Source organism: Artemia franciscana, chromosome 20, assembly GCF_032884065.1.
Source record: "Artemia franciscana chromosome 20, ASM3288406v1, whole genome shotgun sequence".
NCBI classification, from domain to species: Eukaryota; Metazoa; Arthropoda; class Branchiopoda; order Anostraca; family Artemiidae; genus Artemia; species Artemia franciscana.
In genome coordinates, this window is record NC_088882.1 from 3,283,918 (window position 1) to 3,356,006 (window position 72,089).

General features: G+C 36.5%; 2 protein-coding genes across 3 annotated transcripts in view; one reads left to right on the forward strand and one right to left on the reverse strand.

Moving 5' to 3' along the window:
* Positions 1 to 18,284: 18,284 nt before the first annotated feature.
* Positions 18,285 to 44,853, forward strand: LOC136040291 (eukaryotic translation initiation factor 3 subunit G-1-like). Of its 2 annotated transcripts, none has more exons than XM_065724535.1 (6): positions 18,285 to 18,552; positions 25,175 to 25,367; positions 29,335 to 29,536; positions 32,147 to 32,339; positions 36,366 to 36,589; positions 44,696 to 44,853. In XM_065724535.1, exons 1-6 carry the CDS (start codon positions 18,403 to 18,405, stop codon positions 44,847 to 44,849), a joined length of 1,116 nt encoding a protein of 371 aa, XP_065580607.1. In that variant the 5' UTR covers positions 18,285 to 18,402; the 3' UTR covers positions 44,850 to 44,853. The 2 variants fall into 2 exon arrangements, with proteins under 2 accessions (XP_065580607.1, XP_065580608.1); XM_065724536.1 differs by having other exon boundaries at positions 18,286 to 18,552; positions 36,366 to 36,584.
* Positions 44,854 to 54,265: 9,412 nt separating this feature from the next.
* LOC136040292 (UDP-glucuronic acid decarboxylase 1-like) overlaps positions 54,266 to 72,089 on the reverse strand; it is a 55,667-nt gene continuing 37,843 nt past the window's right edge. The window contains exons 4-6 of the mRNA XM_065724537.1: positions 71,352 to 71,565; positions 59,418 to 59,658; positions 54,266 to 55,669 (exon numbers count right to left, since the gene is read on the reverse strand). Coding sequence (XP_065580609.1) covers positions 55,574 to 55,669; positions 59,418 to 59,658; positions 71,352 to 71,565 — 551 coding nt within the window. The 3' untranslated portion in view covers positions 54,266 to 55,573. The remainder of the gene's footprint in view (positions 55,670 to 59,417; positions 59,659 to 71,351; positions 71,566 to 72,089) is intronic.

Here is a 72,089-nt window from a genome sequence, read left to right on the forward strand (position 1 = left end):
CCCCGGCGTCCCCGTTGTAGTTGTGTCCCTGTGTCCCAGTCGTCATTTATATAATCCCTAAGTCCGGTCGTTATTTGTGTCCCGGTGTCCCAGTCTGTAATTTCTCTTTGAGTGTCCCGGTCGTCATTTGTGTCCCGGTGTCCCGGTCTGTAATTTCGTCAGTCGACAAACATGACGTCAGTTGACAAACAACTTTATGACGGTATACAGCTCAATCCTTATAATGACGTCAGTCGACACACAAACCTGACGTCAGTCAACAGACAATCAACTTATTTATATATATACAGATTGTTGAGCTTTAGCATGCTTGGCACGTAAAGATTTTTCCTACTGTCAATGTTAGAATGAACATTGACAAATTGAAAAACATTGAAAAAGATAGAATGTTACCAAAACGCAAAACTAGGCTTGTGGTTCAAGAAGAAAGGGCCAGATTAGGAATGTGCAATTTACGTCAACGAAGGTGTGTCGAGGAACTACCAGAGCAACATGAAACCAGACTTGCTGCTAAAAGAGAAAGTAAAATAAGAAGGCGTGTTGAGGAATCACAAGAGCAACGTGAAAACAGGCTTGCGGCTTTAAGAGATAATGCCAAAAGAAAGCGTGCCGAGGAATCACAAAAGCAACGTGAAAATTATCGCCTGGCATTCAGGTACAGCCCACTCGATGATTATAGCTTGAGTAGATGTGTTCAAATCAGGACTATGTCTAAAATTTGTCTCTACTGTAAGGCCTTGAAATTTAATGGTGAAACAATGGGAATGTGTTGCGCCTCAGGAAAAGTTAAACTTCCTCAACTGGCTGCACCCCCAGAGCCATTGAAGACTTTGCTAACTGGAACTATGTCAGAATCTAAGCGTTTTTAATCAAACATCAGAAAGTATAACTCATGTTTCCAAATGACGTCGTTTGGTGCCCAAATCGAAAATCAAGATCAATTTCTGCCTACTTTCAAAGTAAAAGGGCAAATTTATCATAGAGCAGGGTTCCTTCTACCATTCTCAGGTGAGAATCATAAATTTTTACAACCGTACTTCCTCAGTGATAGCAATTTTGAATTGAATGCACGTTGCGAGATGTCTCCCGACTCCCTCATCCCGATCCCTCCAATCTAAGTGTTTTCCATGATTTTAGGTTCTTCTTCCCCAAACTTCCCCCAATGTCACCAGATCCGGTCAGGATTTAAAATAAGAGCTATGAGACACGATATCCTTCTAAATATCAAATTTCATTGAGATCCAATCACCCGTTCGTAAGTTAGAAATACCTCATTATTCTAATTTTTCAGAATTAACCCCTCCCCCAACTACCCCAAAGAGAGCGGATCCGTTCCGGTTATGTCAATCATGTATCTAGGACTTGTGCTTATTTTTCCCACCAAGTTTCATCCCGATCCCTCCACTCTAAGTGTTTTCCAAGTTTTAGGTTTCCCCCTCCCAACTCCCCCCAATGTCACCAGATCCGGTCGGGTTTAAAATAAGAGCTCTGAGACACGATATCCTTCTAAATATCAAATTTCATTGAGATCCGATCACCCGTTCAAAATACCTCATTTTTTCTAATTTTTAGGAAATAACCCCCCCCCAACTACCCCAAAGAGAGCGAATCCGTTCCGTTTATGTAAATCATGTATCTAGGACTTGTGTTTATTTTTCCCACCAAGTTTCATCCCGATCCCTCCACTCTAAGTGTTTTCCAAGTTTTAGGTTTCTCCCTCCCAACTCCCCCCCCCCCCTATGTCACCAGATCCGGTCGGGATTTATAATAAGATCTCTAAGACACGATATCCTTCTAAACATCAAATTTCATTGAGATCCGATCACCCGTTCGTAAGTTAAAAATATCTAATTTTTTCTAATTTTTCAGAATCACCCCCCCCCCCCCAACTACCCCAAAGAGAGCGGATCCGTTCCGATTATGTCAATCATGTATCTGGGACTTGTGCTTATTTTTACCATCAAGTTTCATCCCGATCCCTCCACTCTAAGTGTGTTCTAAGATTTTAGGTTTCCCCCCTCCAACTCCCCCCAATGTCATCAGATCCGGTCGGGAATTAAAATAAGAGCTCTGAGACACAATATCATTCCAAACATCAAATTTCATTAAGATCCCACCACCCGCTCATAAGTTAAAAATACTTCATTTTTTTCTATTTTTCCGAATTAGCCGGCCCCCTACTCCCCTCCCAGATGGACAAATCGGGAAAAAGAATCTTTCTAATTTAATCTCGTCTGGTCCCTGATATGCTTGCCAAATTTCATCGTCCTAGCTTACCTGGAAGTGCCTAAAGTAGCAAAACCGGGACCGACACATTGACCGACAGAATTTGCGATTGCTATATGTCACTTGGTTAATACCAAGTGCCATAAATACCCCGATTTTCGCGTTTTCCAAGAATTCCGGTTTCCCCCTCCAATCCTCCCAATGTCACAGGATCTGGTCGGAATTTAAAATAAGATCTTTAAAGCACAAGATCCTTCTAAATATCAAATTTCGTTAAGATCTGGTCACCCTTTCGTAAGTTACAAATACCTCAATTTTCAAAATTATCCCCCCCCCCAACTCCGCCAAAGAGAGCAGATCCGGTCCGGTTATGTCAGTCATGTATCTTAGACAGGTTTTTATTCTTCCCATCTAGTTTCATCCTGATCTCACCGCTTTAAGTATTTTCAAAGACTTCCGGTACCCCCAACTGCCCCCCCCCCATTACGCTGGATCCGGTTGAGATTTAAAATAAGAGGTCTGTGTTACGAGGTCCTTCTAAATATGAAATTTCATTAAGATCCGATAACTCTTTCGTAAGTTGAAAATACGTCATTTTTTCTAATTTTTCAGAATTAACCCCCCCCCCCCAATACAGCGGATCAGTTCCAATTATGTAAATCACGTATCTAAGACTTCTGCTTATTTTTCCCACCAAGTTTCATCTCGATCTCTCCAATCTAAGCGTTTTCCATCATTTTAGGTTCCCCCACTCCAAACTCCCACCAATGTCACCAGATCCGGTCGTAACTTAAAACAAGAGCTTTGAGAGACGATATCCTTCTAAATATCAAATTTCATTGAGATCCGATCACCCGTTCGTAAGTTAAAAATACCTCATTTTTCTAATTTATCAGTATTAACCCGCCCCCCCCCCCAAACTACCCCAAAGAGAGCGGATCCGTTCCGGTTATGTCAATCATGTATCTACGACTTGTGCTTATTTTCCCCACCAAGTTTCATCCCGATCCCTCCACTCTAAGTGTTTTCCCAGTTTTAGGTTTCCCCCTCCTAACCCCCCCCCCCCCCCCAAAGTCAGCAGATCCGGTCGGGATTTAGAATAAGAGCTCTAAGATACGATATCCTTCTAAATATCAAATTTCATTGAGATCCGATCACCCGTTCGTAAGTTAAAAATACCTCATTTTTTCTAAGTTTTCAGAATTAATCCCCCCCCCCCAACTACCCCAAAGAGAGCGGATCCGTTCCGTTTCTGTCAATCATGTATCTAGGACTTGTGCTTATTTTTCCCACCAAGTTTCATCCCGATCCCTCCACTCTAAGTGTTTTCCAAGTTTTAAGTTTCCCCCTCCCCCCCCCTCAATGTGACCAGATCTGCTCGGGATTTAAATAAGAGCTCTGAGACACGTTATCCATCTAAATATCAAATTTCATTGAGATCCGATCACCCGTTCGTAAGTTAAAAATACCTCATTTTTTTAGTATTTCAGAATTAACCCCCCCCCCCCCAACTACCCAAAAGAGAGCAGATCCGGTTCGGTTATGTCAGTCATGTATCTTAGACAGGTTTTTATTCTTCCCATCCAGTTTCATCCTGATCTCACCGCTTTAAGTATTTTCTAAGATTTCCGGTTCCCCCAACTGCCCCCCCCCCAATTACGCTAGACCCGCTTGAGATTTTTAAATAAGAGATCTGAGTTACGAGGTCCTTCTAAATATCAAATTTCATTGAGATCCGATCACTCGTTCGTAAGTTAAAATGCCTCATTTTTTTAATTTTTCAGAATTACCCCCCCCCCCCCCAACCACCCCAAAGAGAGCGGATCCATTCCGGTTATGTCAATCATGTATCTAGGACTTGTGCTTATTTTTCCCACCAAGTTTCATCCCGATCCCTCCACTCTAAGTGTTTTCCAAGATTTTAGGCTTCCCCCTCCCAACTCCCCCCCCCCCAATACCACCAGATCCGGTCGTGATTTAAAATAACAGCTCTGAGACACGATATCCTTCCAACCATCAAATTTCATCAAGATCTGATCAACCGTTCGTAAGTTAAAAATACTTCAAATTTTCTATTTTTTCTGAATTAACGGCCCCCCCACTACTCCCCCCCAGATGGTCAAATCGGGAAAACGACTATTTTTAATTTAATCTGGTCCAGTCCCTGATACGTCTGCCAAATTTCATAGTCCTAGCTTACCTGGAAGTGCCTAAAGTAGCAAAGTCGGGACCGACAGACAGACCGACAGAAAGACAGACCGACAGATTTTGCGATTGCTATATGTCACTTGGTTAATACCAAGTGCCATAAAAAACCGTAACAGATTATTTTTGCTTTGAGCTACCTTTACTTCTATAAATAGATATTTTCTTACCTGTATTGTCATATCACAAGAGCCCCCAACAATAATTTTTCCATCTTGACTAGTTGCAATACACGTAACAGGTGCAGTAAACCTAAAGATGACCCCATCAGGATCTCCATCTGGGTAAGTTAAGGCCTGTAATCTGCTTTCGACGCCAACCAAAATTTTTTCGCCAACACAAGATACCTTAAAAGAGAAGACAGCATGAAAACTACGCCATGCATGGCAGGCACCACCAGAAGTACAGGAATCCTGAGAAAGAGTGACCCCTTGTACAAACAATTGTGTCGTAAGACTGAAAACTAAATACATTAATTATTATAAAAAAAAATTGAGTAAGAAGGGGCATTATTCTTGCCTATGACCTGTTTTAAGACAATTTCACATAAAACAAAATACAGTGGAAAACCATGCACTAAAGTGGAAGTCACACAGGATATCCGTTTGATGTAATTTTTCTGCATATTATGAAGCAAGAATTTTGTTAATGTAAGTCTTTGCTTCAGAAGAGGTTATAAAACCCCTGAGTGGGGGGCATAGTTCCAGCTGATTTAACCCTCTTCTCCATCTGCGAAGACAAGCAGTCTGATATGATGCTGTGGAGCTTTCATTTTTACAGTTAAAGAAACTCAGCTAAGGATTCATTTGTTTATTTAATATAATTAGTAATAATTATAATATGCTACTCATATATTATAATATACCAATAAGTTAATCTAAATATATCATATTGAAAATAATATCAATAATAATAATAAGAAATTTAATACAATTAATAATAATACTAAGCTCGAGTGATTGCTATCTTGCACACATTTTGATATTCTAATGGTTTTAGTTAAAGTTGCTATGACAACTTTCTCATCTTTATTGGCATCATCCACTCCCACTACTACTAGTAGTCCTAATAATGGTACTACAACTATGTATATAATTGTCCACTCCAACTGTAGACACACTTCTCTTAAAAGTTGGAGTTAATACCTAAAAAATTTCATGAACTTTTTTTTTTTTTAGCTCCTATTGTCATAGGTAGTAGAACTATTAAAAAATTAAAGTAAGAGCAAATTTAGGCAATTTTTTTTATTTTTTTCAAGTACGTTCCGAGACCATATTGGCTATACATGATGTATGAAACCAAGAGAGGAAATACCTAATGAAACGAAAAACAAAATCAAATAGGTGAAAAAATGACGATATTGTCAGCCAGTAGCAAAATATGAACACGAAAATTAAGCAAATATTTCGAAAAGGACCTCTGCCAAGTCTTCCTCAGTGCTCAAAAAAAAACTAACCTTCTGAAGTTACCTCTGCAAGAGGGGTGTCTTTTCTCCTTTTGCAGAGTTCACTTCAGAAGGTTAGATTTTTTTATTGTTTTTATTTGTTTTTCTCTTCTTTTTTCATATTTTTTTTTGTTGAGCACCGAGGATGACTTGGCGAAGTCCTTGTCGAAATATTCGCTTTCTACCGGCCCTTTTTTTAAAGAGCACTTTCTACGAATCTCATTAGCAGTAAAGTTTCCTTTTCGAAGCCCTGAAAAAATTCCTGAGGGCTGTGAACTCTCCAAGAGCAAATTTTGCTTTATTTATTTTTTTTTAATACGTTCTGAGACCATACTGGCTATACATAACGTATAAAACTAAGAACGGAAACAATAAATGAAAAGAAAAGAAGATCCAATAAGACGGAAATATGAGGATTTTGTAAGCCAGCAGCAATATATGAAGACAAAAATCAAGCAAATATTTCGACGAGGACCTCTGCCAAGTGCTCAACAACAAAAAAAAGAAAAGAAAAAAAAGAAAAAAAAACAAAACAAAATCCAACCTTCTGAAGTGAACTCTGCAAGAGGAGTGTCTTTTCTCCTCTTACAAAATTCACTTCAGAAGGTTAGATTTTGTTGTTGTTTTTTTTTCTCTTCTTTTTTTTTTGTTGAGCACTGAGGAAGACTTGACAGAGGTCCGTGTCGAAATATTTGCTTGATTTTCGTCTTCATATTTTGCTATTGGCTGACAAAAATCCTCGTTTTTTCACCTATTTGATTTTTTTCCCCTTTCATTTATCATTTTCTTTCTTGGTTTCATACGTTATATATTTTTTCGGTTAAATAAGTAATAAATAATACCTTGAATGCACAACTGTGTCTATAATTGTAAAGAAAAGAGGAAAATTCTGTCACAATTTTATTTCTATAGCTCTACTCCAACTGCAAGAAGGATAAAACTATAAAAAGCAAGATTAGCTATAGCTTTGTGCTAAATTACTAAAAACATATAATCTTATATCTTTAAACGAGCAACTGTGTGTGTGTATTTCTGTATCTATATACAGATATAGGTACAGTATCTATAGATGCAGATACTAAACCTATAGATATAGTATATTTATAAACATACTATATCTATAGATATAGATACTGTATCTATATACAGATATAGGTACAGTATCTATAGATGCAGATACTACACCTTTAGATATAGTATGTTTATAAATATACTATATCTATAGATATAGATACTGTATCTATATATAGACATGGGTACGGTATCTATAGATGCAGATACTATACTACTACTACTACTACTACTACTAATAACTCACTGCAGCACCAAGCCGCCTGAGGCCAACACAGCTACGCACGCTCCTCCTCCAACCTAATCTATTTAAAGCCTCCCTCTTTACACCCTCCCAGGAAGTTCCCATTTCCTTTAAATCCTTATTTATGACATCCTCCCAACCCAGACAAGGACGACCTGCTTTCCGTGTAGCCCCAGACGGTTGGCCAAAAAGGACAATCTTCGGTAATCTGTCATCCTTCATCCGTAGAACGTGGCCTAGCCATCTCAACCTTTCTTTCATTATAGCCCCAGAAAGCGGGATTGAACCACACTTTTCGTACAACCTACTGTTTGAAATACGGTCAGTCAGCCGGGTACCCAGAACAATCCGTAGGCAATTTCTCTGGAAAACATCTAGTAAATTTTCATCTGCTTTTCGGAGTGTCCATGCTTCAGAGCCATATTTGACCACTGTCATCACTGTAGCTTCCAATATTCTAATCTTGGTTTGTAGGCTTATCTTTCTATTCTTCCAAACTTTTTTTAACTGTGAAAAAACACCCTGAGCTTTAGCTATTCTACTTTTAACATCTTCACTGCTCCCACCATCTTTACTAATAATACTACCAAGGTAACTGAAGCTCCCAACCTGATCAATCTTTTCGTTACCTAAGGTCACCTGTTCATCTTCACTTATTCCTAACCTTAGTGACTTAGTCTTCTTAACATTAATTTTCAAGCCTATTTTAGCACCCTGAACTCGTAAAACCTCTAAAAATTCATTCATTTTGCTCACACCTTCATCTAATATGCTACCTATAGATATATAATAATAATAACAATTTATTTATCACCCACTTCACAAAACAGAGGTTAAGTGGAGTAAAATACAAAAGAAAAACAGCAAAAGTAATACAAAAGAAACAAATTTAATCACATACAGAAAAAAGACGGATAAGGCGATGAAAACATCCTAGCCTATAAAGTGCTTCAATAGCTAGATTCGCAGATAATTTTTCGAAAGCACCACTAATATAGATATACTATATTTATAAATATACTATATCTATAGATACTGTATCTATATATAGCTCCATATCCTTTTTTTTAAATTGGCACTCTGAAATTTCCTGGCCTGAGAAAACGATCTAGATAGGTTACGGCTTTGAAGAAATTCGTTTAGAGCCTTAATTACGGAAAAAAAACGCGGTGAGAGATGTCACATTTATATACTTTTCAAGAGCATAAATTATGTAATTTCCCTCCAAGAGTTGTATCATTTTTAGTATCTAGACGCATGCAAAATCAGAGAAGATGATAAATGACTTGAATAGCATAAGAAAAAAGCATGGAACAGTAAAAATCATAACATTATCTGCTATTAGCAAAGTAAAATTACAATGGAATGAAGGAACTTATTAGTCCAGCATGAGTGAGTCTGTGATATTTGGGAAAATTGGCCCCAACTTTGCCCCTCCCCCCAGGATTTTGACGGAATTACGCCACCAGAAACGACCAGCTTCAACCTAACACAAAGCCAAAAACATTAGCTGTAAGCAGGTATGAAGAATTTACGGTTACATTTGTTAGCAAAAACTTTTAATGAGGGAAAACAAACAATTCCTTTTCATTAAAAACAAAATCTATATTAAATCAATAGAATATGTTCTTTTCCAAACGAAAGTAAGCAACAACACTAAAACTTAAAGTAAGCTGAAATAATCCAAATCTGGAGAGGGAAATGGCTCGTTCCTTCCCCTAGCCTTGCTCTGCAAATCTAAATTTATTTTTTTAACACAAAACCTCTAGGTCTAAAATGCAAGGACACATTTAATTTTAATTGCTTATCTGGCGTGAATTCACGCCAGAATTTCTTGATTCAATTCAAATTCCTGATTTTTCACACTAGCAAAATATACAACAACTGAGCAAAAGCTGGGAAAGAAGTTTAGTGCTGGGCATGAAAATTAAACACAAACAAGATCTGAGGCTAGAAGACATGTGACAACAAGCATAATAACGAAACCTGAGTAAAAATAATGGGCAAAAAAAATTTCTGCGTTTAGCAGAAAAGCAACAGGGATTATTACAATGAATCATAAATGAAATCTGCGGTTAACAAGAGAAGCAGCAGTGAGAATCACAATAGGCCCCAGAAGAAAACAAATCCTAGAGAAAGAATGATTCTTTGACGTATTAACGAGAAGGAGGAATTGAATTTGCGTCAGAAATTCTTAATTGAATTCAAATTGCTGATTTTTCACACTAGCAAAATATACAACAACTGGACAAAAGCTGGGAAAGAAGTTTAGTGCTGGGCACGAAAATTAAACAGAAACAAGATCTGGGGCTAGAAGACATTGTGACAACAAGCATAATAAAGAAACCTAAAAAAACAACAATGGACAACACAAACTGTGTTTAGCAGAAAAGCAGCAGGGATTATCATAATGAATCATAAATGAAATCTGCGGTTAAAAGAGAAGCAACAGTGAGAATCACAATAAGCCTCAGAAGAAATCAAATCCTATAGAATGGATGATTCCTTGATGTATAAACTAGAAGAATTGAATTCGCACCAGAATTTCTCGATTCAATTCAAATTGCTGATTTTTCACCCTAGAAAAATATACAACAACTGGGCAAAAGCTGGGAAAGAAGTTTAGTGCTGGGCACAACAATAAAACACAAACATGATCTGGAGTTAGAAGACATGTGACAACAAGTATAATAACAAAACCTAAATAAAAATAATGGATAACTAGATCTGCGTTTAGCAGAAAAGCAACAGGGATTATCACAATGAATCATAAATAAAATCCGCGATTAAAAGAGAAGCAACAGTGAGAATCACAATAAGCTCCAGAAGAAAACAAATCCTATAGAAAGGATGATTCTTTGATGTATTAACAAGGAGAAATTGAATTCACATCAGAATTTCTTAAATCAATTCAGATTGCTCACTTTTTACCCTAGCAAAATGTACAAAAAGTGGGCAAAAGCTGGGAAAGAAATTTAGTGCTGGGCATGACAATAGAACACTAACAAAATCTGGGGCTAGAAGACATGTGACAACAAGCATAATGACGAGACCTTAATAAAAAAAATGGACAACAAAATCTGCGTTTAGCAGAAAAGCAACAGGAATTATCACAATGAATTATAAATGAAATCTGCGGTTAAAAGAGAAGCAACAGTGAGAATCACAACAGGCCCCAGAAGAAAACATATCCTATAGAAAGGATGATATTTTGATGTATTAACAAGAAGGAGGAATTGAATTCACGTCAGAATTTCTTAATTCCATTTAAATTGCTGATTTTTCACCCTAGCAAAATATACAACAACTGGGCAAAAGCTGGGAAAGAAGTTTAGTGCTAGGCACAACAATAAACCACAAACAAGATCTGGGGCTAGAAGACATGTGACACCAAGCATATTAACGAGACCTAAATAAACAATAAATGGACAACAAAATCTGCGTTTAGCAGAAAAACAACAGAGATTATCACAATGAATTATAAATGAAATCTGCAGATAAAAGAGAAGTAACAATGAGAATCACAATAAGCCCCAGTAGAAAACAAATCCTATGGAAAGGATGATTCTTTGATATAATAAAAAGGAGGAAAACGAAACCTCTTCTCAAGACAAGAACATAATTTGCACTTTACTGAAAAAAACAAACAAATGACCATGGATTACCAGCTAAATTGACATATACTGACATTTTTTCATTATAGTTTTGATAATTTTTATTTATGAAAATAAAAAAGGTGAAAATATTTCAAGCGTATTTTATTTTCAGTAAAGTGCGAATTTGTATTTTGGATGTTGGAAAAACTTTTTCAACAATTTTTATTCATGACACAAACAGTTTTTTAAATTTAATTTTATAGCTTCTGAAGTTGACCTGAAAAATAAACTTAATATCATTCCCAAAAGATTCTATCCATCCTCTTTGAGAACCTGGATACACTTACACTCTTTTTATTTATTTAAAATGTGGGAGCAGAAGTAGCAGTAGTAGTATCCACAAAAGTTTCAATTTAATAAATCCAATTGGTCTTGTTATATTGCTGATGGGTCTTATTGGCAACCATTTAAAACAATGCCTTTTGATTTATTTTTAAAGAAACATTCAGTTTTGAAGCATAATGAGCCAATTGCATAATTGTGGGGGGTCGACTTGCCTAATATCCCTAGAGATATAGTTGCTGGACCATTCTACTGTACTGAACAAAATGGCTGTCTCATAATCTTGACTGGATGAGTTCGGAAAATAAATGGGCTTGAGGGAACGACTGCTTGCCCTCTAACCTCTTGCTACGCTTAAAAAGGGCACCAGACACTCACGCTGTAATTGGAGTAGAAGGAGGAGGTCTTTCTCCTTTATATATTGTAGTAAAAACATTTTAAACAAGTAAAAACAAAGCAAAAACATTTTGTTTTCAGTAAACTGCAAATTATGCTCTGGTCTTGAGAAGGCAGGGGGGTTGTCAGCCCTACATGTTAATTTTCGCTCATTTTGAGTTTGACTTGGTTATTTTTTGTATGATTTAAATACAAATAATACCTTTAAAATATTTAAATTTTTTAAATTTTAATAAATTAAAAATTATTAAAACTTAAGGAATATATATCAGTATATGTACACTAAACTGACAATCCATAGCCATTTTTTTTCAAAGGGCAAACAGTTTTCTGGTCTGTAGATGGTATGGGGGTTGTCAAAGACATCATTTCCAGACCTTTCAACTACACAGAACAAAATCGCTATCACAAAATTTTGGTTATATGTGTTTTGGAAATTGACAGGGGTGGGGGCTTTTAGACCTCCAATCCCCTTTGACTAATTAAAAGGGATCTAGCCCTTCCAATTTTCAACCAAATGAGCCTTTTTCAAAGTATCTATGACAAAAACGGCCTTACAAAAATTTCTGTTCAATCTATTACGGAAAAATACGAGGTTTGGAGGGGTGGGGGTTATCCACCCTCCGATTATTCTGAATTTTAAAAAGGGCACCAGAACTTCCCTCGTTGGATTATCTATCCAACGAGCCCCCTCTGAAATTAATGCGATCATCCTTTCTATAGATACTTTATATGCCCATAGGGCATAACTGACCTTGCCCTGAGGGCTGTGAGGGGGATTGTCATCCTCAAAGACATAATTCCTGGTACTCTCAATTAAGTTGAACAAAATGGCTATCTCGAAATTTTGATTGAATGTGTTTGGGGAAGTGGTGGGCAAAGGAGGAGGGTTAGTTGCCCTCCAACCACGTTCAACTATCAAAAAGGACACTGACCCTTTCAATTTCCAATCGAATGATCTGTTTTAGGAGTTTCTACGACAAAAAATGGCTATCTCAAAATTTCTATCCAATGCATTTAAGGAAAATACAAGGTGTAGTGGTGGTTATTGACCCTCTGAGTCTTGAACATCTGATTACGAATTCAACGAGCCCCCTCCAAAGCTTATACGATCACCCTTTCTATATATACCTTATATGCTCCCAGGGCATAACTTACAACTCTTGTGCTGAGGGAGTGGGGATTTTGCAATCCTCAAAAAAAAAAATTCCAGACCTTTCAATTATGTTGAACAAAATAACTATCTCAAAATTTTTATTGAATGCGTTTGGGGTAATTGTGGGCGTGGCAGGGGGGTTAGTTGCCCTCCTATCACTTTTGACTTTTAAAAAGAGCACTGGCCCTTCAGTTTCCAATTGAATGAGCCCTTTTCGAATTTACTATGACAACAATGGCAATTTCAAAATTAAAATCAGATGCATTTTGGGAAAATACAAGGTGTGTGTGTGTGGGGGGGGGGGTATTCACCCTCCCATCCCTCTTAATCTTAAAAAGAGCACTACAACTTCAGATTACTAATCCAATATGCCCCTCCAAAGGTTATACAATCATCCTTACTATATATACACTATATGCCCCCAAGGCCTAACTTACAACTCTTGTCCTGAAGGTTATGGGGTTGTCAACCTCAAAGATATAATTTCCAGACCTTTCAATTATGTTAAGCAAAATGGCTATCTCAAAATTTTTACTGGATGTGTTTGGGAAAATGGTGGGCAACAGAGGGGGGTTAGTTGCCCTTGAATCACTTTTGGCTTTTAAAAAGGATACTGGCTCTGTCAACTTCCGATCAAATGAGCTATTTTCAACAAGCCAGGATGAAAGAGGAGTGTTGGGCAACAGGTTAGCTACCTATCTGTGAAAAAAGGATCTAGCAACAGAAACTTCAACAACAGCCTCAGATGAATTCTTCTTCCTTGATAGCAAACCAAGCACATACTGGACATGATTCTTGACTGTGATTTTTGACCATTCCAAGAGAGGGCAGTAAGGCTGCAGCAATTCAAACGAAAGTATGCTACATAGTAGAATTTTTTCAGAACATGGAGAAAGCTTAAAAAATCGCTTATATTTTTATTTTTATTAGCAAACGAATATTTTTACACAGAAGATTTTATCTGGTGTTCAAAATATTAAAACGCCACTTTTTGCACCAGAAACCTTCCAGAACCAGAAACCAGTCCTTCCATAAAACCGGTTTCTGGAATATGAGAACTATGAGTCAGTTAACAATGGCTGAGCAAGTGCTCAGAGGGATGAATCAGTACAATATTGACATACTGACCCTAAGTGAAGTTTGGTGGAAAGGCATGGGTCAAGAGAACTTACAGGATGGATATATGCTATTTTATAGTAGTGATGACACTCATCATAGGTCAAGGGTAGGAATAATGATGCCCCCAAAGCTCATAGGTCTGTTCTCAAATGGACATCTGTGAATGACAGGATAATGTTAGGTCAATTTGTTAAAGAACACTTCAAGTTCTCAGTGACAGTGTGCTATGTGGCTACAAATGAGGCACACAAGGATGTAAAGGACAGTTTCTACAAAATATTACAGGCTGTTACTAAAGACATCCTGAAGCATGATGAAGTGCGTGTTCTAGGTGATTTAAATGCAAAAGTAGGAAGTGATAGGCAAAAGGGGAGAGTGGGTAAAGTGAGGCAATACACTTTTAGGAATGAGATAAGTAGGCTAAGTGTTTATGTTGGTGTTAAAGCAGTTTTCAGAACTTTTGGTAATATCCTGGATTAGCAGCTCCAATGAAAGAAAATCTTAATTCCTTTGCCCATCACATAAAAAAGTGGGCATGTTAATAGAAAGAAGATGGAGTACAAACCAGAAAAGCAAGGAGAAAATTTACACTATAACCAATATAAACACAGGACAAATAGAAATGACCACAGATTTGAAGACTCCTGGTATTCAGCAGGAAAATCACTAATATGCTTCTCAATTACTATACCTCAGTTTACCAATTGATACTTTCTCTGCAAGAGGGAGTTGTTTGTCCATGCTGTGAGTTTTGCCAAATACTTTGCAAATTTAAAATAAAGGATGTGAGCCTGCTGCTCCTTACCATAATAAAAATAAACAAGACAGAAGCAAGAATGAGTAGGCAAGGACTGTTAGGCTACTACATAGCCTCTTGTTCTTAAGAGAACAATTTTTTTGATTCCAGACAAATCAATTAAACATCTGTTCCCTTCATGGTTAAATGGTAGGACTACTGTCTTGGGCATCTACAAGTCAAAGAACATCTTTGGGAAGTGCAAGAAAAGCTCCCCTTTGAAGCTAAATACACAAAATAACTTATCCTAAGCATCAGTAACACTATTGTCAAGCAAATGGTGCATACCTTTAACATTCTGAAATAACAGACCATCATCTTTAATTTTAGCTTCCAAATTTCTGTTCATATATCCTAGACAAATAACAATAGCAGCATTAACACCTTTCATATAATGTTAAAATAACTAAATAAATAAATAAATATCAAATAAATAAAATATTCATAACTTCTTTCAAATCAAACAGTTCGTGGTAACGAACTGTAGTAAGGAGCGACCTGGCTCAATAGTAACCAAAACTCTAAAAAATGGAATTTTGATACCAATAGCTACATCAAAAGAATCGCATTTTAATGCTGGTTTTAAATATATAATTTTCATCAAGTTTAGTCTTACCCATCAAAAGTTACGAGCCTGAGAAAATTTGCGTTATTTTAGAAAATAGGGGGAAACGCCCCCTAAAAGTCACAGAATCTTAACGAAAATCACACCATCAGATTCAGCGTATCAGAGAACCCTACTGTAGAAGTTTCGAGCTCCTATCTACAAAAATGTGGAATTTTGCATTTTTTGCCAGAAGGCAGATCACGGATGCGTGTTTATTTGTTTTTTTTTTCCCCCAGGGGTGATCGTATCGACCCAGTTGTCCTAGAATGTTGCAAGAGGGCTCATTCTAACGGAAATGAAAAGTTCTAGTGCCCTTTTTAAGTGACCAAAAAAATTGGAGGGCACCTAGGCCCCCTCCCACGCTCATTTTTTCCCAAAGTCAACGGATCAAAATTCTGAGATAGCAATTTTATTCAGCGTAGTCGAAAAACCTTATAACTATGTCTTTGGGGACGACTTTCTCCCCCACAGTCCCCGTGGGAGGGGCAACAAGTTACAAACTTTGACCTGTGCTTACATATAGTAATGGTTATTGGGAAGTATACAGGCGTTTTCAGGAGGATTTTTTTGGTTTGGGGAGGGGTTGAGAAGAGGGGGATATGCTGGGGGAACTTTCCTTCAAGAATTTGTAATGGGAGAAGAAAATTTCCATGAAGGGAGAGCAGGATTTACTAGCATTATTAAAAAAAAAACAATTAAAAAATAAAAGTGAAAAAGCTTTTTCAGCTGGAAGTAAGGAACAGCAATAAAACTTAAAACAAACAGAAATTATTACCCATATGAGGGGCTCATCTCCTTCTAATACCTCGCTCTTTATGCTAAAGTATTTTCGGTAATTTCAACTACTTATTCTATGGCTTTTGTGATTCAGGGGGTCATTCTTAATGAATTGGGATAAAATTTAAGCTTTAGTGTAAAGAGCGAGGTACTGACGATGGGGCGAATCCCCTCATATATGTAATAAAAACATGAGAATACAAAAGTTCTTTATGTAAGCTAATTTATAAGTTATGTAAATCTTTTACCAATAAAAAGATTCGTAAAAAATTTAAAGTTCTAGTTGCCTTTTTAATTAACCAAAAAAATCGGGGGGCAACTAGGCTTTGTCCCCTGCTCTTTTTTTCTCAAAATTATGAGAAAGCCATTGAGCCAAAAAAAAAAATATGCAAATTTCGTTTTGATTATTCCTCTGCGGAGAGCCAAAATCAAAACATGCATTGATTCAAAAATGTTCAGAAATTAAATAAAAAAAACAAGTTTTTTCAACTGAAAGTAAGGAGTGACATCAAAACTTAAAACGCACAGAAATTACTTCGTATATGAAAGAGGCTGCTTCCTCATCAACGCCCCGCTCTTTACGCTAAAGTTTTTTACTGTTTTAGAAAGAAGAATTGAGAGAAAGAGTCAAACTTTAGCGTAAAGAGCGGGGCGTTGATGAGGAAGCAGCCTCTTTCATATATGAAGTAATTTCTGTGCGTTTTAAGTTTTGATGTCACTCCTTACTTTCAGTTGAAAAAACTTGTTTTTTTTATTTAAAAAAAAATCACATTCAAGCACAAATATACATGAGTCAAATGTTCTTGCAACATCAAATGCACATAAATCATAAATTCTTCTTAGCCTTCAAAAGCACCATTAAATTCTGAATTTTATACTTTTATCAGGTTCAAAACTTTTGTCTTTGACAATGCACCCCCCTCCCACTGATGGTTCAGATATACCCCTAAGATGTATACAAAACTAAATAAAACCCTAAAACAAAGAAATTTTAGTATATATTAGGCATCATGTTTCCATATTTTAAATGTGAACTTCCACTGTTATCCACAATTTAAAGTATATATTTCTATCTAACAATTCTATTGCAATCACCCAGGCAGAATTTTTTTACCTGGTCAAGAATACAAGAGATTGGTTAACAGAGAAGACATGATATATCATGAGATGCAAAACAGCAGAGAAATGTATTATTTAGGGACCAATATCTGAGACCACATGGAGAGGGAGGGATGAAATGGGCTTTTGAAAATACAAATATGATATTATAAACAAACATTGAAGTGTGGTAACCTGTTCAATTAAGCAGAAATTAATTTAATCTGAAATAAAATATTTATAATGCAAAATAAAATCATAGGTTTTGGAAATACCATTTCACTAGGATAAGAAGTGAAATTTAACCATTAAAACTACCACAGATTTTGGAAATCTATCCTTGAATGTGGGCATTCATCTTGGACTATCTATATAGAACTAAAATTGGATAGTTTTTAGGCATCAAGTAATAGCTAATTGCAGAAAAAGCCAAGACAGATAGTCCAATTGAGAGTAATTTGATTGTTAATGTAAATAACAATTTGAAATGATTTTAAAAAGTTGAGAATAATGGAAAGAAACAGCTGATTATTGGGAACATGCTGCATAATAAAGAGTGAGCTTGGGATTTCACTGTTTTCATTTAGCCTGTTATTTTTATATCAATAGGCCTATTCCCAGGCTGTGGGCAAGCTATAGGCTAAATGGTATCATTGGAGGGGGGAGAGTGCATTGCAAGAAAAGTGACCATGTTATTTGCAAAACAGAATAATATAAAAATTGATAATGGCCAACCACTCTTGTTGGTTCAGCATGTTTTCTTCATAAGTGGCAAACCACTAGCCTAAATGGGCCTATTTACATTCACCAAAACTTGTCTTAGACAAGGAGAGCATATTAATCCTTCCCTGTCATACCCACTCGAGTAGCAATTTTGTCAAAAAATATTATTATAGCAACACATATACTATTTATAGCAGCACCACAACATTTTTAAGGACAGCCAACTTACTGAAGACACATCATCATTCAAGACATGAGATATAGGATCCTGGTCTTGAATACCAGACCATATTCTTAATTCTCGGCCAACACCTGCAGTTAAAAAGGACTGCTTATCAGCAGACTGGCAAATATCAGTAAACCCAGGTTCATGAGCTATTCTTGTCAAATTGCCGCTCATTTTAATCACATTTATTAGATTCAAAATCTCTACAAATTATGTAAAGCCTAAGTAAATGCTAGGTGGCTCTCATGAAAAAATTTAATATTCATCATTTGCGGAAGAAATAAATTAAAAAGTAAATGGCCCACTTGCAAAATTAGTTGTAAATAAACGAATAATTGATAGTAAAAATTTGTAAATAGCTGAATATTGCTCTGAAATGGCTCCAACTCGAAAAGTAAAAGATGCTCGAGAAATCATAAGTGGCCGTAAGCATACTGGTTTCAAAGATGCCAGGGACAGACTGGTCCATCTGTCAAAAAAGAAGGATGCCAGGCTTGTTTTACAGGAAAAACGATTAAATAAATCGGTAAGTTGTTTTGATTTTATATCAAATTATAGAAGTTCAAGCCTTTACAGTAACTTAAATGAGAACTTGAAGTAATGTCAATAAATCCCAGGCTAGTCAATAAATCAAAATGATATTTTGATAAGGTCTGATTTGCAAGTTAATACCCCCAGCACTTAGATGGTGCCTAATCTTCGACAAATATTTTTATTAAAATAATTTTTTTTAAACATGAGAGATCTTGGATAAGATAGGCTAGATGGTGTCTAATCTGGAATAGAATCACCCTTGCTATAGATAGCCTACTGGTGGATGGTTGGGACTTAGTATAAGCCTAAGATTCCAGCAGTACATAAGGAAACGTCTTAAAAATTGATTCTTACTGCATAATATGTAGAATAATCCTAGCTAACACATTTTGTGGGGGGAGAACCCTTATTTTCACTTCTTTCTCTGTTGTAAATTTTTTGGAAAATATTTTGCAGTTTGTGTTATTGACTTACAAATAAAGTGAATATCACCTTATTCCATGTGAGAGCTTTAAGGTCTTCCAGGCCTGTAGTGCTCTTGAGTTGATGACTGCCAGTCAAATCTCCACTGCTTCTTCTCCTGCTCCTTGTCAATTTGGTTCTTGAAGGACTAGATAGAGGGAGCAGTTGAATCTTTCAGTTGATTCTAGGGTCTTATGACTCTTCTCAAAAAGAATGATTAGTAAGTTCTTGATAGGGAGCTTGACTTTTGGTAGCTTCTTGGAGTATAATCTTGTGTTATGCTGGCTGCAACTGAGATTACTGCCAAAAATTGCTTACTTTTCATTCTAGAGCTTGTAAGTAAGCATCATATCAATACACAAGCATCTGTAAACAAAAGTGGGTAGTTTGAGGTACCTGAGGTGGTCCTCATATAAGGTTGATGCAAGACTTCATACTCATTTTTTTGCTCATCTTGTTACATGACCAGCAATGAGCCTCACATCTTGTCAATAAGAAGGACCAGCAAGACACATAGGCCTACCTAAATTGAGATGAGGTCTCATGAGAGCTTTATATAGCTTTATAAATATAGGCCCCTATCTGCTATTAATATTCTGTTTTAGTAATTCAAGACTAGAACTTGCACAGGAAGCAGCATGATGAATATGGCTATGGAATTTAAGCTTATCATCAATGTTCCCTTTCTTCTGCTCTGCTCTCTAATTGCTCTCTTACTTTTGTGGTGGGGCTAATGATCATATAGTTAGCCATTGTGTTATTAGGTCCAAAGTGTAAAACAGAATTTGCCTATGTTATTGCTAAAACCATGGTGTTGGTGTTAGAAGAATTTATTGCCAGTCAAAAAAAGGTACAATAGACAGAGTAATCACTAAAGAAACAAAAAGAGGAAAAAGGACACACACACATTGAAAATTCTATTACATTTGAATTTTCAACAAATTGATGACGATGGATGCTCAAAAGTTCTTTGAAAATGGGATAGTGATTTATTATTACTAATATTTGGGTTGGCATGCTTATATAAATGGATAATTTTATGGTTTCTTGTCCAAGGAGGCCAATGTAAAAGATACTTAGCAAATCCAAAGAAGATTTGTATGTGCTTTTTATCTGTAACTGTAAAAATTTCTAGAAAGGAGCAATGTAAAGCAGATGCAGAAGGGCTGTGGCATTGTAGATGGATGCTAGAATGTAATGGTTGAAGCATAGTTTGCTTTTTATGATTCCAGCAAAAGAAATAGTAATTTTATGCTCAACTTGAGAAATCAGCAAACAATGTGTGTGGCTGATAGATGCATCAATTGGAAGGCCCAGGTATTTAGTCTGTGGGTTTGATAAGAGAACTGTCCAGATTTAGGAGAGAAGTAGAGGGATTTTACCAATTGAAAAGGACAACTTTGGTTTTCTCAGGATCAAAAGACAGCCTGATTTTTGAATATTCATCTTTGAGGATTTTGAAATTCTGCTGAGTGTGCTGTATTGAATGGCAGATATTCAAGATGTTATCAGCATAATAAATAAGAGACACATTGATTCACCCAAGAATACAAGAAGGAAGACATTTTGCCTGAGCATCCAGGACACAATTATTGAACAGGTTAGGGAAATGAAAGCTCTCTGTCTAGTTCCTTTCTTAATATAGATAAGGTACTAAGGAATCACAGGCATATTCAAGGGATTTGAAGAGTCAGGCTTCACACAAGAATAAATGCAGTTGTGTTGGGATTGATGAAAACCCAACTGCAGGGGTAAACAGGATGGGAGTTTTAAACACACTCTTAAGATTCCTATATAAATCCCTGAAAACATGTATAACTGATGGGTTGATACCTTGCTTTGTTGTATGAAGAAGCATGGACAAATGAATTAGGGAATCAAACATACGTTTAACGTCATTTTTGTGAAAATAGTAGTTTATCTATCTAATGCTATTTACATGTTCTTGAAGGACTTTTAGTTCATGTCCTATTTTGGAACAAGTTACCTTTTATTACTAGATCTCCTTGGCAATTGGCATGCCATGCTTGAAGCTCTTCATACAGCTTTGCCCTATCAGATTTAGAAACATCAATTCTAAACTGAATCTGATCAGTTCCTTTTCGCTTGTTTGATTTTTGCAGGATCATGTTTTAATTCTTAATTTGTTCACCAAGAAAATAATGGGATTTGTTCTGCAGGAATCACTGTGGGGAATCAGGATTATACTCAGAATTGGGGAAAATTCTGGGCCAAATTAATTTTTATGCTGTATAATAACCAGAATCAATAAATTTAACAATGTTAATTTTGTTATTATGTGTGGCCACCTTGAGTCTTATGTTATCAATACTATTAAAAAAATATAAGTATTCTTGGAATCAGAACTGAAGCATCAAGATGAATTCACGATTATGCTCAAAATTGGGGGAAATTCTGGCACTTTTTCATCACTGTTAATTTATATGTGCTGCAGTATAACCACTATAGAGAAGTTTACCAATATTATTGTTTTATAATAATCTAGGGTGTTGTTTGCTTTTACATTTGTCTAAAACAAAGAAAAAAGGGGGCGAAGATAAGACTTGAAATTTGACTCAAAGGAATTACTTGTTTTTAATGCATATTTCAATTATTTTTACACTGATTTCTCAAGCTAGGAAAAAATATAAGGCACAAAAGTCACAACAAATAACAAAGGACACATTTAATTTGTTAAGTTTCAATATTTTGTAGCATTTGTCAAAATTTAAAGTGAAATATTGCAATTAGCAAATACTTAGTTGTATTTCACTATTAAAGGCATTTTCTTTGGCCCTAGTCTTCTTGGGGAGGGGAGAGGAGCTTTAGCCTTGTATTTATTTTTTCCCTGCTCTCCCTCTAGATATGCTCTTGATTGCTCAAATCATCTCAGATTTCAACAAAGAACCTAGTACATGTCAATTTTTTTTTCATGAATATGAAAATATATGCAATTCTGGCACATAGGCATGAGGGGCCTTCGGGCCCGCCCCCCCCGAAATTTTGTGAAATGCTGAATTTCCACATGGTTTCTTGGGATTTCTGGCAAAAGTAGGACATTTATTAAGAATCATGTGTGAAGCCTTATTTTTATGATTCTACAGCATGGAATTATCCGGTCAAGTCACTGCCCAATTATTAACCCATTTTCTGTCTAACTTTTTACTGTCTTTGAAGTAGGGGAGAGTGGGGTTGGTGTAAACTTTGAAGGTAGTGAAAGTAGGTTAGATACATAATTACCGACAGGTTGGAAAAGAGTTCTGTACCTGGAGAGTTAAGGGCTGACATGGTGGAAAAGAGTTCCACACATGGTATATATGCCAACAGGTTGGAAAAGAGTTCCATATCAGGGGCGTTAAGGGTTGAAGTAGGGGAGAGTGGGGCTGGTTCAGACGCGTGGTGAATCTGGACAAGCGCTTCTCTCCCTACAGTGCTGTCTGCTAATCAAGGAAAAAAACACTGTAGACCTGCCATCTAGCATTCTATTTGCGTATGTAGTTTTGTTACCCTTCGTGCAGTCGTTTTGGAAATATTTAAAAAAAAAACTGAAAAAAAAACAAGAAAAGGCATCCTGTATCTTCTTTAATTTGAGATTTAATTAAGCCTATATTAATAAACATTTAGCTTTCTTAATGCATGACATGTTTAACTTAGACTTCGTTAAGTTGTTTTGATTTTGGTTTTTGGCGCCATCTGTAAGTTCTGAGGCGTAGGTGAGGTTTCAGGCTTTTTCTTTCGGGTGGGGTTGATTTGGACAACTACAGGGGGGTGCATTCGGACATTGTTCAAACCAATCCCCTAATTAGCAATTGTACTGTTATTTTTTTTTTTTTTTTTTTTTTTTTTTTTTTGTAAAGAGAGTTTTGTCTTTCCACAGCAAAATAGAATTATCCTTGATATTAGGGCGTTTATCCCCCCTTTTCAGGATAAAGTACAGCTTTTAATGGATCAATTTAATTTCCCTTTCAGTGGGACATAATAGATTAATCACTGGTTCTAAATTGCTATGAACATAAATTGAGCCTAAAACGTACTTTTGATGCTTCAGTCTTCTTGCCCCCAACCGAACTCTTTTTCTAGTTCCTTTTTCTGGCTAAAAACGATTGGAGAATAGATCGACCAACAACAAATGTGCCTTAAGGGTCTTTATATACCCAATTTCCACTGAATCAGCGTTTTAAAATCGCCATTTTGTTTAAAATACTTGAAAGATCGGATGCAATGGCACCCATAATCCCGGGAGCAACAGCTCTAAATTATGCCTTAATACTCTTAAAGAGCTAACAACACATGTTGAAATGAGATTCCTCCAGAATTTCTACAATTGCTTGTTTGATACACTAGCAAAAAAAGTAATAATAATAAAAAACAATGTACCATTGGAAATTTCGCATTTCTTAGTTAGGGACTTGGAAATTCTGCTTAGAGAATGTTAGGAGTATATAATTAGACAGTGCAGTTTCCGTTAAGATCAGATCAAAATAGCTGAAATCAAGCACTGTATGATGGTAATTCTTGAAACAGTTAATTTCCTCCACTTTAGTGCAAAGCGAAGCGCTATCCTAAAAACTTATACTGCACTTAATCTTAAAGGCTTGTGCGAAACTAGGTGAGTCGAAAGACATGATGCTATTCAGATCTCGAAACAGTTGATTGTGCCTATCTTTAAGGCCCTAGAGGAGATAGAGAGAGACGGGGACTCGGTAATGTTGTCGAAAGCCAGAAGTCTGCTCAACAACATCCTGAGCTTAGACTACATAGTGACCCTCATTGTAATGGAATTTTTTTCTTGGGTATACATTGAATCTATCTAAGCTGCTGCAGTCTGAAAACATAGATATGGTTATGTGCATTCAGTGCATCGAAAGTGTAACAGAAATGTTCAAAGAAATCCGAAATAGTACTGAGGGAAGGTTTGATCAGCTGTTTCTTGAAACAACTAGGCTATGCAAAGAACTAGAAGCTACTCTTGTCATGCCACGAAAGAGGAACCTTTTCAAAATCCCAAGTGATATCCCGGCAGAAAAACATATAGAATTTTACTATCGCGTCTCCATTTTCCTCCCATCTATAGATCAGCTAATACAATCACTTGAATCTCGATTCACAAAGCACAAGGTCACGCTGAAAGGCCTCAGCGGAATACCATCTTTTGTTGTGAAACAGCCTAGCAGCGATCTTAAAGAACTGATCAAATTATATGCCTCAGATCTAACGAGTTCAGACTCCGCTGTGATGGCTGAGCTTGAACTATGGCGAGCTAAGTGGCTGAAAGTAGTACCCAGTCTTTTCCCGAAGACAGCAGTGCAGAGCTTGGCTGAGTGCAAACGTGAAATATTTCCGAATATTCACAGGTTACTGAGCATCTTTTGTGTCATTCCCACGTCTACAGCATGTGTTGAGAGGTCATTTTCTTCGATGAAAAGGATCAAAACGTATCTTCGCAGTCGGATGAGTGAAGACCGACTCTTGAATGTCCACAGAGATGTTCTCGTATCAGTTGATGAAATTTTGGAAAAATTTGCTATTAGCTCTGCTCGAAGGTTATGATTTAAAGTATATATAAAGTTAATCTGTATTTTCTGACATACGTGCTTTTTGCCTTTATTTAGTTACTAAATAAAAAAGTGCTACTTTATATCTGCTGTTTTGAAGGTTTTGGCCCCCCCCCCCGAAAAATTTCCTGCCTACGTGCCTGATGCAATTACTACTAGTCTATTTAATTAAATCACCATCAGGAACAACAAGAGGATAAGAGGCTGGGACTGTTTCTCCTGTGCCTGGGCTTAGAGTAGCTAGGAATAATTAGCCATTATTATTCTTTATAGCTTTTCACCTCATATATATATATATATATATATATATATATATATATATATATATATATATATGTTACTTTCCAGTTTGGAGGTGATACCCACATCACAAAAAGTGGCAAAATGGCGGCTGTGCAGAAGCCATTATTATTTAGCCATTATTGTTTTATATAGCCTTCTCACTTCATATATATATTACTTTCTAGTTTGGAGGTGATACCCACATCACAAAAAGTGGCAGAATGACGGTTGTGCAGAAGCCATAATTATTTAGCTGTTATTTAGCCATTATTATTTTATATAGCCTTCTCACCTCATATATATATTACTTTCTAGTTTGGAGGTGATACCCACATCACAAAAAGTGGCAGAATGGCGGTTGTGCAGAAACAAGGAAAGATTGAGATTAGGACATTGAAGAATCAATTACAAGGGAACAAGAATACTGCCAGAATGCCAAGAACATTGGCTTCATTGAATGACTCGAATGATAGATATGATGAGCCATTGCAACCTAGAAATACCAAAGGTGAGCCTTTTTTTTTCTTTTTGTTATTTAATTTTTTTTAATTTTACATTTTTAAATATGCCCCCCTTACTCCCTCCCCCCTAATTACCATCGCTGAACCACATTCCATTCTTCTAAAGAAAGTGACCCTAGAAAAATCTATAGGGTTTTTTGGTTTGGTGTTGGGCTATTTTGAACTTGTGGTACACAAATATGATATATATATATATATATATATATATATATATATATATATATATATATATATATATATATATATATATATATATGTATATTAAGTGTTCTGTGTGAATTTTAAAAATTTTGCTGAGGGTAACCTGAACCCCAATATCAGCTATCCCTATACAAAGGTTACCTTGGGGTAAATTATACATATTGAGATTGAGGCTGTTCAGGACAACACCATTCTAGGGCATGTCCTTAGAGAGCTATTTTCTCGTGTTATAAACTATATTTCCTATGGGAGGAAAACCTTGAACCCCCTTACCCCAAGGTAACCTTTGTGTAGGGATAGTTGATATTGGGGTTCAGGTTATTATCAGTGTAAATTTTCTAAATTTACACAGAACACCCAATACACTTGATGCCAGAACAAGCAATTTCTTTTGTATGTTTCAATTGCTTTATGTAAGATGAAGTGTCGTTCATTTTTTTTTATGTTATTTTCTTTTTCTTCTTTTCGTTTATTCACTTTATACTCCGTTTTTCATGTGTATTATAACGGGTTGTAAGTATATTCAATTTAATATATATATATATATATATATATATATATATATATATATATATATATATATATATATATATATATATATATATATATATATATATATATATATATATATATATATATATATATATATAGGTAAGGGGGTTCAAGGAAAACCTTGAACCTTCTTACCCCAAGGTAATCATTGTCTAGGGATAGTTGATATTTGGGTTCAGGTTGCCCTCAGGAAAAATTCTAAAATTTACCCAGAACACCCAATACACTTGATGCCAGAGGAAGCAATTCCTGACACAGAAAAAGCCGAGTCGTAATTTGGTGAAAAATGAACTTAATCCTGATATGGTATAAAAATGAGGTAAGTCTAAGATCCACTTAGTCCTCCCCAACGACGAACTGTTAACTATTGTATGATTAAGATAAGCAGCTAGCACCTTGCTTAAATCAGAAATAGACTTGATTTGCAATCTGTTTGTAGGGACAACTTTATCATCAACCCTTCCTATATCCCCCCTCCCCATGTCTCTCATTGCTAATTTTTTAGCAGAAAAATTGACATTTTGCACCTTATTCGAAGTGGGATCATGCAGGTATTACCAATTGGTACAATTTTGTGAACCAAGATGGGGTAGTAACATTTCTCCCCTCCCCCCTAAGTCAACTCTCTGGCAATAAGTTGTGTATTTGCCACCTTATTTCAACTATAAACGGATTTTGATCTGTATGATTGAAGACCCCAATGACAAATTGCCAGCTATTTTATGAGAAAGATAAAGAGAAAACACTTTGTTTAAATCAGAAATAGACATTGATTTTCAATCTGTGTGATTGTAGGGACACAGTCACCATCGACCCTTCTCAGACCCCCTCCTCCTGCCTCTCATTGCCAACTTTTTAACAGAAAGATAGACATTTGCACCTTATTTGAATTGGGATCATGCATGTATTTTCAATTGGTATAATTGTGCAAACCAAAACAGAGCAGTAACACCTCCCCCATCATCTGGGGGGGGGGTGCATGTGCTGCCTTGTTTCAACATAAAAGGATTTTGAGCTGTATGATTGGAAGCAGAAAGTGGGATTCTGTCTATTCAAATAAATTAAACCACTTTTGACTTGTGGGGTAGGTACCTTGGTCGAAGAGGAGAGAGAGGACAGATTTTTAGAGACATCCACCTCTTTTAAGCTCCACCTACATTCCATACGAAAGCCGATTGTACAGAAACCAATTGTTGCTTATGATTATTCATTATTTGCTATTATTTTCACAGCGAAATGATGAAAAATAACTAATCAAATCTCTTATAATCCTATAACCTTATAATACTATATAATATAAATAACTAATAACTAATCCAATTTTCATAGTCATTTTTATTCTCATATTTACATTTTAAAAAACACTAATGCTCTAGCATCTTCTGCACTTAGAATAATAGATATGGATCACAAATTCTTGTTATCCTATGTTTTGGAATGAAAATTACAAGGAACAATGATTGTTATTGATGATAAAACGGAATGACAGTAAGTTGTCCTCGCACAGGACTATGATCTTCACATATACATTTTGGTTGAAAAGGTGAACATTCTGATGACCTTAAGGGGTCTTCATAGAGGACTATCGTATTCACAGATGAATTTCGGTAAAAAAAAAATATGAACGTTTCGATGACACTAAGTGGTCCTCATCGAAGACCATCATGGTCTTCACAGATGCATTTTGGTAGAAAATGTGAATATTTTGATGGACAATAAGTAGCCTTCACAGATGCATTTTGGTACAAAAGGTGAACATCTTGATAATCTTAAGGAGTCTTCATAGAGGACTATCGTCTTCACAGATGAATTTCGCTAAAAAAAAATATGAACATTTCGATGACACCTAGTGGTCCTCATCGAAGACCATCATGGTCTTCACAGATGCATTTTGGTAGAAAATGTGAACATTTTGATGACTTTCAGGGGTCTTCACAGAGGACCATCGTCTTTACAGATGAATTTTGGTAAAAAAAAAATATGAACATTTCGATGACACTAAGTGGTCTCATCGAAGACCATCATGGTCTTCAAAGATGCATTTTGGTAGAAAATGTGAACATCTTAATGACAATAAGCAGTCTTCACAGACTACAACATTTTGATGTCAGTGAGTGGTCGTCACACAGGACTACCGTCTTCACAGATGTATTTTGGTAGAAAAGGTGAACATTTGATGACAGTGAGTGGTCCTCACAGAGGACTAGGGTTTTACAGATACATTTCGGTAGAAAATTTGAACATTTAGATGACAGTAAGCAGTCCTCATAGAGGACCATGGTCTTCACAGATGCATTTTGGCGGAAAATGTGAACATTTGGATGGCATTGAGTTATCCTTACATAGGACCATCGTCTTCACAGATGCATTATTATAGAAAAGATGAACATTTTGATTACAGTAAGTGGTCCTCACAGAGGACAATGGTCTTCACTGATACATTTTGGAAGAAAATGTGAATATTTTAATGACATTAAGTGATCTTCAGAGAAGACCATGATCTCTGTGAAGATCACACAGTAGCAGTTTCGTAGAAAAGCTGATCATTATAATGGCAGTGAGTAGCCCTCGGACCATGGTCTTCACAGATGTATTTTGGTAGAAATGATGAACATTTTGATCACAGTAAATGATCCTCACTTAGCAGACTTATTAGTTAAAAAAAAAAGTGAAATCTACTTTATAAACTGTCTATATAAGGAATTACTGAAATCAATTGCACTATCAATCAAAATAAGAAAAAAGTCATGCAATTGGTTGTAATAAGTGTGTTCGGGAGAACAGAATTAGGAGATTTGAGTGAATGAAACTTCTTGTGATACTAAAAACTAATCATAAAGGCAATAGAATGTTCTCATTGATATTCTTTTGTGTGATTTTACCCCCCCCCCTCCCCCCTGCCATCCGCTATTCTCAGTCTCAATGTATATGCAATAATTGATGTTTTTTAAAGCAGAAATGCTTCTTTCAGCTGATGCATTTGCTGCAGCAACTGGACTTTATCAAAGATCTGTTCCAGTTATTACAAAATCTTCTTGGGCCACTAAACACTAAAAAACTAAAATAAGCACTATAGAAGCTTCTCTAAGGTATTTTGTTGGAGGAATCACCCCTCCCCACATTTTTCTACTGTTCTCAGTTTGTACATGTGTGCTATGTCTGCTGCCTTTTTTTTTTTTAATGCATAAATGCTTCTTTCAGCCGATGCGTTTGCTGCAGCAACTGGACTTCGCCAGAAGTCTTCCCCAATTGTCAATGAGCCATACAGAAAGATTAATCAAATATTGGAAACGAGAAGGAATGAAGATGTCTATGCAACACGTCTTCAGACTCGACAGAATCAGTCATTGGCCACTAAACATGAAATGGATTATCAAGATCAGCTGCTGCAGTATCAACAAAGGTATATGATGATTATGATTTTATTAAGTGATTAAACCTTTACAAGTATTTCACTGCTAAATGTCTACAAACTAACACTACAAAGGAAAAAAACAAACAAACAATAGAATAAATGAAACTAATAAATGCCACAATCAAAGGCATCAATCAGGTATAAATATCAAATATTAACATCGAACCAGTCTTCTAGTCTAGTTGAATACAAAAATCTGTTCAAGCATTTCCTCAATACTTTGTCAGAAATTACTGAACTAGGACAAAATGGGAAATTAATTCCTAAAGAATGGAGTTCTAGTTCCATATCAAAACGTTGTAAGAAATAAACAGGACAAGTAAACGAAGGTATATATGAGTTTATAAATACTCATATATACCTGATGTGGGGAGCAGTCAGTAGATTTGTCTTTATTATAAATCGTTTTAAGTGAGCCTAGTCTATATATTTGTCGTAATCTCGTATATAATTGCAGTTATTATTTTCTTTTTTTTGTGTCTTATTGCTTTAGTGTCTCTTTGCATCATTCAGGAAGCGTTTATACAAACCTTTCAGTGTTCTCGAGCAAAAAAAAAATCATTAAGTTAATTATTTAATCCTAAAAAAATAGTTGTGTTTACTTCTTTTTTTTATTTGTTTATTTTTTACCAGCCTGTGTCGTGCACACTAATATAACCCTGTTTATTTTATAAGAAACCAGGCAAAGATTCTTTCGGAAGACAGGCATAAAACATACGTAGCGTGTATTATTTTGTGAGAACTAGGGGAAAATAATTTGCCCCTCCTCAAAAATTTTAATTCCTTTATCCTCTCGAGAAAATAGAAAACATCCCAAAAGTTCCTACTCAATCCCCGTGCCATTAAACAAGGCAATAAAATCGCAATCTTTTAGTCAGACCTATTGACTGCATGCAGATTCTAAAAATGAAATATATTCGCTTACATTTAAGAAAAAACGCATACCCTCGTATGGATATCCAAAAAAACCAACTGACTGATCGATTTACGTTCTCTAGGGAAACTAGCCGCACTATAGTATCACGCCATTGTTTTCATATCTCACTCACTGACACTCTAAATTAATATATAGAACAGCAAATGTTAACCTGGTGAAGTATTTCAGGTTGAATCAATCTAAACAAATTAAATTTCAACTTTCGAATTTTTCTAGATTTGGTGGGTAAGGCTGCGCTATTTAGTGTCAAATTTTCAAGATTCCTCATTTATCAGTCTATCCATGTTGTTTTTCTATCATCTAATTGCCATTCTATCTATCATTTCTCTGATGCATATTTCTATTTCTTTGTTTCTATTATAAATTTGCTGTTCCTATTTTTCTTTTTAATCTAATTTTGATATTTTTATTTCTTATTTCCTTTCTTCATTTCTATTTCTGTCATTATATATCTATTTTTTCTATTATATATATCATATCGGTTCAAAATGATACAAGCTTTATCAAAAGACAAAACAGAATAGTAATAATGTATCTGATGGGTTTTTGAAGCTCAGTGAGTGCGATAAAGCAGCTGGAACAGCATTCAGCCAGTTTTGGCAGTTAGAGGGGGAAAGGCTCTCCACGCACTGCTGTAAGATCACTATGAGACTATAACGGGTAAGGAGCAAGAATGGGGCCCGATCGCCCGCTCACGGGGTAATAGTAGAGGGAGCACCCTTGAAAAATGGAAAATAATAGCATAAAAATATACTTTCCCATCTCTGACACTCCTCTTAAGGGAAATGTTCTAATATAGCCCCCTCCCCCAAGGGAGTCTGATCTGTGTGTGCCTATATCTGCAATTTATTGGCATTCCCAGCCCAGTCCTGCTTTCTTGGACATTTTAAAGCTGTATTTTGGCCACCTTTTTTTGCAGGGATAGGGGTTCAGTGGACTAATCTGAAAATGGTAAATCTTTTTCCTCCGAATATTTAGTTATGTCTGCTGTTATGGATGATCTGTCTGGCTACACACTACATCTTTTGACTTTTGTGTTAACGTCTTTTCATTAATTTAATCTTTGTTAAAATCCATTTTTTGAAATTCTACTCGTTTATATTCTTTAATGGAAATAATTTTGTCATATTTCAGAGGCATTGTCGCTTCCTCCACCATGCAACTTACATTCTTCTCTCCAAGTTACATTAGAAGGACTCTCCACAAAAATTGGGTCTATTTTACGTACAATACACTTATCAAAGCCCCTCCCCCCTCAATGTTAGGGCCAGATCAACATACCACCTAAATTTCGTAAAGCCCACACCTCAGTTGGCTAGTGCTCCATGGGGATGTGAGTCCTTATTCGATGAGACTTGGCCTGTAAAAAATGCATCTTCATGCAAAATACAATTGTCCTTGCATTTTTAGTCGTGGAACTGTTTACAAGCCAGCTTACGTGGATTTAGAGGTAGCCAAAAGGTCAAAATTTGAGTGTCTTTCACCTAAGTAGGCTTCTTAATGTCCCTACCCCTTGGTAGGACCAGACCATGATAATACCTAAATTTCGTAAAGCCCACACCTCAGTTGGCTTGTAATCCAAGGAAATTTGAGTCCGTACTCGATGAGTCTTGGCCTGTAAAAAATGCATCTTTTGTGAATAATTGTCTTTATATTTTTAGTCGTGGAACTGTTTACAAGCCAGCTTATATGGATTTAGAAGCAGCCAAAAGGTCAAAACGATTGCCAGAGCGAGTGCCAGTTGCCACGGCCAGCAGCAGTGATGTCAGGTCTAGGTTGGAGGTTCTTTCTTCTGATGGCCACAGGGTCCAGGTCTCTAACCTTGGGAGAGATGTTACTGAAGCTGATATAAAAGTAGGCATCAAATTACTGCAATTGTGAATAATATTCGTAATTTTGCCAGTTGTATCAACTAATAAAAATAATCATTTGTAATAATTACAATAGCAGTAATTATAAAGTAATATAATCCGTCCAAATTGAAACAATAAAAACTACCAATGGATTTTTTTTTTTTTTCAGAGAAGAAAATAAACATTTATTCCTAAGCTCTTAATGCTTCTTTTTTACTTTTAGAAACCAAGGCTATTGTATCTTTTTTTATTTTTTTATTTTAGTTTGTTCAACTTTAGATTTCATTAACTTCAGTCTTTCTAGCCTTCAATCCTTCTATTCTTTTTGTCTTAAATTAGTCTTAAAATTCAAATCTTTGTCTTTTTAAACCTTGAGTTAATTTTTTATTTTTAAATTTAGTTTCACTCTTCAGTTTTTAAGCTTTAGTTTCCATTCATTTTTTATATAAAGGTCTAGATGTTTGATAAGAGTATTGGATGGTTAAAATTTTTGTGCTAAAAAAAAGGAGGGAAAAAAGGAAAGTTAGTTTTAATGTTTGTTTTGACTCTAAATACGATAGCAATATTTTCTGAGAGATTTCATCTAATTTTTGAATTTCAATTGTTCAGTGGGGGAAGCTTTTGGTACATAGTTCATTGTTACGTTCATTACCATAAACACACTCTTTTGATATTTTATTCAGAAAGAATAAGACGCTATAATTGATAAAATATGTGACGCAAGCAGGAGGAGGGATAGTGATATGAATTATCCTCCTGAAATTACGGCTAACTCATTAAATAAACACCTTGCCGCTATTGTACAAACCCTCCCTGCTCTCTAATGTAATATTCCCCACCCCCAACACCAGACTAGGATATCCCTGTAGTACATTATGTTGATGTTGAGGCAAAAATAAGTAAACTAAAGAGAACCTCAATATGTCCCGGTGACATCCCAATTGATTTAGTAAAAGCTTTTCCTGATAAGTTATCAAAACCTTTTTCAAATATTTTTAATGCAATAACTAGAAGTGGCTCATTCCCTAAGTGCTGCAAAAAAGGATACATTACACCCATACAGAGGTAAGGTGTTAGATTGGATTTTTATGGATTCCGACCAACTACCTTAACACCAATATTTTGTAAAAATGTACGATATTTTTGAAGTAGATTGGCTTCAAAAGACGATCCTTATACTTAATTGATGAACCGCAATTTGGAAACATGAAAGGTTTGTCAACGACACATTACCTGGTCAGTCTCCTCGATACTATATATAAATTACTTGACGAGCCAGATATGTGGCTCAATATTCTTTTAATTGAGCTCCAAAGGCTTTTGATCTGGTTAGTCATAATGATTTTGTTGAAAAATTGCTGAATAAATTTAATGCACCCCATTTTCTAGTCAATATCATTGCATCTTTTCTGTCAAATACTAGTCAAGCTGTTAAGTATAAAAATGTTTATTCTGATTCACTCCCTGTTTCTTGCGGAGTTCCGCAGGGTACGCTTTTAGGTCCTTTATTATTTTTGGTAATGATTACCAATCTTGCTAATGAATCAGCCGATCAATATAAGTTTGTGGATGACATGTCATTGCTCGCAAAATGCAGAAGAATTATTAAGAGCATTGCAGTGACATTCTCGAAGACGTTGTACAAAAATAAAGCTCATATTTAAACCTTTAGTTTTCTTAAATCAAAGTCATCATTTATAACCCAATACCTAATGAAATAGTTACAACAAAAACTAAAATCTTAGGGGCCACACTAACTAGCGATTTGAAATGGGAGACCCACATTTGCTCTATTGTTAAACAGGCTGGTACATTTCCGTCTCTCCTTAAGCTATTTGCTAAATTTTCATGCCCAAAAGCTCATTTCCTCCGTCTTTGTGTATCTTTTGTCCGTCCACAGCTTGAGTATGCTTGCCCGGTGTGGCATTTGGTCTTACGGTGGATCAGTCCGATAGGCTAAAAATTATTTAGAAGAGAGCCCTGAGAATTATTTACGGTCAAGGAAAAGTGCCTTACGTTCTCCTCAAGGAATTCTGCCTTCCTACCTTCGCAGCCCGACTTGTTACTCTTTATACCAAATTCAGAAATAATCTGCGTCGTAACCCACGCTTTCAATGTATCCTCTCAGCCCCTTATTGCCCTTCAAAGCCTCGTTTACCCCGATCAAAAGCACAAAAAAGTCCCGGTTTTAAATCCTACTAATGCAAGAACTAAGCGTCCAGCGTTTATTGAAATTATAAAAAAATTAAAATCGTACTGCATCACATTAATATGTCATTTGGATTGTTGATGTGATTTTTTTTTTTTTTTTCATTTTTATTTGACAGGCCAGTTAGATTCATCGCTGTATGTTTTTTATAATGTACTTATTTTTACTCATGTCCTCATTTTTCTTATATTACTTACTTTTACTTATTTTACTCATATTTATACTTATGTTTGTGTACTTTTTTTATTCATTGTACTCATTTTATTTGACAGGCCAGTTTGGTTCATCGATATAGGCAATATTTTAATATTTTACTTATGTATCGATGTTTTTTTTTTTTTTTTTTTTTACCACAATGTAGTCTAGCTGACTTTTTGAAACAAGTTCAGCAGTTTTTATCTTGTGAAAGTTTGCTTGATAATAAAGTACTATTCTATTACCCTTGTGCTTAGGAAAGCTTCCATAGTTGGGTGACGTTTCATAAGTTCTAAGTTTTTATATAAACTAAAAAGTTTTTATATATATTTTTATATAATGTTTTTATATAAAGTTTTTAATATAAAGCTAAATTTCCAGGGAACCACTTGTGTTTCGACGCTGAAATTCCTTTTCTGTGTGTTGTTTCGTTTGGCCAAAGCCCAAATGGGTAGTCTTCAAAGCTGCTCATTGCAAGTTTCTCCAGTTTCATGCGTTGGAAAATATTATAATTGTGAAAAATATTAACACTCAAAGTATTAAAACTTGTTGATCTATGTCATTAACAAGTCTATTAGTGGGATTGGATGAGTTTAAGCATCTATAGCTAGGATTGTCACGGATCCAGCATCAAAAATATCCAATTTAGGAGCTTGAAAAAAAAAATACTGTCCTAGGCCTAATTTAGGATCGAGGTTACATTTCAGAATATTTCTTCGAGTTGTAACTAAAAAATATATAAAACACAGCATATACAAATATTTTACAACTTTCCAAAGTTGTGTTTTTGGGTACTGGGTTTGACAACAAGAGCTAAGAGCTCATATGGCGCTTGTGACGAGACAAGAAGAGCTAAGGGCCAAGAGATCATATGGTATGAGCTCTAACAAAATTCTATGAATCAATAGATTAATTTAAAAAAAGAATAAGAGGCTTAATGCCGGTCAGGATTTAAAATAAGAGCTCTGAGTCACGATGTCCTTCTAAATATCAAAATTCATTAAGATCCGATCACCCACTCGTAAGTTATAAATACCTAATTTTTTCTAATTTTTCTTCTCCCTTTAGCCCCCCAGATGGTCGAAGCTGGGAAAACGACTTTATCAAGTCAAATTGTTCAGCTCCCTGGCACGCCTACCAATTTTTCATCGTCCTAGCACGTCCAGAAGCACCAAACTCGCCAAATCACTGAACCACTCCCCCAACTCCCCCAAAGAGAGCAAATCCAGTACGGTTCTGTCAATCACGTATCAAGGACATTAAGTTGTTGGTTAATTAATTTGAAAAATAATTAGTAAATATTTAATCTGAAATAATTTCAGTGCAGATAAGCAGGCACATTTCTTAATAAGATATTTTAGGGAAATCCAAAATTCAAATCATGGGTGTATTCAGGTTTGGTTGCTCTGTTTGACCCCTCTCCCCCCCTAGAGGTGGTCTTAGAGTAGGGATAGTGGGGACACCTGCCCCGTGCGCAGAAATTCTAGAAGCGCATTTTAGATGCGTACGTCCTTTACTAGGTTGCAGCTGGCGCTGCAACCATGATCTGGTATATATTCAGGTAATAAATCTATGATTCAAACTACGATTTTTATGTCAAGTAAAGTACCATCTATGATTTAGGAGTTGTTTGGCGACATTGGGCCTTTGAAGATGGCCAAAATGTATCGTCCTGGCACTGCTGAGATTGTGTTTGTTCGTCGCAGTGATGCTGTCCAAGCCATAGAAATGTACAACAATAGACAATTGGATGGTTTGCCTATGAAATGTCGTCTTGTTCATTTAGATGATCCAGATATGGATGTGGTGGCGGAAGATGATTATGTTAATCGTATCGCCGCTGTAAGGTATCATTCAGTATCTTGTAGGGAACTTGAACTGTAGAAAGTCATCTTTCTACGAAAGTCATCTGTAGAAAGTCTTGTATTTATCTGAAATCAGCCTTTTTTAACTTTTGCTAAATTTTTTAATTTTTTAACTTAAAAAAAAGTTTTTTAACTTTTGTTTTTTTTTTCAGAATGTAACACTCTTAATTACCAAGAACAGTGAAAATCAAATCTTTGATTTGACTTTGATTGACTGATTCAACATCAGAGAGTACTTGCTCGATCTCCGATTGCCATCGAATTTGAGTTAATCTTGCACTCGCGTATGCAATTCGAAGGATAATATCTGTAACTGCCGTTTAGAGTTAGTGTACTATCTATTAGATTTTAAAATATAAACAAATTGATAAATGCAAATAAGATAATTATAAAATATAAACAAGCAATGTATTACTACCATAATTAAGGAAAGGGACCAGAAGCTGTTGACGGGGAGATGAGAAATATGCACAAAAGTCAATTCTCTGGTCAGTTTTCAGTCCTTGAAAGCAATCTTGGCTAAGGAAAAGGAGCCCAATCTTAGTTCCTATCTCCTTGGGAGTTTAAATTATAATTATTACATTATTAATATGGCGGAACTCAGCAACGGAGCTGAAACTTTCAGTACATTTATTCGGCCAGTTCAGAGTCAGAGAGGAGACTGAATTATTCCAGTCATTCATTTCATTGCTGGATTATTCTTTTCAACATATTTAACTTCATTACACAAGAAGGATTCAATATTTCATTGTATTCATTTCAAGTCAGAGAGGAGATTGAATTATTCTAGTCATTTAATTCGTTACCATATTATTCTTTTCAACGTGTTTAGCTTCATTATACAAGAAGAATTCAATATTTCATTATATTTATTTCAGGCCAGTAAGTAGACTGAATTAATGCAATCATTTTTCTAATTAGATCAAAGGCATAGACCCAAAATTTCTCCGGTAATCAAGAGGAATTGGGTATTTTCGAATACTACATTCCTTTTGTCATGACCCATAAATAACGGTTCAAGTAGTGATAAACCCTTTTATTTGATAGTGAAAAAGAAATGACAAAAAATGATAAGTATTTTGATCAAATATATAGTGATCGTCAGTATATCTGTTGATATCTGTACAAGTCCGTTTGCCAAGCCCAGAACAAATATATGAGATTCCTTAATTGATCAATTTACAAACAACAAATCAAATTAAACAAATATAGCCACTACTAGAAGGTCAATTAACCTCTATGTAGTGACTAAAATAATTAATTAATTCATATAATCGTAACATAAATAAATATACTAAAACAAATTGAAGAAAAATAATAAGAACAAGAAAGAAGAAAGAGAGAGGGAAAGAAAGAAAAGAAAAAAACTAAAACCTTCACAAGGGACCTGCTCTCGTCCTGTATCTCGACCAAGTAAAAACTTTTTGTGATTTGTGTGACCTGTGATTTAAATGAAGAAATTGATTCCAAGTCTATAATGATGTTCTGGGAGGTTATTCTAGAGGGTTATACTTACATGACGAAACACATTAGCTGATCTCGCTGTATTTCTCTTCTCATCACTAGCTTATCTGCATTCCTACTATGATAAGAACGATAATCAGAATTAGCAGAAAAAATATCCACAAACCAAGTTGGTGAAATACCATTCAAACATTGGTATACCAGTATTAATAACTGGCGATCCCGTAACTGACCAACAATCAGAATTTGAAAATGGGGAAACAAAAAAAGTGCATCACTAACATTAGCATATTCCCCCAAAAGACGAACTGCTTTACTCTGAATCGTCTGGATTCTTCTATAATTAGCATAAAAATTGCTTGCCCATGAGTACTCCCATATACAATATAAGGTTGGCTAAAGGCTGGATAAAATTACGAAAAGGACGAAGTAAACTTAGGCCTCTTGATGACTTGGGCGATATGATTTCACTGTGTTTTGTTCCAATTCAGATCCAATTCAAAATATTAAAATGGGAAAAACAAAATGTGATACAAATATATCACAAAAATTAGCACATTCCCTCAAAAGACGAACTGCTTTATTCTGGATCGTCTGGATTCTTCTATAATTAGCATATAAATTGCTTGCCCAAAGAGCACACTCATATACAATATAAGGTTGGATAATCGTACCGTAAATAATCTTTAAAACTGAAACCTGGAAAAAATTACGACAACGACAAAGTAAGCATAGGCCTCTTGCTGCCTTGGACGATATAATTTCACTCTGTTTCTTCCAAATCAAATTACAATCAACGAAAAATCCCAAATACCTCGTTACTAAAAGTTGATTAATGATAGTACCACCAAAGCAAATACTATCTAAAGAATTTATTGCAAAACCGGTACGGCTAAAAATCATATAATTTTTTTTACTACCATTAACACTTAAAAATCTGAGACTAGTAAATGTATTCAGGTAGTGCAGGACATCATTTGCGGAAACTGTGAGATCTAGAAGGTTCGTCTCTGCCATTGTTGTCGCTGTGTCGTCCGCAAATGCTGTAAGTATTACACCAAGAAGATAAAATCTTAATGTATCAGCATATACAAGAAAGAAAAGTGGTCCTAAAACAGATCCTTATGGAAATCCACAATTTACTTGTGATGCAGCGCTTGTAGTATCATCAACCGCAACACGTATTGATCTTCCATGCAAATAGGATCTAAACCACTGAAGACATTTATCCCTGATACCCAATTTACTAAGTCTACCAACAATAATTCAAAATCAACCGTATAGAAAGCCTTTACAATCAATAAAATTTGTAACGGAATTTTTCCCCTTTGAAATGCAATGTTGATATTATCAACTAAATGATGCATCGCATGACCTGTTGAAATCTAAACTGAATATTGCATAGCGATCCCAAGGACTCAAGATACCTATATAGGCGCCCGTGCATAGTTCTCTCAAAAATTTGAGAAAAGGCGCCCGTGAAATATTGCTGTGTCGTCTGCAAATGCTGTAAGAATTACGAAGGTAAAATCTTAATGTATCAGCATATACTAGAAATAAAAGTGGTCCTAAAACAGATCCTTATGGAAATCCACAATTTACTTGTGATGCAGCGCTTGTAGTATCATCAACCGCAACACGTATTGATCTTCCATGCAAATAGGATCTTAACCACTGAAGACAATTATCCCTGATAGCCAAATTACTAAGTCTACCAACAATAATTCAAAATCAACCGTATAGAAAGCCTTTACAATCAATAAAATTTTTAACGGAATTTTTCCCCTTTGAAATGCAATGTTGATATTATCAACTAAATGATGCATCGCATGACCTGTTGAAATCTAAATTGAATATTGCATAGCGATCCCAAGGACTCAAGATAACTATATAGGCGCCCGTGCATAGTTCTCTCAAAAATTTGAGAAAAGGCGCCCGTGAAATATTGCTGTGTCGTCTGCAAATGCTGTAAGAATTACACCAGGAAGGTAAAATCTTAATGTATCAGCATATACTAGAAATAAAAGTGGTCCTAAAACAGATCCTTATGGAAATCCACAATTTACTTGTGATGCAGCGCTTGTAGTATCATCAACCGCAACACGTATTGATCTTCCATGCAAATAGGATCTAAACCACTGAAGATATTTATCCCTGATACCCAATTTACTAAGTCTACCAACAATAATTCAAAATCAACCGTATAGAAAGTTTTTACAATCAGTAAAATTTTTAACGGAATTTTTCCCCTTTGAAATGCAATTGTTGATATTATCAACTAAAATGATGCATCGCATGACCTGTTGAAATCTAAATTGAATATTGCATAGCGATCCCAAGGACTCAAGATAACTATATAGGCGCCCGTGCATAGTTCTCTCAAAAATTTGAGAAAAGGCGCCCGTGAAATATTGCTGTGTCGTCTGCAAATGCTGTAAGAATTACACCAGGAAGGTAAAATCTTAATGTATCAGCATATACTAGAAATAAAAGTGGTCCTAAAACAGATCCTTATGGAAATCCACAATTTAATTGTGATGCAGCGCTTGTAGTATCACCAACCGCAACACGTATTGATCTTCCATGCAAATAGGATCTAAACCACTGAAGATATTTATCCCTGATACCCAATTTACTAAGTCTACCAACAATAATTCAAAATCAACCGTATAGAAAGTTTTTACAATCAGTAAAATTTTTAACGGAATTTTTCCCCTTTGAAATGCAGTTGTTGATATTATCAACTAAATGATGCATCGCATGACCTGTTGAAATCTAAACTGAATATTGCATAGCGATCCCAAGGACTCAAGATATCTATATAGGCGCCCGTGCATAGTTCTCTCAAAAATTTTTGAAATTAAAAGTAGGATTGATATTTGTGTCCAAGTAGCCATCCATTGCTTATTTCCACCCTTGTACAGTGGGGCGACTTGCCTGCTTTAGAGAATTTGGAAACTGGCCTTTCTCCATTGAAAGATTAATCAAAAATAAAACAATTGGTAATAAATAGCATCCAGCAGCTTTAAGACTTAGGCTATCTATCCCGGCAGAATTTGACATAAATGTCTTAATAACCTTTTCAAGTTCCAGCATAGTACAGGGCTCGATAACCATTGCGTTTCCAGACCCTCTTTCATCAATGAAGACTTCACTTGTATTCGCATCACTAGACTGAGCAGTATCACTTTTAGTAAAAGTTTCAATCTTTGAAAAAATATTTACCAAACTCGTCAGCAGTATGCTTCGATTAAACCACTCGCCCTCCATTCACATTTAGTCAATTTTACAGTTTTTACTCCCAGTCTTCAATGTGTCATTTATAATAGGCCAGGTACCTCTCGTATCACCAGCATTTTCACTAAACTTTTCAGAATAATAATTTCTGACAGCGGATCTCCTCAGAAAATTCACCAAGTTCCTTGATCGCTGGAATCTTTCCAAGTCTTCTTGCGTATTAGATTTAAGATACAAACGGTAAAGCTTGTTTCTTTCTTCAATATTTTCTTTTATTGCAACATTAATCCATGGTTTTCTAAGCTTTTTTCCTTTTCTTCTCAATTTTTATTGGGCAACAAGAATCATAAACCGGCCAAAGCGCATTTAAAAACTTATCGAAAGCGACTGAAGCATCTTCTTTTTCTTTTAAAACTTCATCCCATGATATACAGCTAATAGCCTCTTGAAATCCTCTCAAATTCACCGACTTCGGTTGCCTTATTTTCATTCTTTTTCTCGACTTCTTGTTACTCAAAGACTTGAATGAACAAACTATAGGGAATTGATCAGATCCCTGTATAATCAGAACATCACAAGCGCATTTAGAAATCAAAGGTCCAGGCACAAAAAAATTATCAGTTAAAGTTGCTGAATGATCAGTTAGAAATCCAGCTGTAGGAAAGGAATTAGACAAAATCATCAAATTAAAAAAAAGTCAAGATTCACCCCATTCAGATGTAATTGGTTATAATTAAAATCACCTGCATAAATACAATCTAAATTACTCGCTCTTACTCATAAAACATTCAATACTCTCAAAGAACTCCTCAGGAACAGCATCGGAAGGCGGATACACCAGGCAAAGCAAAATCTTTTTGTTTTCTATTTACACCTCTATTGTAGCAGTTTCAATCTTACCTTCAATCCAACAAGTCAAATCATCCCTCTCCCTGTATCTTAGTCGCTCCTTCAGTATGAGAGCAAGTTCCCCCGCTGCATTATAGCTCTAGCTTTTGAAATCAGTGAATAACCTGGAAAAGAATACGAGGAGAGAAGACTATCTATGGCAAGAAAAGACTCATAGACGTCAAGAATATCAATTCGACCCTCACAAGACTCTAGAAAACTCGATACCTCTAAATATGATGAAGTAATATGGCAATTCCACTGTGAAAGACGTATAAATCCTCCAATACATCTATATCCGGGCTGATAAAATCCACATATTTACTATATCGCCATGGTTTAACATTTATGTCTGCAACATCATTCGCAATATTCGATGCCAAAAACTTATCCGCTTGAAAAGGGGTACTTTCAAACAGCTGAAGCTGTAAACGTCGGTCTAAATACTATTACAATTTTATGACATTTAATGGCATAATTTGAACAAGGGATTAACAATGGTAAAAGAGTTTTCAATTCATAAGGCACAATCATATGATAAAATTATTCATAAATGGAACTTTTCAAATTTAATGACATTAACATAGACAGGAAACAAGAAAAAGGAAAAAAGGGGGAAAAGAGAGAAAAAGAAATTGATAAATACTAAAACATGTCCTCGATTGGCCAAAGTCTAAGTGAAGTGTTCTTATGGGAAGGCGAACAAAAACACGCCCTTGATCAGACCAAACATAATTGTTGCCATATTTCTCACGAGCTGCGTTAAGAATATCCTGCCGCTGACGCGTTAGATTTTCCAAAGCAAAAGCACCACTTTTGTATGTTTCTTCTTAGCTGCGTAAAAACTACTCGCGATCTCCTTGTCGCGGAATGTAATCAGTACAGGGGCAATTTAATCAGACCGAACATAAATTCGGTGCAGATCGGTTTCGGTGCAGATCGGTGCACTTTGCTTATGTCAGCATCAGTTATTCTGGCGAGTTCCATCGTTCCTCAGAGACTATTTAACGTGGTAGTTTTCAGATCTGAATTCGGGTTTTGTTTAACGCCATTGAGCATGAGCGAATCTAGTCTCGAGTTTTTATTCGATATCATCTCTACGCCGCTCAATCCGAAGTATTTTATCACCAAGAGATTCAAGGTGACTTTTCATAAACTTCAGTTGTTCAGGCATTAGATTCAGTTCATCAAAAGCTTTTTTAACATTTTTCGTAGTTTTTTTTTCGAAGCTTCATTCTTATTTGATTTGAAATTAAGTAGGTTAATCTCCGCTACCGTCTGTTGATCTTGAGATCCTTAACGATATACCAAATATTTCCAACCAACTGATATAATTCTAACGGGCCATAGAGGATACCTTGCGAATTTAGCGAAAAGCTCAAGATTAATATCACACTAAACTAAAGCTATGACAAGACTAAAGGTATGTCTAATGCTCCGGATTGAACCTCTACCTTAATAACCCTTAACCAAAGGCAGATTGAAGTTGTCAATAAGTTCAAGTGTCTCGGATCGTACATTGACATCAACGGTGAATGTAGAAAGAAATCCAGTGTCGCATTGCATGAGCTTACGCTGTCTTCGCACACTGTAGAAGCTGATATGGAAAAGGAAGGAAATCCACCGGAGAACAAAAATCTGTATTTACTATCGCCTAGTCCGATCTGTCTTACTCTATGGCTGCGAACCATGGTCCTTGAAAGTTGCCGCGGTCCACGCCTTCAACAATTTTTAACACAGATGCCTGAGGAGCATACTGGGGCGACGTCTCAGTGAACGAATCCCAAGTACGATCATTCGCCAATGATTTGACCAGAAGTACGACATCACAACTATCATTCGATGCCACCGCTTGCCCTGGTTCGGCCATGTTTGCCGAAGGCCAGCCTTGACTATTACAAAGCAAAGCCTACGCTGCAAACCAGCACCTGATTGGAGGAAACGACATGGAGGATGAGCCGAAACTTGGCTCAGCACCGTCAAATCTGACCTCGAGTCGATTGGCGAATTCCGGAGACATGGCCGCAGATAGAACCCTTCATGGCGCAAAATTATCGCCCTATCAACCCAAGACAGCAACCTGTGGAATTTAATAGTCTGCCATGTCCTGTCGCCAGGGAGGGCTACATAGCTTGTGTCCTGATCCAAGTACAAGTGCAGTATATTTGATCGGAATATTTAGAGTTTTGTGTCATTGTTTTTCACTATCTAATGGATGCATATATTCCTACTTGAACTGTTATTTATGCCTCAAGAGAAATTTTATATCAGTTTCACAACTGATGGAATAGATATCAGTTAATAGAAAGTTTATAGAAACGAAAAATAAATTTGCTTTTTATTATGCATAAAAAATTTACTATTTCAGTGTATATTTATTTCAGGTCAGCAGGTGGATTGAATCATTCTAATCATTCATTTCATTACCTAATTATTTACTTTTGCATATTTCATTTCATTATACAAAGAGAATTCACTATATCAATATATTTATTTCAGGCCAGCTATCGGCGCTAGTGGTGAGGTTGTAATGCCTGAGAAAACCCCTTCTAATGTGAAGCCAGATGTTTCGTTGATAATATCTACTCTTTTCAAACGTTCAAAGTTTCATAAACAAAATTTTATAGTAAAACTACCCAAGAATTCTTTTTAGCTGAGTCTTTAGTACAGTTGAATTTTAGCTTAGTATAATGCAGTTTTTCGGATATAGATGGGGCCATACTGTTAATTTGTTACACAGACAAAAGGTATTATACGGACGTCCAACTGAGCAATTTTTGTGGCAACAACGAATTCCGTGCTTGTGCTCGTCTGTCTTCCGATTTTTCGAAAAAAATTGTTCATGAATGTTGCCTTTCAAAAGCAAGCGTATCCAGAATCTCTGATCATTGCAAAAATAAAATTCAAGTTTCTAATCTAGGTTATAAAATAATCATGAATTTTCTTAGCTATCAGATTTAACCTGATAGCTAAATAGTGTTGATTAGTACAGGTGAATTGGTTGCTTGAATAAACTGATTGTTTAATAAAATGGCAACAGTCTTCCAGCATTCACCACCGTCGTCAAGGCAGGCTTGTCCACGCAACCCTGTTTTGTTGCAACTTCAAGTCATCCTTATTTCAAACACAAGTGGTTAAATAGTGATAGTAAGGATATAGCTGTCGAATTCTTGGTAGAAAAAGCAACAGTCTTCCAGCATACACCTGGAAGATGTAAATGGCAACAGTCTTCCAGCATACACCACCGTCGTCAAGGCAGGCTTGTCCACGCGACCCTGTTTTGTTGCAACTTCAAGTCATCCTTATTTCAAACACAAGTGGTTAAATAGTGATAGTAGGGATATAGCTGTCGAATTCTTGGTAGAAAAAGCAACAGTCTTCCAGCATACACCTGGAAGATGTAAATGGCAACAGTCTTCCAGCATACACCACCGTCGTCAAGGCAGGCTTGTCCACGCGACCCTGTTTTGTTGCAACTTCAAGTCATCCTTATTTCAAACACAAGTGGTTAAATAGTGATAGTAGGGATATAGCTGTCGAATTCTTGGTAGAAAAAGCAACAGTCTTCCAGCATACACCTGGAAGATGTAAATGGCAACAGTCTTCCAGCATACACCACCGTCGTCAAGGCAGGCTTGTCCACGCGACCCTGTTTTGTTGCAACTTCAAGTCATCCTTATTTCAAACACAAGTGGTTAAATAGTGATAGTAGGGATATAGCTGTCGAATTCTTGGTAGAAAAAGCAACAGTCTTCCAGCATACACCTGGAAGATGTAAATGGCAACAGTCTTCCAGCATACACCACCGTCGTCAAGGCAGGCTTGTCCACGCGACCCTGTTTTGTTGCAACTTCAAGTCATCCTTATTTCAAACACAAGTGGTTAAATAGTGATAGTAGGGATATAGCTGTCGAATTCTTGGTAGAAAAAGCAACAGTCTTCCAGCATACACCTGGAAGATGTAAATGGCAACAGTCGTCAAGGCAGGCTTGTCCACGCAACCCTGTTTTGTTGCAACTTCAAGTCATCCTTATTTCAAACACAAGTGGTTAAATAGTGATAGTAGGGATATAGCTGTCGAATTCTTGGTAGAAAAAGCAACAGTCTTCCAGCATACACCTGGAAGATGTAAATGGCAACAGTCGTCAAGGCAGGCTTGTCCGTTTTTAGCATTACAGCATCTGTGTTATAAATCTTTTGTCTGTGGTGTTATGAACTGAAAAGATTAAACTTCTTTTCTTTAATATACTTAATGAAGCTGGAACTATGACAGTTTATTTTCAAATACAAAACTTTAATGGCTGAATATGACATGTTGGTCCCATAATGTGGCACACTGACTATATCTAAAGTTGCTGACAAATAGTATAGCTAACTTTTAAGAGCAGAAATTTGCGTTGGTGTCCAAGAAATGAATCACTAATGCCGTCTAGCGTTTTGGCGCTTCCTTTTTTTAACTTCGTAATTGCTCTTTTTTCATAAACTGGGATTAGGCCCTTATTGTCACATTAATTTGACAATTGCTTTAATTTTTCCGTATTTATTGCACTAAAAGTCAAGACATCCCAAACGCTAGATAGCGCTGGTGTTTTTTTTTTCTGACACAAGCGCCAGTTTCCACTCATAAGCTACCCTTGCTCTTTGAGTTCGTCAGCTAAAAGATTATTTGAATAGCATTTCAAGTTATTTGAAATGCTATTGCTCTTCTATTAATAAATTTTAAACCAGCTGAAATAATTTTCTCTCGAGTGGTTCACGATTTTGTTTTGGTGAGTCATGAAGAAACAGATGGGGTGTATTGTTAAGTTTTGGTATATGTTCTTTCCATAGCAAAGACTTGACGTTCTTGCTCAGCAAGGTTGCCAGCGTAGATGGCAACCTTGGGGTAACAGCCCCATCAGTCTTCTTCAAGTAGTTCTATCCATGGCTAGGGATCAGGCATCATTTGGGTTGGTCTTGCGATTGAAGAGCCGGTGCTTTACTGAGTCAGCCAACCTGATGAGACGTCGCCAAAGGACTCCCTCAAGGACGTCGCCAGCCATTTAACGAGGGATTGAAATACTTGATGATCCTTACAGGGGTATTGGGTAGGAATCCTTTCCATAAGAAAGGATTTAGAGGAAATATGAGTTTGATGGGAGGAGGGTAAACAATGAAGTTTTGAATTGACTAGGTTGGAGGAGGAGCACGCGTAGCAGTGTTGGCTTCAGGCGGTTTGGTGCTGGAGTAAGTTTTTATTAGGGGTAGTAGTAGTAGATGTGCCTATACAAGACCCGCGTAGGATTTGTTGTTGTTAGCGTGTTTCGTAAATGGAATCCTTATGATTAACAAATAAATAAGGAGAATGTAAACATAAACTAATTAAAACATGTGTCAAAACTGAGATACAGGTTATATACGTGTCGAAAAAAAAATTATGTAAAAACATAGAGAAAAGGCAAGATCAAGAAGGCTTTTGCTAAACTTCAGAAGCATTACATTAAAGAGAAGACATTTTTAACAATTTTTTTAAGCTGAAATTGGCCATATTTATTAAATGCGGCCGTTTTTTAGGTCAGTTTTTGAAGTAGGATTTCTTTATAGTTTAATGCTCATTCAAGTCAAAATTTGTCTCTAAAACTTGGATATGTTTAATCAGGATTTCTGGTGTTACTCATTTTAGAAATTCAAGGAGCAGCCCTGATGTTGATGTTTGGACAGACACGTGTCTAGACACGCAACTCTAACTAGACACGCACCTGAACGCCTTTTATCGCTGCTAAATCACTTAGGCACTGAATAAAACCTTCTCTGGATAAAAGATTAAGGGATAGGAAGGCTCACTTTTTTTATTATTATTATTATTATTAGTGGAAGATTGATTGTGTTATGAATTATTTGAGAATTAGCTGTTACTCTGTTGTTAGCCAAGAAAGAAAACAATAGTAATATTTTTATACCACATACTAATATTTATACCACAAAAAAGGTAAAAAAAAAGGGGGGTGGAGTGTATACCACATATTAATATTGCTTCTGTAATTAGAATTTGCTTTGAAAAATCTATAACTGCTTGGAGTTGAATTACGACCTCTAGTAGGCACCTACGCTCTGGCAGGCCCCCTATTATAGGGCTCTAATTTCTCGCCTGTAAAAAGTCCTTGTTAATGGGATCCTCCGGAGAAAGCAGGGCTTAGTTGAATACTCACTTGTTGAAAGATACTCCAGATCCAGTGGTTCTCATACTGTGGTGCGCGTACCCCTTGGGGGTATGCGGCTGGCCTACAAAAACAATAAACAACCCTTTAACTCTAGGACTGGTAATTTTATTTATATTTTAGTTATAATTTACTTTTTACTGGTAACTGTGAAAGGGTACCTAAAATGTTTTGTGGGTAAAAAAGGGTGTAGTGTCTAAATAAATTTGAGAACCACTGCTCTGGATGAAACTACTGTGATGACTATAACTCCGTTTATAGCTGAATAATCCTGTCATTAATGGTTTTAATACAAATGGGTCACTTGGATACTAGTTAAAAACTTGCCGTGGATCATCCAACTTCTGAACCATTTGTTTAGTTGCAGTGGGCGGAGCAAATTTGGTTAAGTTTAATGGTGACTAAGTACAGCCCACTAGGCGGTGTAAGCTATCAAGAGTGGAGGTGTCAGCTGTGTAAATTTGTCTGAGGAGGGGGCAAAATGAATTTTAGATATCCAGGGGGCGGATAAATTTTTCAGCTTTTCGATTCTTTCAATAAAAATGCCCAAAAGTGCATTTTTGGTAAGAATAGGCCTACCTCCCTTTCAAAGGTATTATTCGGAATCTAGTGGGGGAGGCGGAAAACCTAAGAGAAAACTTATAAATTACCCATTCTCTTTGGTTCAAACGCTACCTTAGGTGATTATGTTTAGAAACTGAGGGACATTGTATCTGTGCATCAAGACTTACTTTGAGTATGTACATTAGGGAGTAGGGGAAAGGTATAGCGGGTCTGCATGCATAATGTGTTGGGTACAATTGTTCTGCATATTATGAAGTAAGAATTGTTGTCCAACTTCACACAGTCCAAATACTTTACCCCCACATATTTACCTGTGCATATTTAAAGTAAGTCTTGTTATTTCTTAGAACCTTGGATTCCTTATGAATAGCAAGAAAGATTTGGTAGTTACTGACCTGTCCATTTTTCATAAGAGGTATGTTGTTATATTATTCCCAAAAAACTTACCTCAGTCTTTTGAGCCTGCCTCATAGAGACAGTGATCTACTCCTGCACAAGTCATTCGTAGCCAGGAAAAAGTAAGCTTTGTGAACCTTTTGCCCTGACTGCAAAAATTGCTGTAAGCTTAAAAAAATCAGCTGAATAAAATATATTTTACGGTATTATGAGAGCTCACAAAACGTAAATGAAACATAACAACATTGTTATGGTAGGATTTGGTTTTATCAGAATGCAAATTGTATTACAAATTTAATGGAATGTAAATTTAATTAAAAATTTAGTAAATTGTATTACAAATTTAACGGAATGCAGATTTATCAATAGACCCCGCTGCCTTCCATTTCATGGCAAAACAAATTATGTGGAATGATAAATTTTTCTAAAGACAGTGAGCAAAATAAAACTTGATAAAATATTCTATGAATATTATAGTTTAATATGCATGTACTATATACATATAGTATGTAGTACATAATTTTTACATTATAGCCCCTGAGATGGCTAGGACATGTTTTGCGGAGGAAGGACGACAGATTTCTAAAGATCAACCTTTTGGGCCATCCATCTAGAGGCCCAAATGAAAATCACCTCGTCGCTTAATGGGTGGAAAGAGGTCGTAAGGAAGGATTTAAAGGACATAACAACTTCTTGGGATGGAGTAAAGCAGGTTTGAGTACATTGGGATGGAGGAGGAGCGTGCGCAGCTGTGTTAGCTTCAGGCGGCTGGATGTCGCAGTAAGTTGTTGGTTGTAGCAGTAGTCCTAGTAAGTAAATATTCCGCTATATGACCAATAGCTGCCCTCAACAAAATGGAAGAAAAATCTTGAACAAAAACGATAAAAAATCATGATAAAAAACTTCCTAGGTAAAAAATGAAAACCAAAATTGGTCATACTGTCAAATTTTTGTATAAATTGTATTTACTCACTGTCTTCGGAAAAAGTCTGCATTCCACATGTCTTCTTGTTTTTCGTAGAGTGTATTTTATCTAGCCAAGACCTTTGTGAAGGTGTTTGGTAATATTCAACTTTTCAAGACAATCTCCAAGAAGGAGCAAACGACCGAGAGATAGGCGAAGTCAATATTTCTGGGTATTTTGTTGGAAAGCACGAGCAACTGTAAACTATCTTGAAATAGTGGTTAAGACGTATTTTAGTATTGATGGAAGCCTATAAATTTAAAATGAAAACACAACAGAAACCTTCACCTTAGGACTTTATAAGCGTTCTGAGGCACCCGGGGCATTGGAAAATAGTTCTTAGTCATCTCTGCAGCCTGTGGCTGTGATGGGGTCTCCCCAGTCTGGGTGTGAAATGATAATTAATTTTCAGAAATATTTTGGAGAATTTATTTTTCTTTTGGGGAAATTCGGGGGAAACCCAAAAAATTTGAGAAACGCCTTCAGATGTGGCCAGAACATCCAAGAAGAGTTTCCAATCGCACCTAGGGCTTTGAAGAACAATCATCATTTAAACGTGTGGCTGTGATGAGGTCTTCCCTCTCTGGGTGTAAAGAGGTATGAAAGCGTCGGCTCTACGAAATCTCCATGAAAATTAAGGACAAATATTTTTTTGGGAGATTTTGGAGAACATGTTTTTCATTAGGAAAACCCAAAAAATTTGGAGAACCCTCCAGAAGTATCCAAGGAGAATATCCAGTCGCACCCAGGGCATCAAAGAATAGCCTTTAGTTATCTCTGAAGGTTGTGAGTGTGTACTAAATCTTCCCCCTCCACTTGTAAAGAGGCATGGAAACATCAGGTCTCTGGAATTTCCGCAAAAATTATCAATCATTAGTTTTTCGGAAGACTTTGGAAACATAAGTTTCTTCTGGGAAATCTCAAAAATTTGGAGAACCAAGTGCCTACGACATCCAAGAAGAATCTCCAATGGTTCTGAAGCTTGGAGCTGGGACAATGGTTTCTCACTCCGTTTGTACATAGGTATGTCTCTCCTAAATCTCCACTGAAATTGACAACGATTAATTTTGGGGAAAATTTGGTGAACCAAATGTCTCCGGATATGGCCAGGGCATCCAAGAAGAATATCTAATCGCACCTAGGGCATCAAAGAATAGCCTTTAGTCATCTCTGAAGGTTATGACTGTGGACAAAATCTTCCCACTCCACTTGTAAAGAGGCATGAAAGCATCAGGTCTCTGAAATCTCCGCAAAAATTATCGATCATAGTTTTTCGGAAAACTTTAGAAAACATAAGTTTCTTTCGAGAAATCCCTAAAATTCGGAGAACCAAGTGCCGACGGCACCCAAGAAAAATCTCCAATCGTTCTGAAGTTCGCAGCTGGGATAATGTCTTCTCACTCCATTTTTTACATAGGTATGTGTCATCTCTCCAAAATCTCCGCTGAAATTAAGAACGATTAGTTTTTGAGAAAAATTTGGAGAACCAAATGTCTCCGGATGTTGAGGCTTGTGGCTGTGACAGTATCTTACCATCCCGCTTATAAAGAGGCATGAAGGCATTGAATTTGGAGAGCCAATACCGCTAGCTCTCCAAAATCTCCACAAAGGTAATCGGTTTGTATTTCATGTTTTCGTTCATTTATTTGCGAAGTGATTTCCGGTACCACATTTCGGACATCAACAACACAACCGGAATACAATAATTATGTAAATAATTATACTTCTATATTGAAACCGGTCTCTTAAATATTTTTTATCATCCCATAATTGGATGCTTGCCATATTTAGGATAGAAGACATAGCCACACTTTGGCCAACACCCAAATGGGTGTTGTTTATTCAACAAAGAGTGATGATATAGAATACAAACCTCGCCCCGCTGTCCGCGGGGCTCATGGACTAATACGCTTCACTCTATAGGTAATGTTATTTGTGAGCAAGCCCAATTTTTTTCTTGTACTGTTCAAGCAAATACCATTATAAATAAATTTCTCAAAAGAAACTTATGTTTTCTAAAGTTTTCCGAAAAACTATGATCGATAATTTTTGCGGAGATTTCAGAGACCTGATGCTTTCATGCCTCTTTACAAGTGAAGTGGGAAGATTTTGTCCACAGTCATAACCTTCAGAGATGACTAAAGGCTATTCTTTGATCCCCTGGGTGCGATTAGATATTCTTCTTGGATGCCCTGGCCATAACCGGAGACATTTGGTTCACCAAATTTCCCCCAAAATTAATCGTTGTCAATTTCAGTGGAGATTTAGGAGAGACATGCCTATAAACCCGAAATATTTGGACTTTTATTATTATTTCTGTCACAAAAAAATTATTTTTCTCTCAATAAATATAATACAAAAGAAAAATTGAGAAAAAATTATTTTAATTTAAAATACGTATAAAATAATAAGATTCAATAAATTCTAAGGCCACATTCAACTGGGAACAGAGGCGCCATTTGGGCCAAATCTTGGGGTGGGCATGGGGCATTTGACAGAACTTGAGACTTTTATTATGAATCTAACCTACTTTCAAAGTTTACAATGATTAATAGCAAATAGTGTAATTACCCCAAGGGTCGTCAGGTAATTACGCTTTTTGGCTAATAGGCGTGCAGTTAGTTCAAATCATTTGAACAGAATAGATTATGTTGGACATAATAGATAATTATGGCCGGAAAAGGGCCTTTGTGGTGGAAGCTTGGGTCCCCTGGAAAATCTGGGGTGGGCATTTGCCCACCCCTGACCCCCCCAAATGGCGCCTCTGACTGGGAATAAGAACAATTAAAAAACTGCTGTTACTACGCAACGATTAGAGCACCCATGAGGGGGACAAGGAAGCCATACCCCTCTAAATAAACAAAAACTATATTTTTTTCATGTGTGCCCCCTAAAATATCAATTATTGCGGTAAGATAAGCTTACCACGTCTAATCTAGCTTTGAGTTAAACAAAAACTTTCCTGAATTGAGAGCCAGATACTTTGAACCTTGTGCGTTCCACTTACGTACTTCCTCTGACACCTACAAACAAATGTAATAGCGACGGTTGACTTTCACATCGGGCGATCCTTATCCAAATACCACAGATCATTAAGGGGTGATTGTACAATTCCTGTCTCATGTTAAAGAGAGCAACCAATCGTGATGGTATGAAACGGTAACACATCGTTAACGCTAACACCAAAAGTCGCAAGGAAGGCTTCTTTGTCTCATCCGAGCCGTGTAGTCCAAGCATCGCTATGTCATTAGTCAGACTTCGTACGGTCTGTGGCTGCTTGGTGAGATGTTCCTCATTTAATTTTAATTTTTGGCTGAATTGGACACAAAATGTACTGTTTTAGGAATTTCTGAGAATGTTTCTCAAAACGTGAATATTTTTCAGCTAAATTAATATAATTGTAATTTCAATTAACAATTTATTAGCCAGCTACTTTTATCTGCGGTTTATTTTTGTTTTCTGACTAAGTTAATTGTTGTGGTGAGATATTAAAAACCTCCATAAACTATTTTAAATAATTAAACTATTTTAATTATTTTAATTTATTAAACTATTTTATTAAATAATTAAAGAAATTATTTTTTGTGTTATTGCCCCCTCCCCAAAAATCCATATGCTATTTGAGGTACAGTGAAACGCATTTGAGGAACACAAAAAGGCACTGTCTTAAGAGTAGCGGTATTAATTTACGGGAATTTAGGAGGGGAGCGGCAAATGCATTTTACAATATCTAGGGGTGGTGGCAAATTCGTTATTTCTTCAAGGAAAATACCAAAAATCGCTATTTTTCACTTTTTGTATTTTCATTAAGATGCAGTATTTTCTTTTGTGATTCGATGTCCCTGGGGTGCAGTAGGTGACCTCGTGAAAATACGGTTTCTTCATTTACACTTCTATCAATTATGAGGGCCAATGAGTGGAACAACCCTATTCCGTAACAGCCACAAATACATTTAAAATTTATTGAGATTACTTATAACAAAAAAAACTTAAGTAGATTAATTCATCAAAATATTCTTTAAGCTAAGTTCTGACAGAAAACAAAAAATTTGTCAAACGGAAACTACCGACCAATTTCAGTACTTGAATTTGGCAATTTTGCCTGATTGAAAGTAAAATCTTTAATGCCTTCTAAGTAAGTTCATAAAAAAGAGAATTCTTTGAATAACTATCTGAAAATAATACCAATGGCAAATTTTTACCCATACATTACTAGTAAACTTTTATTCATTTTAAACACAATTTTGAAGGCTAAAGAAGCGAGTTTTTTTTTACACTCTACTGAAAGAACCCAAAACGGCCAAAAACCTAGCGAACCCAACGGCGAAACCCAAACGGCCAAAAACCTAGCGAACCCAACGGCGAAACCCAAACGGCCAAAAACCTAGCGAACCCAACGGCGAAACCCAAACGGCCAAAAAGGCGAAACGGCCAAAACGACCGAAACTAGCGAAACCCAAACGGTCTAGCGAACACAAACGGCCAAAACCTAGAATCAACATTTTTCCCCTTTCTTCGAGAGAATCAGACGGTAGAGATTTTTTAATTGCTGGAGCGAAAAAACAAATAAAGATACATAATTTTATGAATAGGTTTTCCAAAGTCAATTTGCTTCCTGTCTCCTCCACTCTATTTTGTAGTGGACGTAGATTCAGGGTTTTGTATTTCTAGCATGTCTATGCCAGGTATTGGCTGTTGTTACCCCTCCAAGCGCCAGGTTATTTCTCAAAAAGTATAGCGGATAGAAAAATTCTGAATGCACGATTCCTTCAGGTACCCATTTAAACATGGGTCGCCCCTGGCTGAGCTTACAGAGTCAAACCATTGACCCCTATTCAAAACCAAATAACCAGCGACAGCAGGACTCGAACCCTTTACCTCAGTATTTCAGGTCTGGGGTGCTAACCACTCGGCTAGGACGGCTAGCCATCCTTAAACAAAATTAAATTTTTCTACAGATACTTTGTATTGTTGTAGATAAAGTAGATTTGCCAAATATCCTTCAACATGAAGACACATTTTTACAGTTGATATGAATTTCAATTGATGCAAAATTCGAGTCCTATCAGAACCTAACTTAACTAAAAACTTCTTCTAACAGAGGTAAGTCTCTTATGCTGAACAAGGTAGTATTGTCACGCAGCCTCTCTAAAGTCAAACCCAGAGGGCGAAGAATTCCACTGGCTCTAATACCAAGGGATGAAAAGTTCAACATTTTTCCCGTCACCAAATAACAAGTCAAGATCAATTATACAGTTATGATTCTGATTCTTCAGCTTCGGACAGTTGAGCATGTTGCAGTTCCTTTCTAAAGTATTTGATTGTTTTCTCAAGTCCTTCTTTCAACGACACCTAGAAGAGAGAAAGCAAAATTACAGAAAGCAAAGATAAAATTGAAAGCTAAAGAAAGAAAAATAACAGTAAGTAATTTCTAAGACCCCACTGGGTATACAAGACAGAATAAAAAATAGTGAAGAAAAAACGAGGATATTTCCAACCAGCACAAGAAAGTGAAGGATAAATATGCAGATATTTTGGTCGACCGCCCTCAGTCCATGGAAGGATGTAAGCTTAAAATTGCATGGAACCGTCCTTCCATTTAACCGTAATATCTTCTCAGTTTTTACTTAAGAGAATTTGTAATAAGTTTTCTTGTGGCTTTAATAGATCCGCCGATTGGGAGACCTAGATGCTTAAGTGAAGCGGTCGACCGCCTCACTTTAAAACTGTTTCTCGTTTTAAGTGTCAAATTTGCCCTTTAGATTGAGCATATATTTTTTTTTTAATTAATTCGTGATTGTTTTTAACATAATGAAAACGAGAAAAATAGCGGCACACTGCACATCATAATTTTTTTCAATTTATTTTTAATTTAAAAATATCCACATTGATATTTTTCCAAATATACTGCATTTGAAACCTCACCATCAAGTAAGAATGTGAGCCTAGTTAATAGCAAAATCGAAAAATGTCCAATGCTTCCTGTTTTGCCACATTTACTAGCAAAGGTAGGGGGTAGGGGGAAACCAGCAAAAAAACAGCAAAAAGCTTATGGCCAAAGCAGCTTAAGAATGTGTAGCTTTATTATGAAGGTATAGAATTATGAAGGTATAGAATTAAGAAGATATAGAAGTATGAAGGTATAGAACTATGAAAGTATAGAATTATGAAGGTATAGAAGTATGAAGTATGAAGGTAAAAATGAATATATAGGATTCTTTCTGAGTTAACACATTGTTAATGTTAGAGTTTTTACGGACGAAATGCGTTATTATATAGTAAACTACCTCTGCTTACTATTCTCAAATGCTTCAATGCTTCCTGTTTTGCCACATTTGCTCAAGTGTCAAATTGTCACAAGTATCATAGCACAAGAAAGCGAAGGATAAATATGCAGGTATTTTTGTCAACCGTCCTCAGTGCATGGAAGGATGTAAACCAAGGAGCTTCACTGGACACAAGGAAACATGTTAAGAAAACAATTCTTATTTGATAATATGAAAAATAATCATAGTTAACACATTTTGCATCTTATCTTTACTTCTTCTTTACTACTCTTCCTTCATCTTTACTTCTTTAATTGTTCTACATTTTTACTACGACATTTCTGAAAAAAAAAACATATTTTCAGCAAGCATCTTTTCAGTTTTCAAGTTTGTGCCGAAACAAATGTTATCTACAAAAACTGTCAACCTAGCTTAATCTAATTTCTCATTTAATTTCTTTTTTTTACACTTGATATGAGAAATAATTTTGATGGCGTTGATGGTGTTTAATTTGTGTTGTCGCCACTGCGCTATGTATATAGTGGCATCTATAAACGAACTTTGTAGATTTTATTTGTTTCAGCATGAATTTGAAAACTGAGAAAGGCTTATCAAATCCATGCTTTTTCCTGAAATTTTGTAGAAAAAGGCGTAAGACAATGGAAGAAGTGAGGACAAAGATTAGCTTCATGCAAAATCTGCTAACTATGATTACTCTGCATATTATCAAGTAAGAATTGTTTCTTATGTTCAATGAAGCTTATAGGCAAACACCAACGAAAGTACATTAACATAAAAAGTCCTAATAAGAAAAAGTCCTAAGGACAAAATTAAACAAATGTAACACTAAATTAAACCCTGTCGAAGCAACAGTGAAAGGATAACTGAATCATTGGCTATTCGTTTATTTTTATTTTGTCCTTAGGACTTATTTTGTCCTTGTGTCCGTATGATTCTTATAGTCTATTTACTTTTGTGAACAGTAATTAAAAAGTAAAAAGAACAGTCAAAAAGTAAAAAGTAAAGTAAAAAAAAAAGTAAAAAGAACAGTCAAGCGGCAGTCTCAATCGAAATATGTATGCCCTTCCTTTTGCCCCAGGCTGGGAATATCCTCGATTTTTCTTCTTTACTTTTTTTTTACCGAGCTCTCCAGAAACTGTCAGAAAATTTACGTATACTGCCATATATTCGAACGTTAACAAGAAACTTGAATAGTTAATTTTGTTAAAGTTATATTTTGGAGATTTCAGAGAACCCAATAGATTCATAACATTTTGTGACGTTACAATTTGTACGAGCATTTGTACCAAACATAAAATGATAATTTTCGTTAGCGTAATTTTTGGAGACATTCCAGAGAACCCAATTATATTTGAGGAGAATTCACCCCTCCCCCCCCAAAAGAAAACAACAGATTCATGGGACGCATGGGTTCTACTTTATGATTTGAAGTGATAAAATAATGGCATTTTATCAATATTTATTTCTAACTTAATGGAGCACGGTTTCGGCAAATGTTTGTAATTAGATTTTTGAATGCAAGCACATTTTTGATACCGATGTTGCCAGATACTATCCTCGAAGGCTGAGTATCGAGTTTGGTCGTGCTCAAACATAAAAAAATCATTTTCTGGGAAATAAATTCCGTTGAAATGTCTTATTTCAGGCAAAAGATATAAAAACTCGCAATTGTCGGGGGAACTGTTAAGTAAATGTATACTTTCTTAGCTTTATTGTTCTTTTTTCAATTTCGCAGATTCAACTCATTTTTGAACGTTAAAAGTTACTTACATTACGTACTTAAACTGCAGATCTCTGGTGGGCCTCGCTTTTGCTCCCCCTTAAAAAAAAAATAATCCCCCTCCTCTCAACTCGGTGACATGATACTCTTCACTTGAATTTACTTTAATATGTCACCTACACTAAACTCACTTCCGTCATAGGGCACCTTTTCCACTGTAGAAATACCTTAATAATACATGCACAAATAATTTTTATTAAAAAGCTGTTCTAAATCAAGACCGTATCCAGTGACGGGGAGGGGGTCTGAGCTTGAAATCCTCCCATTATACTGTCCGAACCGTAAAAATGTAACGAATACGAATGTAAATAATTTTACGATACATTTTTGAAGTTATTTTTGTATCCCCTCGAAAAAAATCCTGGATACGCCCATGGTCTTAATCAACTATACAACATCCATTCTCCTCCCAATCCTTGTGAAACTTAAGGAGAGTAGATTATGACTACAAGCCTAAGGCTTCATCCGTAAAACGTGGTCTAGTCGTCTTAATCTTTCTTTCACTGTAGCCCTAAAAAGCTGCTAACGCTGCACACGCTCCGCCCCATCCCATTGTCTTCAAAGCTTCGTTCTTTCCCCCTCCCATGAAGCTGCAATTTCCTTTAAATCCTTCCTTACGATCTATATCCGCTCCATTCGGGGACGACCTACATTTTGTTTGGCCCCCCTAATGGCCGAAAAACACAATATTTGGCAATGCCATACTTTATCCGTAAAACCTGGCCTTGTTATATCAACTCGGGGATGACGTGCTTTCATTTGGCCCTGGATGGATGGCAAAAAAGCATAATTTTTGGCAAACTGTAATCGTTTATCCGCAAAACGCCACCTAGCCATCTTGACCTTTCTTTCATCACGGCCCTAAAAAGACAGATTGAACCACATTTTTTGTATATCTTATTGTTTGATATACAGTCTGTCCAATGAGTACATAAGTACTCACTGAATAACCGATTCATTGTTGGGAATGAATTTCTGCTGCAGGGCGGGGAAAGTTTTTCGATAAGGCTACTCTAAAACAGTTAAAACTTGCCTCTGGCTCCCAGTTTAGTTCAGTTTTGGCTCTTGAAATATCAGGTCGTCTTCTCTGAGGGTCATCAGTCTGTGCCTTCAAATACTTTATTTTACTATTACTACCAATTATATCTCTGATGTGTTTTGCAAAATCTCCAATAGTTCTTTCTGTTGGGTTGCCAAGATTTACTGGTAATGTGTAATTTGATGCCATCAAAGCCATTAATCCTTCAACGAGATCTGATACGTACTGGAATGACCTATAAATACAAAGAAAAAAATAAATCAGACAACATCAAGAAGAAGTTACCTATCACGGGCAGGGTTGCCACCCTAGTGATTTATCACTATTTTGTATATTGCCTAAACCAAAAAATCACTAAATTTTCACATAAACCACTAGATTATTGAAGAAAATCATTGAATCAATCAGAAAATCGCAAAAATAAAGTGATTTTTTTTTCACCGGGTGGCAACCCTGATCATGGGAAAAAAATATACAATCGGCGGAATGTGGACGCTGAAGAAGGTAGAGGAAGATTTTAAAATACTTTCCAGAAGAATTGCTAAGGGATATTTTAAGGAACTCGTTTGACTGATCATTTCCGGATGAGTAATTTATTAATTTTGAAAATAAATTCACAAATATTTCACGGTTATTCAGAGCTTAAATCTCCATTTAAACTCCGTTATTAATTTTTGAAATGTTTGTTTACGATGAACGTGATGATTTTAAATGATGGCTCTAATCGTTTTATGGATTTTTGCGTTAGCCTAGCGTGAAAGGACTTGTTCAAGTGTGAAAGTTTATTCTTAACATAGCAAAACCTAAGTATTTAGCACATAAAATTTCATACGTGGCGTGGAAATTACTTTAACAGCACACGTTCAAACAGTAGACGTACACGTTCCGTTATTCAGCATATAAAATTTCATACGTGGCGTGAAAATTACTTTAACAGCACACGTTCAAACAGTACACGTTCCGTTTCCGTAAGATAACTAACCGTTTTAGTAGTACGTAGCACACCAATTAGATAGACACTAATGAAAGGGTCGCATGCCGGTAACACACCTATAAATATTGAGCAACAAGAAAGAACAACCTAAAACCAACATGACAGTCATAGAATAGGTAAGGATAGGTTCATAAATACGCTGCACAAATTTTGAAGAAAAGGAATGATAGGACGGAAGGAATGAAAAGGAAGGAAAGAGGAAAGAAGGAATGAAGAAAAGGAAAGAAAAGGAATGATAGGACCATTAAAAAAATCTGGCAATTCACTCTTGATTGGTTTTACCCATGGTGAATAACAGTTCGTCATTTTCTTTTATTAGTGCTTTTGTTCTCCCTCTCGGCATTCGCAGCCAAACAAATTGCAGGGGGAATATGACGATTTATTTGTATTTCACTGCTTAAATTTATTCGCGTGCTAAATCAGTCTACCTATCTATTCATCAAAATGGTGAGGACATAATAATAATAATAATCATGGCTCGAACAGCATCTACAACCTAGTAAAGGACGAACAACGGCTCAATGTAGCCATAACAATAATAATAGATAGGATATCATAATAATGATAATATAATATGTTATCAATAACGACAAGGCTCATCAGAGATACTGCACACCATTATGAGTTTTGGCGCTTGAATCACAGAACTACTAAAAAAGATATTTTTATATCTACTTAATATTTATATGCTTTTATAGGATAAAGGCTGGCGCATAGGGCGTCGAGTCGAAGTTTCAGTTGCAGGGTGTTTTTTACAGGGACAAGTAGCAAGCGTGTCCCCCAACCTTGCTGCAGCTGGGATCAAACCCGGGTGCTCCGCAAACATATGCTTTTATATTTACTTATATTTACCGCTTAGCTCTGACTAGGTTTTCAGCGGATAACGAGTGGTAATTGGCAGTTCTTCACTTTCTTTTCATAGTGTTTTTTTCTCTGTGCCTGGATTCTAGACCAAAAAATGCGGGGGGAATATGCGTGGGGAATCGGTTATAACAAATACCCAAGGCAATAAGATAGCAAGGAAGTTGAAGGTCTGTCACCATTCTATGCGCCTTTTTAAGACTCTTTTTCAATTTGAAAGTAAAAAAGGAAATTGTTAAGATCAAGAGCTTCAAATCGACCTTCAAAAATCCATCTACGATGTAGCAGTTGGTTTCAAGTGGTGACTTCTGTCCCAACTCTATGCCCCTTTTTAATACTTTTTTTCGAATTTGAATGTGCAGAAGGACACTGTTAATGTCAAGAGCTTCGAATTGAGCCTTCAGAAACCTATCTACGATGTAGCAGTTGGTTTCAAGTGGTGACTTCTGTCCCCAGTCTATGCCCCTTTTTAATACTTTTTTTTCGAATTTGAATGTGCAGAAGGACACTGTTAATGTCAAGAGCTTCGAGTTGAGCCTTCAAAAACCTATCTACGATGTAGCAGTTGGTTTCAAGTGGTGACTTCTGTCCCAACTCTATGCCCCTTTTTAATACTTTTTTTTCGAATTTGAATGTGCAGAAGGACACTGTTAATGTCAAGAGCTTCGAATTGAGCCTTCAAAAATCTATCTAGCCTACGATGTAGCAGTTGGTTTCAAGTGGTGACTTCTGTCCCACCTCTATGCCCCTTTTTAATACTTTTTTCGAATTTGAATGTGCAGAAGGACGTTGATAAGATCAAGAGCTTCGAATTGAGCCTTCAATAATCTATCTACGATGTAGCAGTTGGTTTCAAGTGGTGACTTCTGTCCCAACTCAATGCCCCTTTTTAATACTTTTTTTCGAATTTTAATGTGCAGAAGGACACTGTTAATGTCAAGAGCTTCGAATTGAGCCTTCAAAAATCTATTTACGATGTAGCAGTTGGTTTCAAGTGGTGACTTCTGTCCCAACTCTATGCCCCTTTTTAATACTTTTTTTCGAATTTGAATGTGCAGAAGGACACTGTTAATGTCAAGAGCTTCGAATTGAGTCTTCAAAAATCTATCTACGATGTAGCAGTTGGTTTCAAGTGGTGACTTCTGTCCCCAGTCTATGCCCCTTTTTAATACTTTTTTTCGAATTTGAATGTGCAGAAGGACACTGTTAATGTCAAGAGCTTCGAATTGAGCCTTCAAAAATCTATCTACGATGTAGCAGTTGGTTTCAAGTGGTGACTTCTGTCCCAACTCTATGCCCCTTTTTAATACTTTTTTTCGAATTTGAATGTGCAGAAGGACACTGTTAATGTCAAGAGCTTCGAATTGAGCCTTCAAAAATCTATCTAGCCTACGATGTAGCAGTTGGTTTCAAGTGGTGACTTCTGTCCCAGCTCTATGCCCCTTTTTAATACTTTTTTCGAATTTGAATGTGCAGAAGGACGTTGATAAGGTCAAGAGCTTCGAATTGAGCCTTCAATAATCTATCTACGATGTAGCAGTTGGTTTCAAGTGGTGACTTCTGTCCCAACTCTATGCCCCTTTTTAATACTTTTTTTTCGAATTTGAATGTGCAGAAGGACACTGTTAATGTCAAGAGCTTCGAATTGAGCCTTCAAAAATCTATCTACGATGTAGCAGTTGGTTTCAAGTGGTGACTTCTGTCCCAACTCTATGCCCCTTTTTAATACTTTTTTTCGAATTTGAATGTGCAGAAGGACACTGTTAATGTCAAGTGCTTCGAATTGAGCCTTCAAAAATCTATCTACGATATAGCAGTTGGTTTCAAGTGGTGACTTTTGTCCCAACTCTATGCCCCTTTTTAATACTTTTTTCGAATTTGAATGTGCAGAAGGACGTTGTTAAGGTCAAGAGCTTCGAATTGAGCCTTCAAAAATCTATCTACGATGTAGCAGTTGGTTTCAAGTGGTGACTTCTGTCCCAACTCTATGCCCCCTTTTAATACTTTTTTCGAATTTGAATGTGCAGAAGGACGTTGTTAAGGTCAAGAGCTTCGAATTGAGCCTTCAAAAATCCATCTACGATGTAGCAGTTGGTTTCAAGTGGTGACTTCTGTCCCAACTCTATGCCCCTTTTTAATACTTTTTTTCGAATTTGAATGTGCAGAAGGACACTGTTAATGTCAAGAGCTTCGAATTGAGCCTTCAAAAATCTATCTACGATGTAGCAGTTGGTTTCAAGTGGTGACTTCTGTCCCAAATCTAAGCCCTTTTTAAATACTTTTTTTCGAATTTGAATGTGCAGAAGGACGTTGTTAAGGTCAAGAGCTTCGAATTGAGCCTTCAAAAATCTATCTAGCCTACGATGTAGCAGTTGGTTTCAAGTGGTGACTTCTGTCCCAGCTCTATGCCCCTTTTTAATACTTTTTTCGAATTTGAATGTGCAGAAGGACGTTGATAAGGTCAAGAGCTTCGAATTGAGCCTTCAATAATCTATCTACGATGTAGCAGTTGGTTTCAAGTGGTGACCTCTGTCTCAACTCTATGCCCCTTTTTAATACTTTTTTTCGAATTTGAATGTGCAGAAGGACACTGTTAATGTCAAGAGCTTCGAATTGAGCCTTCAAAAATCTATTTACGATGTTTCAGTTGGTTTCAAGTGGTGACTTCTGTCCCCAGTCTATGCCCCTTTTTAATACTTTTTTTCGAATTTGAATGTGCAGAAGGACACTGTTAATATCAAGAGCTTCGAATTGAGCCTTCAAAAATCTATCTACGATGTAGCAGTTGGTTTCAAGTGGTGACTTCTGTCCCAACTCTATGCCCCTTTTTAATTCTTTTTCGAATTTGAATGTGCAGAAGGACACTGTTAATGTCAAGAGCTTCGAATTGAGCCTTCAAAAATCTATCTACGATGTAGCAGTTGGTTTCAAGTGGTGACTTCTGTCCCAACTCTATGTCCCTTTTTAATACTTTTTTTCGAATTTGAATGTACAGAAGGACACTGTTAATGTCAAGAGCTTCGAATTGAGCTTTCAAAAATCTATCTACGATGTAGCAGTTGGTTTCAAGTGGTGACTTCTGTCCCAACTCTATGCCCCTTTTTAATACTTTTTTTTCGAATTTGAATGTGCAGAAGGACACTGTTAATGTCAAGAGCTTCGAATTGAGCCTTCAAAAATCTATCTACGATGTAGCAGTTGGTTTCAAGTGGTGACTTCTGTCCCCACTCTATGCCCCTTTTTAATACTTTTTTTCGAATTTGAATGTGCAGAAGGACGTTGTTAAGGTCAAGAGCTTCGAATTGAGTCTTCAAAAATCTATCTACGATGTAGCAGTTGGTTTCAAGCGGTGACTTCTGTCCCCACTCTATGCCCCTTTTTAATACTTTTTTTCGAATTTGAATGTGCAGAAGGACGTTGTTAAGGTCAAGTGCTTCGAATTGAGCCTTCAAAAATCTATCTACAATGTTGCAGTTGCTTTCAAGTTAAAATGGGTGTTTTAGTGTTTAAATTTACTGATATGCTTATTGTAGAATAAACCTATCTATAAAAATAATTCAGACCTAATAATAATAAGATAGCAACAGTATGCTATCAATAATGACAAGGGTAATCAGAGATACAACCAGTTTATGAGGGTTTTGGCGTTTGTACTATATAAATCAAATACCTTGCCAATTCTTTGGCACAAATTGAGGCCAAACTAAAAATCTTCCAGAATATGTCTTCAGGGATCAAGTTGTCTATGAGATATTTTACAACAAGTTATTGTGATGAGAATTTTTGGAATTAGATTTTTGGAAGGCGGCAACTCTGACTACTGGCTACTTACTAGTAATTGGCGCTAAAATCAAACAGACAGACCATGTGGAAGAGTCAGTTTGTTGTACAAGATCTGTTGTGTTAAATTAAACCCAATTAAACCCAATGTAAAGCTATGGATAACGAAATCAGGAAGAGAGATTTCATATGCTTTGCCATTCAAAAATCAAAGAGTTTATATCCAATTCGTTTTGTCTGTAGCACTTATCGTATCGATACCAAGTTCTTTAATATTTGATGCATTCACAAGGATCAGACAGGAGTAGTGGCAAAAACCATCTCGTGGTGCCCCTGAGAAAAGTAGGCACATACAGAAGCCTACTACTGCAAGTTTCTGCCACTGGATGTCCTGCACAGGGTCTGACCATGAAGCAGGTTGTTTTGTAAATCTGGGGAGATTGAAAGGACTTAAGTCAGTAACAGCTTCAAAAATAATGCTAGGGGGAGGGGCTATCCCCTGGGTATATGAGGGGCCGATCGTGGTGCAAGAAAATCCAGGGGGGAGCCGTCGAAGGTGGGAGTATCTTGCTATTATTGCCTCTTTGTATAGCATACTGCTTTCCACTGATGACTGGCAAGTAATAGGTGGCTCGTCCCCTCTCTTTTGAGGGACGAGCGTTGCCTGTCCAAGCCGGTCTCAAGCTGGCGGATAGGTTCCTGAAAACATTGGAAAACAATGGTGGACATCTTGATACTACCAAATAGGATTCTTCAACAAAGAAAAAAGAAAAAATAGGTAAGCCCTATCTCAAAATATCAGGACGAGGGGGCGCCAATAGCCCGGCTGCTATTGCATCTTTTTTTCCTGAGCCTCGAGTCAGTTTTGCGAGTCCGTTCATATTAATAATGATATATATATATATATATATATATATATATATATATATATATATATATATATATATATATATATATATATATATATATATATTGTCTATTCGATAAATCTATTGTTTTTATTTGTTTTTCTTTAGATTTTTACTCAGTGAAGCTGGATACCGTATATAAGTGAGTTTCGAATTGAATTGAGGCTAAAGTTTTGTTTCAAGCATAATTTTTAACAAAAAATTTAGAACAGAAGGCTAAAAGTTGATTAATACTCTGGTTCTCAAATAAACATGATGTCAGGGATTGGATAACACCAGATATCTAAGACAAAGAGAGGAACATTAAGTGGTGTACTTAAATTATTTTTCTTGGATTTTTAAACCTTTTGCACACTTGAAATAAGTTAAAGGAACGAATCCACGGAGCCGACAATTGCCCTACAGAAAGATCCCGCCATGAAAACTTTCCCAACACATAAAATTGAACAGCCACACAGAAAATATAAAATAGGTACCTCAAAATTTCGATCAGATGTCCTAATAAGTAACAGAAGAACCAGATATCAAATGCAGCTTTAGGAATTGGTCTTCAATCACTTTTTACTTCAAAAAGGACTAGAACTCCCAATTTCAGATTGAACGAGCGTCCGCTGAAGTTTTTACGACCATGAGAGGGAGGTTGGAAATGAGGAGGGGATAGCCACCCTTCGATACAGAATAAATTCTGCTAATTTTTGGGTTTATTGTTACTCTTTACTTTCATAATAACAGCGTAGACCAGAAATATTCCCAGAAATCAAGAGGGATTAAATATCTATTTCTACTCCCCATCTCCTCCCTGCCCCTTCCTTTGATTTACGTATGCATTTACCCGAAGGCTCAATAAGAGTTAGGATGTGTTGGCATTAAAATGCACCCTTTCAGGCAACTGCCCCCCTCCCTAACCAGCAAAACAATCACAGAACCCTACTGTAGAGGTTTAAAGCTCTCATCCACAAATTTTTGGTGCAGTTTCTTTTACCAAAGAAAGATATGGATGTGTGATAACTTTCCAGATATCAAATAGGACCAGACATTAAAACAGTTCAACGACAGGGGGGCTGGTTGGTTTTTCAATCCCTTTCTATTATTTAAATAGATTGATTTAAAAGAAAAATCAGAGGCTTAATGCCGGTCGGGATTTAAAATACGAGCTATGAGTCACGAGGTCCTTCTAAATATCAAAATTCATTTAGATCTGATCACCCACTCGTAAGTTAAAAATACCGCAATTTTCTAATTTTTCTTCCCCCTTCAGCCCTCCAGATGGAGGAATCGGGGAAAACGACTTTATCAAGTCAATTTGTGCAGCTCCCTGACACGCCTACCAATTTTCATCGTCTTAGCACGTCCAGAAGCACCAAACTCACCAAAGCACTGAACCCCACCCCCTAACTCCCCAATGAGAGCGAATCCAGTCCGGTTACTTTAATCACGTATTTAAAACATTTTCTTATTCTACCTACCAAGTTTCGTCCCGATCTCTCCACTCTAAGCGTTTTCCAAGATTTCCGGTTTCCCCTTCCAACTCAACCTCAATATCAACAGATCTGGTCGGGATTTGAAACAAGGTCGGGATCTGAGACATAATTTACTTCTCAACGTCAAATTTCATTAGGATCCGGTCACCCGTCCTTAAGTTAAAAATACCTCAATTTTTCTAATTTTTCCAAATTAACAACCCCCAGCTTCCCCAAAGAGAACGGATCCCTTCCAATTATGTCAATGACGTATCTATAATTTGTGCTTATTCTTTCCATCAAGTTTCATCCCAATCTCTCCACTCTAAGTGTTTTCCAAGATTTGCGGTATCCAAGATTTCTGTTCCCCCCTCCACCCTCTATGTCCCCAGATCCAATTCGAATCGAAAATAGAGATCCGATCACCCATTCGTAAGATACCTCGATTTTCACGTTTTCCAAGAATTCTGGTTTCTCCCTCCAATGACACCATATCTGGGACGTATCTTGGACTTGCGCTTATTCTTCTCACCAAGTTTCATCCTGACCTCTCCACTTTAAGCCTTTTCCAAGATTTTCGGTTCCCTCCTCCCCCCAGTGACAGTGGATCCAGTAGAGATTTAAAATAAGATATCTGAGTTACGAGGTCCTACTAAATATGAAATTTCATTAAGATCCGATCACTCCTTCGTAAGTTCAAAATACCTCATTTTTTTCTAATTTTTCAGAATTAACCCTCCCCCCATATCCCCCAAAGAGAGCGGATCCTTTCCGGTTATATCAATCACGTATCTAGGACTTATGCTTATTTTTCTCACCAAGTTTCATCCTGATCCCCCACTCTAAGCGTTTTCCAAGATTTTAGCCCCCGCCCCAAATCCCCCCAATGTCCTCGGGTCCAGTCGGAATTTAAAATAAGATCTCTGAGACATGATATCCTTCCAAACATCAAATATTATTAAGATCCGATCACTCCTTCGTAAGTTAAAAATACCTCATTTTTTCTGATTTTTCAGAATTAACCCCCCCCCCAACTCCCCCAAAAAAGAGCAGACCCGTTCCGGTTATGTCAATCACGTATCTAGGACTTCTGCTTATTTTTCCCACCAAGTTTCATCTCGATCCCTCAACTCTTAGCGTTTTCCAAGATTTTAGGGTTCCCCACCCAACTCCCTCAAATGTCACCGGATCCGGTCGGAGTTTGAAATAAGATCTCTGAGACACAATATCCTTCCAAACATCAAATTTCATTAAGATCCGATCACCTGTCCGTAAGTCAAAAATACTTCATTTTTTCTGTTTTTCCAAATTAACCGGCCCCCTCTCCCCTCCAGATGATCAAATCGAGAAAACGACTATTTCTAATTTAATCTGGTCCGGTCCCTGATACGCCTGCCAAAATTTCATCGTCCTAGCTTATCAGGAAGTACCTAGACTAGCAAAACCGGGACAGACAGACAGACAGACCGACAAAATTTGCGATCGCTAGATGTTACTTGGTTAATACCAAGTGCCATAAAAAGACGAACTACCATTTTCTGATCGAATGAACATCCTCGGAAGTTTCTACGACCATAAGGGATAAGGGGGGTGCAGGAGAGATTAAAATCATAATTAATCATAAGAGATTAAAATCTCTCGCAACATTTCCTTAAAGTTTCAACTTAATATTATAAGCCTTTTTGGGAGATCCAGGATCAAACTTTCCCTCTTTTCTCAATAAAAAAACCTTATGTGTCAATAATGAGCAACATGCGTAAATTATATCCCTTGTACCAAGGGCTGTGCAAGGGAGGGGGATTGTCCACTCAGCAGACATAGTTATTTAATCTTAGGACTAGTTTGAATAACATGGCTATTTCAAGATTTCGATTCGATACATTTGGGTGAAAAAGGCATTAAGGGGGGGGTGTCCTCCAATCACTTTTGAATCCTAAAAAGAGCACCGGGACTTTTGATTCCATCATAAAAACCTTATAATTTGACAATGGGCAACTTCCATAGCTTACAGCCCCTGCCCTGGGGGCTGTCAAATTCAGAGACATGGTTATTTGACTTTTGGACTAATTTTGATAGGATACGATTGGGAAAAACAGCTGAAGGTGTGTTTTGTCGCCCTCCAATTACTATCGACTCTTAGAGAGCACTAGAACTTTTAATTTGTAATCAAATAAGCCTCCTCCAGAGTTTATACGACCTACCCTTCAATGGGAAAAATGAATAAATAATGATACACTGTACCCTTATGGCTCTTCACTGTAAGCAATGCTATAGCATTGCCTTTGACTTGAACAGGCGAGTAGAACTTTCAACTTCCCTTGTAATGAAGATCCGAAATCACCTAGGAGGAATGATTTTCCAAGGAGGGAATTTTCCGGGGGAATTCGTCTCAGCCCCAAATCTGCAACCTCTTTCATAGTTTAAATTTCTTTCGAGATAGGAAAAACTGCAAAGATACACTGCAAAGCTTGAAAATTTTCATTCTAAATTTGTAATTCTTTTCTTGAGTACAATTGTTAAAGGCGTCTTATGGAGGAGGGTATTTCGAAAAAAAACTTCAAAAATTATGAAAATATAAGAAATTAAGGGAACCATACTGAGAGCTTAGAGGAAGAGGTTGAAGCGTCCTGCCCCAGTTAAGAACCTAATCCTCCTAAAAATGCCAATTCTACTATTAGGCTGTTTGGGGCAAGTTTATTGATAATTAGGTACTTTTGTATTATTCAGAACACACTCAATAAGTTAAGTTAGGGTACTTGTGTATTATTCAGAACACACTCAATAAGTGAAGTTAGGTTCTTTCGTGTAAAGTTAATGAAATCAAACAAAATATGATGAAAATATAATACTTTATTAGGAAAATTGTAAAATTACAAAATTAATTGTAAAATTTCTGGGTACATAATTCTAAGTTGTAATTTTACAATTTTCCTAATAAAGTATTACATTTTCATCATATTTTGTTTTATTTCATTAGCTTTACACGAATGAACATAACTTCGGTACTTGAGTATTATTCAGAACTCAATAAGTGAAGTTTACAACTTAGAATTATGTACCCAAAACGCAGAAATGTCGTTAAGAATCGCGTCAAAAGGAGGTCTTCCTTCTGCCTTTACTCCCGCCGCCAAATGTACCAAAAATTTAATTGAAATGCATCGTAGTTTGTTTCACGAAAGAGCCTAACTTCACTTATTGAGTGAGGCAAAGAATTGCCTCTTTTTCAGTCTTTGGCAAATCCCAAATCTTCATTTCAAAATCCATGTTCAGACACCATCTTCTATCACTATGCGTAGCAAACTAAATTAAGTTTTGTCTTTGTGGCTATGAAACCGGATTTTCTCAGCAACATTCTTGAGTGTGTTCTGAATTGAATAAATTGAATAATGAACAAGTACAAAATATTTAATTAAAATGTACCTGCATCGTAGTTTGTTTCACGAAAGAACCTAACTTCACTCATTGAGTGTGTTCTGAATAATACACAAGTACCGATAATTGTCCAATATATTAAGGTATAAGTAGAAAGCTCCTCTGCCTAACTGCTTACCTCGAGGAAAGGTGTGGTATGCCAAAAATGGAGGGAACCAATAAGCAACCTACACAAAGCAAGCAAACCCACTACGTAACTGGTAGTTTCATTTAATAGGATATTTAATGGTTCTGAGCGTTAGATGTTTTAATCGAAGATAGCGCCATAGATAGGAGGAGGGGACCTGGCGACGTATTTATTCTTGTATTTTACGTTACACCAAGGGCGCACACAGTATTTTCTTCGGGGGGGGGTTACAACAGAAAACCTTAAAATACATGTGTACAGCTTTGTTACATTTTTATGAGTCGGACAACATTTATGGAGAGGGGGTCCAACCCCGTACCCCCCCCCCATTTGTATACAGCCTTGCCATACAATCTATTTATCTACCTTGTTTGCTGCCCGTCTCCATATATTGTGATGGGCTCACCCTGTAGAGCTTGAATGATGAAATTAGACACAACTCGTCCATCATTGAGATGCATACGGGGTCCATAAGTGTTGAAGATCCTTGCTACTCGGACATCAACATTCTCTTGCTTTGCATAGGCATAACTTAGCGTTTCAGCAACTCGTTTACCTTCGTCGTAACAAGCTCGAGGACCTATACAAAATATATAAAAATGAATTGGTCATTGGTCACCCATAAAGATATGAGTTTGAGTCCTGTGGGGGCACAGTATAATTTTATCTCAACTTGGTAATACAGAACCTGGAGTCCATCTTGGATGCAGTAACTCGCCACAGGGCCCAGAATGTGATTCTTGTGATTATATTGTCACCGCAGCGTCGAAGCGTCAGGGTCCATTAAACATTTCCATAAAACCCAAACAACAAGAAGAAGAAGATATAACAGCAGCCCAGATTTTAACCCGTTCAACTGTTTCATTTAATCAACTACCTACAACAAGAACCATTTATCCCCGACGAAGAGCAGGACTCGTGAAAAAAAACTTAAGCCGGAATTGCCAAGAACTGGAATTCCATCATTCAAAGTATATAACGTTATATTGGTAAGTTATTTTTTAATGTTATGCTGGTACGTAACGTTCTATTTGGTAGGACCCCCCCACCAAAAAAAAAAACTACAATTCCAGGGATAAAGTACCCGACTCCTCGTTTTGTGTG

Excerpts from the sequence above, each read along its gene's own strand:
- LOC136040291 (XM_065724535.1), top strand. The coding sequence starts at position 18,403 with ATGGCTCCAACTCGAAAAGTAAAAGATGCTCGAGAAATCATAAGTGGC. Across the intron at positions 29,537-32,146 it reads CTGCTGCAGTATCAACAAAG|TCGTGGAACTGTTTACAAGC; the intron begins GTATATGATGAT and ends TTATATTTTTAG. Across the intron at positions 32,340-36,365 it reads TTACTGAAGCTGATATAAAA|GAGTTGTTTGGCGACATTGG; the intron begins GTAGGCATCAAA and ends TCTATGATTTAG.